Source organism: Hyperoodon ampullatus, assembly GCF_949752795.1.
Source record: "Hyperoodon ampullatus genome assembly, chromosome: 13".
Classification (NCBI taxonomy): domain Eukaryota; kingdom Metazoa; phylum Chordata; class Mammalia; order Artiodactyla; family Ziphiidae; genus Hyperoodon; species Hyperoodon ampullatus.
Window position 1 is genome coordinate 18,807,564 of NC_136926.1, and position 70,521 is coordinate 18,878,084.

The 70,521-nt window shown below is 51.4% G+C and overlaps 1 protein-coding gene across 3 annotated transcripts; it reads left to right on the forward strand.

Annotated features, from left to right (window-relative positions):
• Positions 1-1,561: 1,561 nt before the first annotated feature.
• On the forward strand, positions 1,562-58,071 carry SSH1 (slingshot protein phosphatase 1; the record flags this gene model as incomplete). Of its 3 annotated transcripts, none has more annotated exons than XM_079717856.1 (15): positions 1,562-1,630; positions 6,371-6,411; positions 29,840-29,943; positions 32,998-33,062; positions 33,507-33,628; positions 38,289-38,357; positions 39,438-39,503; positions 42,091-42,285; positions 43,452-43,545; positions 44,266-44,394; positions 46,853-46,899; positions 48,540-48,686; positions 50,747-50,947; positions 53,002-53,545; positions 56,845-58,071. In XM_079717856.1, the coding sequence occupies 15 exons, from the start codon at positions 1,562-1,564 to the stop codon at positions 58,069-58,071; spliced, it is 3,120 nt and encodes a 1,039-aa protein (XP_079573982.1). The 3 variants fall into 3 exon arrangements, with proteins under 3 accessions (XP_079573982.1, XP_079573983.1, XP_079573981.1); XM_079717855.1 differs by lacking the exon at positions 1,562-1,630 and adding an exon at positions 6,150-6,221; XM_079717857.1 differs by lacking the exon at positions 39,438-39,503.
• Positions 58,072-70,521: the final 12,450 nt, after the last annotated feature.

The window sequence follows — 70,521 nt, forward strand, 5'->3', positions numbered from 1 at the left end:
TTGGGCGGGGGCAGCGTCACTGTCCAGTGCATTGCACGACTTTTAGCGTTTTTAGCATTCCTGGCTCCTGCCCTCTAAACGCCAGAACCGCCAATAGCTCTCCCCATCTGCAAGACATTAAAAAATATTCCAAGTTAAAAAACAAAACAAAACAACAACAACAAAAACAAAACCCCCATAACACTCAGTGGGGGCTATAGTAACCCCATAGAGAACCACCTTTGAGATGAATGATGCTGAGGGGATATGCTGGAGGTCCCAGACCCTGGACCTGGGGGAAGCAGCTGGAGGGATCCAGGAGGCTGCTGGGTTGCTGGTTTGGCAGTGAGACGGATGGGGAGCAGGACTGGACCAGTAAATTTGCGGATGCTTGTGCAACCTGCGTGGGGCGACAGAGGGGAGGGAGGGGATTTGAATGAAATTGAAGCTATTACTAAGTCAAGCCAGTACCACCTTTTTAATATCTTACTCCATGTCCCTCTCTCCATCCCCATACTGGTCACCTCCTCCCAGGACAACAGCAGCAGCCCATCCCTGGTCTCCCTTCACCCCTCTGCCCCACAGTCCATTCTCCAAGCGGCAGCCAGAGCTTTCTAGAGTGCACCCTGACTCTCTCCCTCCTCCCTTCCCTAGGATCGGGCCTCTGATGGACAATCTCCTTCCAGTTTCCGGGCCTTTAGCTCCCCCCACCCCCCAGTCTCCCCTCCCTTCACCCGTTAATCCTGCTCATCCGTCAGGCCTCTGAGCAAATGCCCCCTTTTCAGAGAAGCCCTTCTTGACTTCCCAAGGAGTTGGCTGGGTTTCTGGACACATATTAAGAATTCATATAAAAAGACTGGCAAAATAATTTTTTTTAAGTGCCTAGTAACTTGACTCACTTCTGTCAAATCCCTGAGGGCAGGCCTAATCTATGTTGCTCACGGTTGAATACTCCGTGCCTGGCACTTAGTAGGTGCTCAATAAATATTTCATAAATGAATGAATGAATGAACGAATTAATTTCTGCAGACCGCTCCTCGGGGTTCAAGGCGCAGGGACCAGGAGGTGTTTATTTCCTGGTCGCTGCACCTCCCCTCCCCGAGCATTCCAGGCCGTGCGGACGCCGGGCCTCAGTTTTCCCGCCTGCGAAGGGGGCTGGCCTCTGGGGGATGGATTTGTTCGCCACCGGGCGCGCCCCCGCTTCTCAGGCTGGAGGGCCGGGCGCGCGGCCGAGGCGCGCGCGTCGGGCGCGCGGGAGACGTGACTGGCCAGCCGGGGCCTCCCGCCGCCGCTCGGGGGATCCCGCGCCGCGCACGCGCGCCCCGCCCCGGCCGCTGCCCCTGCCCGCGCTCAGGCCCGGCGCGCGCCGGCGCGGGAGGCGGGAGGCGGGGGGCGGGGGGCGGGGGGTGGGGGCGGCGACAGACGCCGACAGGGAGGGGCGGGCCCGGCCCGGCTCGGCCCGGCTCGGCCCGGCCGCCCGTGAGCGGCTCCCGGAGCGCCCTGGGCCCGGCCCGGGCGGCGGCGGTGGCGGCTGCGGCTCTAGTCCGAGGCTTCGGCGGCGCCCGGGCGCCGCGCCGCAGCCATGGCCCTGGTGACCCTGCAGCGCTCGCCCACGCCCAGCGCCGCCTCCTCCTCCGCCAGCAACAGCGAGGTGAGCCCCGGGCCCGCGCCCCGGCCTGGCCGAGCAGCCGCCGCGCCAGGCCTGGGCCGCGAGTGCGGGGCGCCCGGGGCTGCGCCAGGGCAGCTTCAAGGGGTCCTCGGCCTGCGGGGCCGCAGCCGGACGACCCAGCCTTGGCAGCCGGACTGGGGTGACTGTGCGGGAGGCTGTAAGCGGGTGTGACCCCTGTTTGGGGGTGACTGTGCAGTGAGACTGTGTGCGGGTGTGACCCTCGTCTGGGGGTGACTGTGTGACCCCTGTTTGGGGGTAAGTGTGCATGAGACGGTGTGTGTGACCCCCATCTGCGGGTGACTGTGAATTTGAGCCCCGTCTGGGGGTTGACCGTGAGTGTGTGACAGTGTCCCTCGTCCGGGGGTGACTGTGCGGGATACTGGACGTGGGACCGGGACTCCTGATTGGGTAACTGCCTGAGATGCCGGTTCTGAGATTCAGGACCCTGTGGCTTGTCTCTGCCCTTTCCCTGTGTGCCCGGCTGAATGTATGCATGTGTATGCCAGCCTGTGTGTGCCTTTCCCTGTGCGTGAATCTGGCCTGTCCCCTGGGAACCGTGCCTGTGTGATGCTGGGGGAGAGGCTGCCGGGTGCCCCTGTGGATTGTGAGATTGTTTCCCCCGACTGCACGCCACTGGAGTTCTGGCTCTGGGTGTGAGTGGCCGTGCCTCTCGGGGGCCGGCGTCACCGTGTGACAGTAGCTGAGTGAGCTCAGGGCGCTGGGTGACTGTGTGTCATATGTCTTTGTGTGCAGCTGAGTCTCGGTTTTTCTTGCTGTGATATCTTTTGGGGCTGCATGTTTATGTGCATCTGGCTGTGTGGCTGTGGCCGATTCTGGGGTTGCTGGGATTGCACCGGTGCTTTCTGGGGCTGAAAGTGCATCTTTGCGCTGTGCGTGTTTCTGTGGGTCTGCGTGTGACCCAGCCTGTCCTGGACTGGCTCCTTGCTGTGGGGTTACTGAGGAATTGGGCCTCTGAGTGCACAGTTGGGCTGGCCCGTGCTAGTCTGGGCCTCGGGCCTCCGAGCAGGAGAACCAGTTGGGTCTAAACTCACATCTGTGGCCGGACCGAGTGCTGACCTGCAGACACAGCAGGCTGGAGGAGGAGGCAGGGAGCTGTTTAGGGAAGGGAGAAGAGGCTGGAGGAGGGGCCCTGCAGGCCCAGGAAGTGGCCCCGCCAGCATCTGGGCAATTCAGGCCCCTTCTCCCTGGGGGACGTTGACTGATAACATGGAAAGGTTTGTGTGTGTTTGTGAGAGAAGAGGACCTGTTTGCAGTTTAACAGCCCTGCCTGTCCCACCAGCTCCTGGTGGGGCAGCCCTTCAGCCTGTTCTGCTGGGACTGGCACTCTCAGAGTGGCTGCAGGGTTGAACCTCACAGCCCCTTTCTCTCGAGGAGAAGCCATTAATGAGTTATCTTGTCTACAGACAGAAGATTCTAACAGTCCCTGCTCTGCACGGTGGCCAGTAGCCTGCAGCTGAGGAGTCTGCATTAGCTTCTGGCCTCCCCACAGAGACATCTGTTCCCCTACATCATTTCTACTACTGCTGTCTTGCAGTTTACAAAGTACTTCTCTGCACTTAATCTCATGGTCCCTTCTCAAAAACGAGTGAAGAGTTCAGCTCCAGGAAGAGGTTAGGCAAAGAGCCTCTCAGCCTAGGTCTCTGATTCTAAACCCCACATTCCCTGCGTTACTTTGCACTTGATGTATTTCTGCTTTAGACACATTTAAAATTTTTTATTTTATTATTTCATTTTTTAGCTGAGATAGAATTCACATACCATAAACCCACCATTGTTAAGTGTACAATTCAGTGGTTTTTAGTATATGCACAAGGTTGTACAAGCATCACCACGAATTCCAGAACATTTTCATCACCCCCAAAAGAAACCTCATACCCCTTAGCCATCACCCACAGCCTCCCTCCCACCACCCCTGCCCTGCTGTAACCAACTCTAGGCAACCACTAATGTACTTTCTGTCTCTATGTATTTGCTTATTCTGGGCATTTCGTATAAGTGGAATCATACACTATGTGGCCTTTTGTGTCAGGCTTATTTCACTCACCATCATGTTTTCAAGGCTCATCCATGTTGCAGCACATGTCAGGACCTCATTCCTTTTTATGGCCGAGTAATATTCTATGGTATGGATGTACATTTTGTTGGACATTGGGGTTGTTTCCACTAGGCACATTTTAAATTATTACAGAAAGCCTTATTTTCACCAAATGCCAGTGACCTCCAAAATAAGAATAAAACTCAACCAGCGTTTATTCAACTTGAGTAAATCAGCAGCATTAGTTGCCCAGGGAGCCAGCAGAGGCTGGGATGTTCCCTGGAAGGTGAGGCTTTCTTCCATGTGGGGGCGAGGCACGAAGATGCAAGAAGGAACAGAGAGGGCAGGCGTGTGTGCACAGGATCAGGAGACGTGGGCCAGGCCGGCTCTGCCTCTGGTCCGACCTTCCTCAGGTTACTTCCCTTCTCTGGGCCTCAGCTCATCTGAAAGGGCTGGCTTCCCTCTAACGTGTGTTCTTTGGCCTATGTAGCTTTCTTCTCTGGAATAACTGACCTTGCGTTGCCTTTCATGCTGAGAATCTCAGAGAGTGAGCAAGAATTAAATGATTTTGAAGTCTGTATCCTCCCTGCCCCCCATCATTTCCTTACTCCTCAAAATGTGCATCCTTCGTTAAGTCAGAGACACTCAGGGTATATCTTTCCTTCCCCAGCCCGTGGTCCTGCTGCATGGCGTGGGAACTAAGGGAAGTCACAGCCCGCCCTGCAAAGCAGTGCTTCCCTCTTTTTAAGTTTTGTTCCTTTCCCCCCAATCTTTAATTATCTCATTTATGTCATTTTACTGTTAATCTTTCCTCATTCTTTTGTGAGAACAGGCAGAGAGCCCAAGAATAGGTAAAGCAGCAGCTCTCAGGAATGGGTTGTAACATTGTTTTTTTTTTTTTTTTATGTTGTGATTTTTTTTTTTTTTTTTTTTTTTTTTTGCGGTACGCGGGCCTCTCACTGTTGTGGCCTCTCCCGTTGCGGAGCACAGGCTCTGGACGCGCAGGCTCAGCGGCCATGGCTCACGGGCCTAGCCGCTCCGCGGCATGTGGGATCTTCCCAGACCGGGGCACGAACCCATGTCCCCTGCATCGGCAGGCGGACTCGCAACCACTGCGCCACCAGGGAAGCCCTTTACGTTGTGATTTTTGACAAATGTTCAAGGTGACTAATTTTCATGGGCAGATCTCCAGTCCCTTTGAGGTGGCGGGGTTGGATCAGGGTTGCTCAGCTTCAGCATTGCCGATGTTGGGTGAGCCGTCTGTTGCAGGGGCCCATCCTGTGTGTTGGAGGAAGTGTAGCAGCACTCTGACCTCTACCCACTAGATGCCAGTAGCATCCTCCCAAAAAAAGCTCCAGCCTTGCCTGGCGTCCCCTGCTGAGATCAGTTGCCCCCAGTTGAGAACCACTGGGTTAGACCCAGCAGTCTCTTCTAAGTTTGTTCCTGCGGTTGTGTGAGTTGCTTTGTGTATGTTTCACTTCGGCACCGAAGTTGGTGGCCCTGTGGTCAGCAGAGCTGTCCCCGATGTTTCCACTTCTCCTTCATTGTCGGGTAGGGAGTGTGAGAACTAGCTGATGGTCTCTGCCTCTGCCCAGTGCGTTACATACATGATCTTATGACAGCGTAGGGATTCCAGGACCCTCTGCTGGACTCATTCCTTGGTGAAATTGCCACCTGTGGTGTGTGTCCCTTGCTGCCCAGACCTCTCTCTACATGATCTCCGTAACCCTTTTCCCACCACCGCTGGCTTCTGTCTGGTTTCTGTCCTCAGTCAGCCTTGCATCTCTTCCAGCCATCACTGCTTTCCAGGTTTCTCTCTTTCCCCTTCAATGAGCTCCTCTGTGTAACATACAAAACATGCCAAGTCCCAGCGGTGCAGAGTTGTTGGGATGTGTGTTTTCTTCTCATTTGAGTTTTCTCCTTGAAAGAAAAAAAAAAGAAAAGAAAGAAAAATTGCAGTCAGGGCTTAAATCGTGGTTACTTTTGGAGCCTCTAACCCTCTTGGCCTTGTAACATTTAGGAAATATTAAGTGTCCCTTTCTTTCATGTCTATAAATAAACCAATAGCCTAGAAAGTTTTATATTAAACTTTAAGCCTTTTTGAGAACCACCAAGAGCTTCAGGACTAACAGACAGCCTGATCCTGGCCACCTTCCATTAAGAAAGACTTGCCTGGAATGGTGGTGGTAGTGGTGGTTTTATTTATTTATTTTTTAACTTGTGTGTTGTGGCTTAAAATGGTGTTGATCACTCAGCTGTTGCCTAGCTTGAAGGGAGGAAACAGCCTCTTAAGACATTGCCCCCTCCCCTTAAAACAGAAAAACAGGATATGCTCCAAAGCAGCCCTGGAAAATGGAGAGCTCAGGGCTGAACAAGCGTGTGGAGTAGCAGTGCCGGCCAGGAGCGCTCTGTTAGCAGGCATCGATCTGCGATGCCTTGGAAGGCATGTGGGGAAACATCGGGAAACCTGAAAATTCCTCCGCGGAAGTTACTCAGGGGAGCAGCAGAGCAGGATTGGTAAGGAGAGGGTGCGGCTCTTTGGAAGGAACCAGGTTTCCTGGACATCTGTATCTTTTGCAGACACCAGAGCAGAAAATGTGAGCCTTGTGTCTGAGGCTTGTCGATAGCGGCATCTGGGCTGTGACATTCTCTTTCTTTCTCTGCAGTTGGAGGCTGGCAGCGATGAAGATCGCAAGTTAAACCACAGGTAAGCAGACTTAGTGTTTTCGTCCTGAAGTCTTTCTTCCAAGCAGGTAAGAAATACTCTTGTGCCTTTCCAAAAGGGAGGACCCTCGAGAAAGGCTACACCAGCTTTTTAGTAGTGCTTTAAAAACGATCCAGAACACATAGACAGAAGGAGAGCTTTACAAGTGATCTAGACGTTTAACTGTAAACAGCTTTAATAACATTATGTAACATTTAGAGAAGAAAAAAATAATTGCCAGTATTCCACCCCCCTGGCTTTACCGTGATGATGAGTATCTTTATAAACTTCCTTCCAGATTTTACTTCTGCTTTAAAGAAAATAATCATTTTAATATGTTCTCACTTTTCCATCCTGCTTTTGGGAAGGTATTCCTTTTGAGGTAAGTACATTGCTGATTTGAAACAGACATTCAACCCCTCAGTTTATTAATTCAAGGTGGTGTGTGTGTGTGTGTGTGTGTGTGTGCACGCGCGCCAGTGAGAAATCTTTACGTATACTCATTTGAGAAGTTTCTCAAGCTTGTAGTCCTCGGTTGCTGTATTCACAAGTAGACGCCAAAAGCACGATTGTTTTTCTTTGCCAAAAATTGGGTGTTTTGTTGGTTTACAGAAGATTTAGCACTTCATTATATAATGTATTCTTCTGTACCAAAGAACTAGTCTTAAACTCTGGCTCTTAGAGTGTAAAAAAGTAAACAGCTAGATTAAAAAAAAAAGAATTAAACAGAATTTAAAAGATTTTTTTTTTAATGTCTGTTTCATCTTGGGAGGAGGAGGAAAATTAATTGGAAAAGGAAATACGTGTTCAGAAACTGGGGTCAGCCGTTCATTACGGAGAGCAGGCTATCCTGGTTCAACTCACCCGCAGAAGTGGTAGAACTCCGCCTCGCCTGTCTTTGAAGTTTTCTGTGTGTTTGAGGGAAGGGAGGCACCATTTTTTCTAAAGCTCATGTGTGTAGAGAAATAGTTGTCTTATTACAATTGTGGGTCCTCGTTTTCACGTTATGCTGGAGGGAGGAGCGGGGCAGTGACACGTTTGCTCTTCAGACTGGGGGTGTGGGTTGCTGAGAGTCTCCAAGGCTGGAATCAGCTGGATTCCCAAGTGGTGGAGGCGAGGAGGGGAGGAGTGGAGTCTGCTCTGGAGACTGTGGGGGAGGGAGAGCGGGGCGGAGGGCCTGCTGCCCGCCTCGTGGGGCCCCATCCCCGCGCCCCTAGCTCCTCTGCAGCCCTTACATGGACTTGGACTCTTCTCCCCCTCAAGCCGATCCTTTTCTTCCAGGCCTCTTGCCCCAGAGATGGCATTTCAGCCTCTCACTTAGATGGTCTTTCATTTTTTAATTGCCCTTCCTGAACTGACAACATAGTGTTTTGAATTGTTTCCATTAATAAGGAAGTTACAAATAGCAGTGATAGGAAAATGTGTATGTGCTGCTGGCCAATAAAAGGCCCCTTCCTCTGCACAGCTTGGAGCTGGAGAGGACCGTACAAAGGGAAGTGACGGCAGCTCTCTGCGTTGCCAAATTTAACCCTCACAATGGCCCCAGGAGGTGGGCTGTTCCCCCCAGGTCGCAGGTGAGGAATCCGAGGCCCAAGGTTGCCTTCGAAGCGGTGCCTCGGTTGCCCGCAACACCTGAGTTTGTCACAGGACACCACCTTTCCGGGGACCAGTTTCGTGGTTCAGTTGAGCAGCTGTGTTGCACGTACAGGCGTGGGAACTTGCTGAACTCGCCCAGGTGGGTAGAGGCCGCAGCAGAACGAGAGCCCAAGAGCCCCGCTGACTTGTGATGGTGCCTCCTAGGAAGTCAGATCCCCCTGGTGACCACCGTGAGTCCCTCTGCGCTGCTCTCAGTGGGTCCCCAGTGCCATCGTGAGCTCTGGGAGACCTGGGCTGGGGGGGAGCCTGGTCTCTGAGCCCATCCTCACAGGCTCCCCTTTCGTCCCCTCTTCATTCACCTGGATGTCCACGCCCCGTTTTAGGCAGTGGACACCGTCCTGGTTTCTAACCCTCCGAACCAAACAAGGGAAGTCCTGCTGTCCTGGTGTAAGCTTTGACTGAAACTCATTGGCATCTGTGTGTGGATTTGCATTTTCAGGCCTGTGCTCTCTAAGCTTCTCCTAGAGAAAACAAATGTGTGGAATGGTCGGTCCCCCATTCGTTGCTCGTCTTGGGGAGGAGAGTTGGGGGAGAGGAGATTTCTCTTTGCTTCACATTCATCCTGAAGTTAATCTGGCCTGATTTGGTTTCTGAAGGGTGCTGGGGAGGGAGAGAAACTGGGGCCCGCAGGATATTCTTCTCTCCTTGCCCCTTGGTCTACCCTTAATTGACAGTTTCATCTTTCGGGTCCTCCAAGAAGTGATCTTAGCCAGTGTAGCCAGTAAATTGCTGAATCCATGGATTGGCTCTTCTGTCTCACCTGCCCTCTTCCTCCCTTGTCCCCCCCCCCGGTGGCACCATCAGTCAGGTCCTTGTGCCTCCCCTGATCCACTGAGGGGCCACCCATCAACCCAACCCTCTGCGTCAGTTTATCGTCCCCACTGTCAGAGGGACGCCAGTCTGGAAGCGCCCGTGCTTCTTCCTCCTGGTCCCCACCCTCTTTTCCTCCTTCACCCTCGTCACTGGCCTTTCGTCAAATGAGTGTGCCGTTTTTCAGTCCTACCCCTGCTCCCTGACCAGGCTCTTTCTCTAAGCCAGTTCCCTTTCCAATTGGCCACAGTCCTCGTGGCCAGCTCAGCGTGCTCCCATCCCAAACCTCTGTGGCTTCCCTCTCCTTGGCAGGTGGCTCTTGGTTTCTCTCTGTGCTGGGTACCATACCTGCCTTCCCTGGCAGGTACCTGTGTTTTTGTCTCGTCCCTAACTGTTGGTGCCATCTTAGTGACAGGGTCTTAGTTCTCTGCCTGCACATGGCACTTCAGCAGTTTAAACATATTAACTTTGTTTTGATTCTGCAGCGAATTGCATTCATGTGTGAGAAAGATGTGTCGAGGAAAGATGTGGGCTTTGGAGTCAGGCAGATCTAGGCTCGGAGCCTGGCTTCTGCACTAGTAGAGGTGCCAGCATGCATCTGGGAGTTACTGTGCCTCTGTGGGTCTCCGTTCTTCCATCTGTAACATGGATAAAGCTATGACCTTTCAGGGTTGGCGAATACTTTGTGTAGGGCCCCTTGCACAGAGCCAGGTCCACGATGGGCGTGGAGGACAGTGGCTGCGTTTGGTCTTCAGAGGATGGTGTTCCTATCAGTGTTAGGTTCACAGCCCAGAAGTAGAGGCTCTCACCCCCAGCAGGCGCCATGTCCACTGTGTGGGGCTGAGAGGGCCACCCCCGTGGCTGCCCTGTGACTTGGACCAGCCCGCGTCCTTTACCCAGTGACATCCCTGTAAGATGTAAATAGGAGCGCACCTTCTGCAGAATCTTTTTTTTTTTTTAAAGAAACTGCTTTTTATTTATTTATTTTTGGCTGTATTGGATCTTCGTTTCTGTGCGAGGGCTTTCTCTAGTTGCGGCAAGCGGGGGCCATTCTTCATCGCGGTGCGCGGGCCTTTCACTGTCGTGGCCTCTCTTGTTGCGGAGCACAGGCTCCAGACGCGCAGGCTCAGTAGTTGTGGCTCACGGGCCTAGTTGCTCTGCGGCATGTGGGATCTTCCCAGACCAGGGCTCGAACCCATGTCCCCTGCATTGGCAGGCAGCCTCTCAACCACTGCGCCACCAGGGAAGCCCCTGCAGAATCTTTATTGTCATCTGGATGGTTTCTCCGAAGGCCTTCTGGCGGACGTCTCGAGACCTGCTCAGCGCCCGTCCAGAGGGAAGCTGAGTGACGCAGAGCCGTAGACCCAGCCCTCGCTGCCTCTCCCCTGCTCTCTGCGTGTGCAGATGGCCGCCGGCCTCCAGCGATCCCCTTTGGGAAGCTGCGCTGTTCAGACTGTGGGAATTGGTGAGCTTATGGCCTGCTGGCACAGCTCCTGGCTCCCTCACCATCCTGGGAGTCGCCTCAGTCTGGCATGAGGCGTAAGTGGTTGTGTGCCAGGCAGGGCCGTGGGGAGGGAATATGGTTGTGTTGTTTCCAGAGTGTGGATCAGGAGTGAGTGTTTTGCTGTTTTGTTTTTTTGGGGGGTTTTTTTTCATCCAGTATTTCAAGTCAGGCACGTGAAAATGATCATTAGAGTTCTTTTCATTTCTTTTCTTACTTGCCCAAGCAAACGTTTGGGCCACAGCGGCAGGACTTTGTCTTCCCTGTTCTGCCTGGTTTCAGTGGTGAACTGTGGACTCCCTCACACCTCTGCCGTTCCCTCTACCCTCTCCTCCTTCCGGTCTTGACCTGGAAACCCCCAGAGGACCCCGCTCTCCCTATAAGCTTTTCTCCCTCCCCGACAGCATCAGGATGGCATGGTGGTTGGTGTGTCTTTGCTCTGCAGATCACACTTCCCAATCTTTATTCACAACCTCTTCTTCGAGGCCTGTCCACCCTTTGAGGTTTCTCTCTGCCTTTCTTGACGGTTTCTTACTCGTCAAGACTTGACTGTGGCTGTTGAGAGTCTGTCCATTTAAGTCCTGGCAAGAGGTGTCGAGCGTTTGCGGCATCCAGGCTTTGTGCAGCAGGCCGCTGCATCAGCTGTCTACTGCTGTGTAACAAGCTACTCCAGACTCAGTGGTCCAGAACGATACATGGTTATTCCCTCACAGCTCCTGTGGGCCAGGAACCCGGATATGGTTGAGCTGTGTCCTCCGCTGGGGGTCTCACGTGGCTGCAGTCAAGGTGTTAGCTGGGGCCGGGATCTCATCTGTGGCTTTGGTCCTCTTCCAGGCTCACACTGGTTCTTGGCAGAATGCGTTCTCTTGCAGCTGTAGATTCCATGGCTGGTGGCTTGCTTCAAGGCCGACAGGAGAATCTGATGCCATCAGGGAATGCCATCAGGAGAGGGACCATCCCATCACCTTTGCCATAGGGTATAACCTAATGAAGGGAGTAGCTCTCCCATCCTGTTCCCTGGTCCCAGCACACTCAGCACAGGGGGCTCATCCAGTGTGCCTGCACCAAGGCCTGGGATCCTGGGCAACCTCAGAATCTGCCCACCAGTCTCAGTCCGTGGGAGTTCTTGAGATGCCCCAGTCTAATGTAGAGAAAACAAGACATGTAACCGAGTAGGGTTCTGTTCAGTGTTACAGATGTGGCAGGCTGTAAAGGCATCACTTATATAAAGGCATCACTGGCTGGTGGGAAGAGGCCAGGAGCCCCAGGGAGCTGGCAGGAGTCGCCCACATGCCAGAGACCGTCACGTTCTCCACTCAGCACCCGTACGCTCCTCCTTCACACTTGGAGGCTTGGCATCTCTTGTGTTTGCCCCATGTTGCATATTGGCCTCTGCAATAACACCTCCAATGACCCTTAAACATTTTTTCCATGAGCTTTGGCCTTGGGGAGGGACAGGCCTGGGTTTGGCTTCCACCTCTGTCATCTGCCACCTCACCTGGCTGTCATATGACCTGGGCAGGCCTCATTTTCCAATGGGCAAAATAACCTGCGGCATCATAGACGTTCAACAAATGCCCCGCCTCTGCCTCCTTCAGATCACTTCCTGTGGTCACTTCTGACTCTTCCTTTTTTTCCCCACAGGCGTTTATCTCTCCTTAGTATTTCCTTGAGACTTGGGACTTGTTATGTAGTATTTACCGAAGTACATAAATGTTCTCTGCTAGGAGGATCAGCTGTATAATTTGTGGAGCCCAGTGCAAAATGAAAATTGTGGATCCACTTTTTAAAAAGTGATGAAGAATTTCAAGGTGGCAACAGCAGAGCATTAACCAAGCTCGGAGCCCTTCTGAGCACGAGGCCTTGAGCCACTGCCCAGGGCGCCTGCCCACTTGACCATGAGCCCACCCTAAGGACAGAGCCTTCCCCGCCTCTCCCGTCACCTCTCCCGGTGCCTGGTGTGCACTGGATGGGCCATCGAGGTCTTGTAAATTGAATTTTCCAAGTTCTATTTCATGGTGAGGAACTCAGAGTGGTCTTGGACAACACACAGGAAGCAAAGGACAGAGGAATTTTTCCTGCGATTTTCCCCTGCAGTTTGGCAATACAGGTGCTGTTAGCTCAGTCTCAGCACGCCCGTCTTAATCTGCTTACAAGCCATTCATTCACCAAATCTTTATTGAGCACTTACTGTGTGCCAAGCACTGTCCTAGGAGCTGAGAATATAGCAGTGACCAAAGCACAGAAATCCCTGCCCTTGTGGCTGACATTCTGTTGGGGGAGATAAGACAGTAGGTAAGATGAACAGGTACATTAAGTGTGTTAGCAGGTGCTGAGGAGGAAAAGTCAACCAGGGATGGAGGCTGTGGAAGTGAGCCCTTCAGACGTGCTCTGCTCTGTGAGTTGCCTCATGGGCATTGTTTTATTTCGTCTGTGTAAGGAAAGCACCACTTCTGTTCCCATTCTCTGGATGAGAAGACAAAGCCTCAGGGAGGTAGCTGGCCTAATTTCAGGTAGTAGGAAGTGATGGAGCCAGGACCCTCATGCTCCGAGTCTCTTTGACTCCAAAGCCTGTGCTCTGAGCCCCCAAATTCGAGAGCCATCTCCGCAAGCCCGCCTCCCGTGGCTTTGCCATCCTCCCTTCTGGCCTGAACCCCAGGGGCCCCACGGTGAGCGGTGTGCCCTGTCCTGTGAGCTCCCTGACCTTGACCTAGAGTGAGACTTGTACTCGATGCCCCTTCCCATGCAGTCTCCTGGACGGGTAGCAGGGGAGGGTGAGGGGTGCTCCGCGTGGCTCCCGTTCAGCGGGGGCCTGTAGGTGCAGGCACTGGGCTGGGCACTGGATGCAGCTTGTCTGGTTTCTGTCACCCCCACGAGGTGCCTGCCTCATTGTAGGAAACTGCAGTTCCCAGGGGCCGGGGCCAGGGTTTAGATGCAGGTCGCTGTGACTCAGAAACCTGTGTCCCTTCCTTGCTGCTCCTGTCCCCACAGGGCACCTGCAGGTTTGTGTTCAGCTCATCCCTTCCTGTCCCCACCCGCGTGGCTTTAGAGGCAGCTACCTCCCGTCGACTCCCCACCTGAAACACGGGTGCACACACATGTAACGTTCTGGGGCCATTGTACCATTCTGCTCTTCCTTTCGATTTAACTCCAGTGTTCTTCCTGGCAGTTTGTTGGAACGTTTGATTTTAAAATCAGAATTCGCCTTCAGTATGTGTTAAATATTTTTTGTTGTCGTTAGAAAACTCATCCTAGAATGGGGGCACGTGAGAACAGAGGTGAAGAGTTAATTTGATTCTGTTGGAACGTAATTAAAGTTATTAAGTTTAACTTAAAATGGATTTTGCTCAGAGTCTAGTAGGTTTCATTAAACTTTTGAAATACCAGTGCTTAGACTTCAAAAGAATGCCTGGGGGCTTCCCTGGTGGCTCAGTGGTTGAGAGTCTGCCTGCCGTTGCAGGGGACACGGGTTCGTGCCCCGGTCCGGGAAGATCCCACATGCCGCAGAGCGGCTGGACCCGTGAGCCATGGCCGCTGAGCCTGCGCGTCCAGAGCCTGTGTTCCGCAATGGGAGAGGCCACAGCAGTGAGAGGCCCGCGTACCGCAAAAAAAAAAAAAAAAAAGAATGCCTGGAAGCCCTGGTCTGATTCTTCCTGTGCACTTAGCACACTAGGGGAGCGTGTTTGCACACCAGGGGAGCATGTGTACACACCAAGAATGCTCGTTCATGTGAGCAGTTTCTTCCTGGGTGATCGTGGTACCCGATCACCCTCGTGGTAAATGGAGCAAAGCTGTGAGAGGGAGTCAGAAAACCTAGGTTCTGTCCCACGATGTGTCATCTGCTGTGCAACCTTAGGCCAGTCACTAAAGGTCTCTGGGCCCCCACTGCCTCCTTTGTAAAGTGAAGAGATGAGATTAGATTATGGCTTCCAAATGCGAGAAGGAGAGTCCTCACTCACACCCACCAATCTAGTTCTGTGTTACCTTGTTACCACTTCTGACCACTAGTTCTGTGTTACCTTGTTACCACTTCTAACCATTCTCGGTAGCTTTCTAACAGGCCGTCCAGAGTTTCTCCTTTCTTCTCAGGCTGAGAGCAAGGTTAGCCCTGTGTGGGGCATCTCGCCAAGTCACGCTGAGATGGAGAGAACTGGTGTGGCTGCTGAGAGGAAGTGGACCCTCTGCTCAGACCCACTTCCCCCTCAGTGAGCATCAAGCCAGGCGCGCCTCACCCCAGAGCAGGGCCACACGCACGGCGGCGGCCGTCTCAACAGAAGGGACTCCCGCCTTTAGAGTTCATCCTTGGCGTATGTCGTGCTGTGGTCAGATACCCTGGATCTGGGCAGTGTAGTGGGAAATTCCTAAGACTAGGAGGATATCCACGGGAGTCTTTCTGTTTTGAGGAAGGCTGCAGGAAGAAAACAGGATTCATCAGAGGATTAATCGAAGTCAGGAGTAGCCACTTGCAGGGCGTGCTGAGTGATGGGGCTGGGGGCTGGGGGCAAGACCACGCGTCTGGCCCACAAGACTCCCACTCTGGCGTGTGGAAAGCCCTGGCGATGGTCCCCACTCCCGCGGCAGAGGCAACGTGCTGATGAGAGCACCCCCCTGGCCGTCCTGCCCCGCTGTGTGGGGAGAGGATCAGCAATGCCCAGACCGCTGTGTAAATTACAGAATCGTGCCGTTGGCTGTGCCTGGACGGGGTGGGGCTTCTGGGTCGCGTCTGTACCCACCCCCTGACAGCCTGTGTGACTGTGACCTCGGGCCAGCCCCCTGCCCTCCCTGAAACAGGAAGGGTCCTCCTCGGTTCAGGGGGCTTGTATGAGGCTGAGAGGGCGTCTTGTACAGTGTGTAGTGTCTGGTCCTTGCCAGCCCATTTTCATAGATGGTGGGAAGTGAGAGTCCCTTCTGCTGCCTTCCTGACCATGTTCCCCCCCAGACCAAAGACCAAAAAGTCAACTGAGTGGAACCCAAGGGAAAAAACAGCCAACGCCTGACCTGTTTCCCTCCAAGTTACACTGAGCCTGGTACCAGGCGAAGCATCGTGTCTTGTCTGCCTTTATTTATTTATTTATTTATACAGATTAAAAAAATTTTTTTTCCTTGAATGGCTACTTTTGAAGCTATTTTTAAAAAGACTTTGTTTCAAAGAAGGCCTCAGAGGCCCCGCCTTAGGAAACGTCTGGTGCCCTCCCTGCCGGGGGCCTCCCCGTGCTGGCAGAAGTGATTCCCACATGCTTGCTGAGAGTTCTCAAGGCGTGAGTCCCCAGATCGGGACCCACAAGGGAGGGGACTGTTGGTGTGCTTCGGAGAGAGCCAGGCCCTCTGCCGCCTCTGGAAATTGCTTGTCCCTTCTTCCCAGATGTCCAAGCCCACTGTTCCGTGTCTTGTCTGAAGCAGCTGGAAGTTGGGAGGGGCTGTGCGCTTCTGGGGTGGAGGCCGCTGAGCCATACGGCAAGGGGGCTTCCTCAGGAGCCCACTCCCCAAGCCCGGGCGCCCTGTGCAGGCCCCGCCACACGGAGTGGGAGGGAGATGTGTCGCTTATGAAGCAACCTGGTAACGGAGGTGGTTTTTATTTAGAGTTATATTTGCCTTATCAATCCAGCCAGTGTATTGGGTTGGCCAAAAACTTCGTTCGGGTTTTCCATAAGCTGTTATGGAAAAATCTGAACGAACTTTTTGGCCAACCCAGCATGTTTGGTGCCTATATGTGTATTGGGTTCTGTGCTGAATGCTGGGGATTCCATGCTAAATAAAAAAAGAGTCCTTACCCTCCAGAGGTAACATGTGTGCTGTGTCTACCATAGGTCTGCCCGAAAGCGATTTGAAACAGCTTATAACATTCAGAGGGAACAGTATGATTTAAAATTGGAAAAGTGGAACATGGTGAACATAGGGGAAAATAAAGCAAAGTGAGGAGAAGGTTTGTATGTGGAATTCAAGGCATAATGTTGGTATAGTTACCAGAGTTTGGCTACATATCTGACTTTGAGCTTCCTGGGAGTCAAAGCAAAGAAAGAAACAAGATCAGTTGCTTGACTCATGGTGTCCTTAAAATACCGCCAGGTCAGTTTCTCTGAAGAACTGTTCCTGGTAGATACCTGCAGATGGGTATTCGTGAGGAGACCCAGTGAGATGGGCAGACAGGCAGGTCATCTTAGGTTTGGCCCTGAGGTCCACAGGGAGAGCTGATGCCACGGGCCCATCCCACCAATTAACCTGGGTATTTGTTGTCTTGAGAGGTGAGGTCAGCTGCAGTGCTTGGTGCCAAATCTGCTGGCCACTCCAACTGTTGAAAACAGGATGCTGAGTCACATCCTGCAGGTCTGCAGCGTCCTGACTTCGCGTGCCCGTCACAATGGGAGGCTCGCCCGGGCAGGTTGGCCCCCCACTTTTCCGAAAGTGTGGTCTCAGAGCAGGAAAACGCTAAAATTAGGTCTTACGTGGGCCAGGGCCATGTGTGTGAGGCTCTCGAAATCTGGACAGCCATAGACCGAGAGGAACCCAGAGAGGGGAGCTTCCCATCATCCTCCACTGCCTTAGGCATGAAGCGAGGCTGCTGCTGTTATGGAAACACAGAGGGGAAATGGTCCTGAGGCAGGGAGAGATCTCAGGTGCTGAGGGTCAGAGCATCCAAGAGGGAAGCTGGAAGTCAGGACGTCTGCCAGTGATGATGACCAGTGAGAGGGTCTTAAGTTTTTAATCACTGGCCAATAGAGAAGAATTAAAAGGAGTGTTTTTGCCAAAATCCAGTTAAGTGGAATTAAAAAAAATTTTTTTAAGTAATTAAAAAAATTCAGAAACAAAAACGTACATAAAAGTTGCAAATATAGTACAAATAACATTTTTCTAATCCTCAGACCCCATTCAGGGTCCGCCATTTGTCCCAACAGTGTCCTCTGTTGTAAAGGATCCAGGTCAGGATCGCCTGCTGCATGTAGTGGTCCTGTCTCCTGACTCTCCTTCAGTCTGGGACATTCCTTAGTCTTTCTTTGACTCTCGTGACCTGGACACTTTTGAAGGGAGAGGCCCGTCAGTTTGTAGAATGTCTCTCAGTTTGGGGTTGACTGATGTTCCCTCAAAATTAGATTCGGGTCGTGCAACACCATGTGTCTCATCACCGGTGATGTTCACCATGGTCCTCAAGTGGCTTTGCCCGGCTTCTTTACTGCACGGGTATTCTTTTCCCCCTTTATCAAGAAGTGTTTCTTGGGGGGGAATACTTTGAAATTAGGTCAGTACCTGATGCCCCCTCAACTTTTCCATTGATTTATATCTGTGTGGACTCCTGTTTGTCTGTTTCGTGCATCGGTTCATAGTCTGTTAATTGTATTGACTTCAAGGTTCAAATTGTCCCCCATTTAGCCTGTGGGGTCTCATTCAAGCTGGCTTCCCTGTCCCTTGACGTATCCACATCTTCCTTTAAGCACTGCCTTATTTTCTGACACCAGATGGCAGACCTCATCTTGTCCTTTCCATCCCCCATCTCTGGAATCCCTCATTTCTCCAAGGAGCCCTACCTAGTTCCTTTTAGTAGAGAATGGAATTTCAAAACCGAGACAGGTGGTGATTATTTTGTGAATCACTATCTTGTGCACCTGGAACTAACAGTGGTGTAGGTCAATTATACTTCAACAAAAAAGTTTTTAATAAAGAATTTATGAAGCATTTTAACCCCTGTGAATAATAATTGGAAGGGATAATTGATGGATGAGATTAGGAGCTGGGGCTGGACCTAGAAATCTGACAGTGGAATGCAGACCATGGAAAGTGGTAGATACAGGTTGTCACGTTCCATTTATTTGGGTTTTAGTTGATCCATGGGCGTATCTGAGAACTAAATTCCCACTAAGTTAAAAAAGCAGAAAATATTACATTTTCTTTTCGTGTACTCTATATAAAGATTCCTTGAAGCTCTTTCTACTCTCTAAAAACAAACAATATTAATTAAGGACTTTTCTTTTGAAGAAATAAAATTATACCAAATTAATCTGGAAAACAAAAACAAAGAAGCTGAGGTAAGTGTACTTATTATTACTGTTGGGGGCATTGCTCTCCGCAGGCCCCTTCAGTGGGCAGAATTAGGGAATATGTGGAGGTACGTGCACACGCAAGCACACACATGCACACACACGTTTGCATCTGTATTTTTTTCTGTATTTAAATATATTTAAAACCATAAATTCAAGCTAATACCTTCACTTCTGATCCAACATCTCTGGGTTCATTCTAGTTTTTTCTCTCTCCATATTTGTAATCCCTTTTCTTTCTTTTTTTAAAAATAAATTTATTTATTTTATTTATTTTTATTTTTGGCTGTGTTGGGTCTTCGTTGCTGCGCGCGGGCTTTCTCTAGTTGCGGCGAGCAGGGGCTACTCTTTGTTGTGGTGCACGGGCTTCTCATTGCGGTGGCTTCTCTTGTTGTGGAGCACGGGTTCTAGGCACGCGGGCTTTAGTATTTGTGGCATGTGGGCTCAGTAGTTATGGCACACGGGCTTGGTTGCTCCGCGGCATGTGGGATATTCCCAGACCAGGGCCTGAACCCGTGTCCCCTGCGTTGGCAGGCAGATTCTTAACCACTGCGCCACCAGGGAAGCCCCTGTAATCCCTTTTCTGATAGTGAGGAACCGTGCTCCCGTTGTCCCTAAAGTGTTTACTTGTTTGATCGACTCCCCTATCTGCAGCCACCTCTCTGCTGCTCACCACACCCTCTCCCTCACCCAGAGGCCTGCCTTGCTCTGCCCACCAGATGGTTTTCGGTCTGAATTGTTGGGGAAGAGAAGCAGACTTACTTTCTTCACTCTGTGTTTCCCCATGGGTGTCAATTCAGCAGAGGTTCGATGCTTACCGGTGAGACTCCTGGTGTCTTCTCCTGCCTTTTCCACTTTTTGGCCACATGAATTTGGACATGCGACTTGATGTCTCTGAGCTTCAGTTTCCCCGTATAAAATACTCATAGGTGGATGCTGAGGATTAGGTTAATATTAGGTTAATATGTATGACATGCCCAGCATGACACACAGCAAAGATGTTTCTTATCGATTTTATATTTACTGAGTGCACATCTGAGGGGTGTCCAGAGACTGAGAAGTTGTAGCCTTGGCTCTCAGGACTCCAGTGATGAGGAGAACTTAGTTGTGTTGTTTGAAACACTTGGTTGCCAAGAGGACCTGACTGTAACTGCATTTATGCAGTGAGTCTTTTGTTTTATCCAGAGGTTGTAATGCTTAGTTAGAGGTGTCTGATAACTGATTGAAGCTTGAGAACTGTTTTCCCAGGTTACATGTTTTAGTTGAGTAATAGGGCATCTTTTTAATTTATTTTATTTTATTTTATTTATTTATTTTTTTTGTGGTATGCGGGCCTCTCACTGCTGTGGCCTCTCCCGTCGCGGAGCACAGGCTCCGGACGCGCAGGCCCAGCGGCCACGGCTCACGGGCCCAGCCGCTCCGCGGCACGTGGGACCCTCCCAGACCGGGGCACGAACCCGCGCCCCCCGCATCGGCAGGCGGGCTCTCAACCACTGCGCCACCAGGGAAGCCCTTAATTTATTTTTTTATTGAAGTATAGTTGATGTATAATATAAGTTACAGGTTACAATATAGTGATTCACGATTTTTTTTTTTTTTTTTTTTTTGCGGTACCTGGGCCTCTCCCGTTGTGGAGCACAGGCTCCGGACGCGCAGGCCCAGCGGCCATGGCTCACGGGCCCAGCCGCTCCGCGACACGTGGGATCTTCCCGGACCGGGGCACGAACCCGTGTCCCCTGCATCGGCAGGTGGACCCCCAACCACTGCGCCACCAGGGAAACCCCCGATTCACAATTTTTAAAGGTTATACTCCATTTATAGTTTTAAAAACTATTGGCTGGGGCTTCCCTGGTGGCGCAGTGGTTGAGAGTCCGCCTGCCAATTCAGGGGACACGGGTTCATGCCCCAGTCTGGGAAGATCCCACATGCCGCGGAGCGGCTAGGCCCGTGAGCCATGGCCGCTGGGCCTGCGCGTCCGGAGCCTGTGCTCCGCAATGGGAGAGGCCACAGCAGTGAGAGGCCCGCGTAATGCAAAAAAAAAACAAAAAAACTATTGGCTGTATTCCCTGTGTCGTACTGTATATCTTTGTAGCTTATTGCATAACATAATAGTTTGTACCTCTTGATCCCCTACCCTTATATTGCCCCTCCCTCCTCCTGTCTCCCCACTGGTAACCACTGGTTGGTTCTCTGTTATCTGTTAGTCTTATCTGTCCTGTTCATCCTGTGTGTGTTGAGCACCCACTGTTACAGCTGCTCAGAGATGACCAAGGTGAGTTAGTCACAAAATGCTTTGAGGCTGGAGAAGGGTACAGCTCGGCCAGTTTATGAGTATTTACTTCTGAGTATCAATATTATATGTCAGGCAGGGAGGGAGACTTAAAAAATTACGTGTGTCCTGGCCCTGGAGTCCCATCGTGAAGTTAAAATATACTGGTATGAAGATAACATCACCACCAGTTAGTAGGTAAATAGGTCCAGGAACATAGTTTGGGGCCTTGGGTTCCTATCCCTTTCTAAGTATATGACCTTGGATGAGTGACTTACCCTCTGAGCCTCAGTTTCTTCACCAGCACCGTGAGAGAAGGTGCTGTAACGTGTCGAAAGGGAAGAGCACGGCTTGCAGCTAGGGTGGTGAGGGAGGGCTTCCTGGAGAAGGCGTGAACGTTGGAAGGTGGACGGGACGTGGGGAGGCAAACAGGAGAGAGGCTGTGCTAGAGACCCAGAGTAGAAGAGTTGATGACCATGACATAGACGGGGATGGAGCAGAAATCGCATGGAGTGTGGGAGGAATAGTGTAAGAGCTGATACAAGGAAGCTTTTTATTATAAATCACTTTTGCTGATTGCATTATAAGCTCCCTGAGGTCAGAGAGTGTTGGATGACTGAAATTTAGTTAGTGACATGGCATGGCTAACTGGCTGCCATACAAAGCAAGCACAAGGACTCTGGGTTCTATAGAGAATGCTGCATCATTGAAAGTTCTGGAGCTGCGGCATAATGTAACAAGAACAGTGGCTGGGAACTAAGGCATGGGGTCCTCTCTTCTCTGCCCTGACTCTCGTTAGGCTGCAAGCTCCCGGTACAGCTGTGCTGTCCCATATCATAGCTGGTAGCCGCACGTGGCTAGTTAAAATTTAATTAAAATCAAATAAAATGACAAATTCAGCTCATCAGTCACACTCATCGCATTTCAAGTGTTCAGAACATAGGCCTCTATGGCCAATGGCTGCCGTATTGGACGGCACAGGTGGAGAAGATGTCCTTTCTCTTGGAAAGCCCTGCCCTGCAGGGGCCCTGAGGACCAAGCACAGAGCCGGGCACACAGTGAGTGGACGTCGCATGGCTTACAGGCCTGGGGGACTGGGAAGGAAAGGGCGCCCTGGAAAGGTTAGGACTTGGCGACCCATGAATATGGGATGGGCTGCATCCCAAAGAAAGGGCCGAGAACCGGGGACAGTTGAGACAATTCGTTCTTGGAATTTTTGAGTTATTTCAAAAACATTTCCTTCGTGTGCCTGTTATTTCTGGCTGGCTAGGTTGCCTCTGCTGCCATTGCGTTTCCTGCACAATGTGGCCTTTCTCCCTCTGTGCTCACGAAGGGGGCTTAGATACCGGTGTACCAGATGTTCACGGGAAGATACACCGGCTCCGGCTTCCACAGACGGGGCCTGAGGGCTCTTGGGGGCCATCGAGGAGCTATCCCAAGGTTTGTGAAGCCAATCCAAGGTGTGTGATTTGCTGTCTCACTTTTCCGGGAGGGGTGGGGGGGAAGTCCCGATTTTGCGAGCTTGTTGGTATATTCAGCTGCTTGCTCCTACCCATTGGTAGGAAGGAGTGCTGTGTAGCTGGCTGCAGAGAATGTCTCTTACTGTCCAAAATACTTCTGGACATTCCTTCTCTCTGAGAGAAGCCTACGCCTTCTAGCCAAACAATACATGCCCCAGCAGCAAAGACATTTGTAACAAGCCCTGCCAGCATTTCTTGCCAGTGACCCCATTCCCTAAGTATAAGGCCCTGCAGAGCTGGAGTTTCCCTGTTGTCAGCATCCTGTGTGGAGGGGAGTTTTTGGGGGGCTCTAGCTGATCAGTGTGTCAGGTGAGTTGTTTGCTTAGGCCCCGAAGAATGGCATATGGGACAGGCCTTGCTGAATGCCCCGTAAAGGACAAAATAAAAATAAGGCCTCAGCACAGCCCGGGGTCTTTGTGACTTTTGAACTTGACTTCAAAATGAGGGAGGCACCCATGGGAGAACAGTGAAGAGAGTTTTCCATCTCCACCTGCAGGCTGCTTACCTTACTCCGTGTACAAGTCTTCCGTCTCCTTTGCATCTTTGCAAACTTCATTTTGGTAGCAAGGGGGTTCTGGATCCATCTAAAACATCGCCAGGAGGTTTTAAGGTAGACTTGCATCCATCCAGCTCTACCTGCTGCTCCTGTGGCTGCAGGTCACACCGTCCTGCTGTCTGACCTCGGGATTCTACAGGAAGAGCCCCGAACTTGGAGCCTGTCAATCTCGTCCGGCCCCTTATGGGCCGTACGACTGCAGACACGTCGTCTATCTTCTCTGTTTTCGTTCTTTCATCAGAAAAGTGGCATTGTAAGAATTAAGTGAAGAAATGTAGGGGCAAGCTCTCTGTAAATTATGAAGCCCCATTCGGATTGGAGGTATCGTTGACTTACTTAAAATAACCCTCGATGAGTGGCTACTAGGCCTTCGGGTGCTGAGAACTCCTGGCTCAAGCACTCACCCAGGGTTTGATTCTTAGCTTTGCACGTTCTGAAACTGGAATATTAGTTCACCCAGGGATGATCAAGTTCTGAGAAACCAACTCATGCTAACCAGACTTATAAGGAACTGACGTATAAACCTGAATAGACATTTATGAATTCTCAGTGGAACCTCTTACCACAGAGACCAGATCCTCGTCCCCTGTTCACTGGAGGGCACCTATAGCAGAATCTTCCTGTTCTCCTGCTCCTTGCCCTCTTTGTCCCTGTTTACAGGTCCTTCGAGGCCCAGCTTGGTGGTGTTTCAGGGAGATCTCCCTGGACCCCCAGGCTGGGCTGGGCATCCCTCCTGAGTGTGTGTGTGTGTGTGTGCACATGCGTGTGCATATATGGCACCTTATTCATCCCTGCATCATGGGACCTGCTGCACTACATTGCAGGTACTGTCCTGCGTCTGTCTGACCCACTGGACTGTGCTGTTGCTCCAGGGCAGAAACCGTTTCTGTTTCACTTTGAATCCCCAGGGTTTAGCACTGACCAGGCACGATAGAGGCACAGTCAGTATTTAACCTAGATGGAATTAATGGAACCTCCTCTTGGGAGTGTTCACGGGCACCACCTTTTCTGTAGTGACAACTTTATATGCATTCCATTTTTTTCTTGAATTATCGTCAAGTCCACTGGACAAACCAGTCTACTCAGTAATCGCTGGGCAGAGCTGAGTGCGATCGAGGGTTAATTCTATCCATGCAAAAGTATCAATAGTTCAGTTCGTTTCAACCAGTCCAATTTGAATCTTTTTTTTTTTTTTGAAGTATAGTTGAGTTACAATGTTGTGTTAATTTCTACCCTTTTTTGAGCCTATACTTTTATGCTCATTTTCTCTGGGTTGTTTTTTTTTTTGCAGGAGGTAGCATCAGAAATCCTAAAATCATAACTGGTTAATAACTTCCTGTTTCATCATCTATAAAATGAGTATAATAATGCCTGCTCTGCCTGCATGGGAGAGCTTCATGAAGATCAAATAGGTTGACATTAGCCAGAGTGCTTTGTCAACAGCAGAGCTTATCAGACGTCTGATCCCTCGTTATGATTGTCATCTCAGATGACTGTAATGCAGGGCTGCCTTTCAAGGGCAGGAACACCTGTGAGTCTGAAAGTATTGGTAGAAGAAGAGCACGTGCAATTATCTGCTAACCTGTTTTGCTGCTTCCCAGGAGGGTATTATTTTGTTTTTTTGACCTAGTGTGACCTCCCTACATTGCACCTAATTGTGTTAATCTTCCGAGAGGACCACACATTTTGATTGGTGTTATCTTCCACCAGCAAAAACATTTATCGTGTACCTACTGTGTGTAAGGTACTCTTATGAAGGCCACAAGGGGAGCCAGTTTCCTCTGTGTCTTCTGTTATTGTTAAGCTCAGGGGTTCTTAGCCCTGGATGTGCATCGGGACAATTTCTGGGACTTTTTAAAAAGCAGATGCTGAGGACTCGTCACAGACCTTCTGAACTAGAATTGGCTGACGTTAGACCTGGATGTGAATATGTTTTAAAAGTTTCATAGGTTCTTCCGATGTATGGCCAGAGTTGGAAATTAGGAGCGTTAGTATCATATTCTGTAGTGTGATGTTTCTACACCTGATGTTTCCCTTCTTCAAGGAATTATGTTTCTAAGTGGCCTGGCACACTTCCAAACTGCCCAAACATAGACCCATCCCTTAAGGCTTGGCTTAGCATGGTTCTCCTTAGTCTGCAAATATTTGGCTATTCGAATGAATGAACAGAGAGCCCTGTAAGTGAATATCAGAACATACCCATAATAGACCAAGCATTAGAACCCAGAAATATGGATTCCCAGACCAGTGCCTTGTATTTTCTTAGAACTTCCATGTGCACCAGAGTCACCAAGGGCCTTGGTTGAAAATGAGGTTGCCCAGGCTCTCCCCAGGACGCTTTCAGGAGCTGGACTGGCTTCCTTCATTTGTCAGAGAGGAAAGAAGGCCTTCCCCGCAGAGCTTGGGAATTAGACGGGGTGGCACAGCTGAGAGCCTCATGTGGCCTCTGCCACGTGGTGGGCGCTCGGGCAGTGGCGGTGCTCTTGCTGAGAAGCAGCTTCTTGACCAGCATGGCTGTGCTGCTCCCCTCCCTCCAGCCCCCCAGGATCCCCATTCAGTCCAGAAGGACCAAATGATGTGTCCTGTCCCATAACTGTGATGGTGGCAGCCCTGCTGCTTGCCCCCCGGGGGCTGATGCCCAGTCTTCTCTTTCTGAGGATGTTTCCCTGCATCTTTCCCGCACCTGATGCATTCACATGCTGGGAAGAAGGACTGGGGATGGGTCCTGTCCTTAGTCCTTGGTGATGCTGAGCTTGGCCGTCAGGGCAGGCAGGGCAGAGGTGGCTGCAGGGTCTCCTCTCTGATTCTCACTCTGGACGGGCAGGGGCGAGGGCGTTCCAGGGGTTAAGAAGGTGGGCGTGGGCCCGAGAGATGTGGGTCTCATCCCATCTTGTAAAGATTACGCTCCTGCAGCTGAAGTTTCCTCAATTGCAAAATAAGCATAATCGTAGTGTATGTTTCACTTAATCCTCTTGTGTGAGGATTAATCGATCATTTGGGAGCTGGGAGAGCCTTCCAGAGGAGGCCCTCCCAGAAGTCTGCTCAGTGCCCTTCACAGAATGTTCCAGAACCCATCACTTAGACAGTTCCTTTTCCCAGCCCTACAGGTTTCCTTTTGCAGGGGACTCATCCCATCCTGCCCTGCACTATCGTTGGTTGCATGCTTACTTTATTTCCAGCTGCTCCCGCTGGGTGGGTTTCGGGGTCCTGGCCCACACCCTCCGGGACCCACACCTGCCCTCCCACTGCAGCCTGCCCTGCGCCCCTTGTGTGAGGGTCTCAGAGCACCTCCCGACCTCTACCTGGAATGCCGTCCCCCACACCCCAGATTTGCCTCCTCCAGGAGTGATTAGCACGACTGAAGGATTTCCAGAACAAAACGGTGCTTGTGAAAACACCCAGTAACTAACTGTGGCCGCTGCCCACGGTCACTGTTGGGTGAATGGATGGTGATATGTGACGGTTTGAACAAGGATGGGGTCCTCATGGCTCGGGGCGGGTTACTGGGCCACCAGCTGTTTTTCCTCGCAGTTTCTAATACACACACCCTGCTGCTCATTCCCGAGGCCCACTGCGAAGCCGTAGGAGTAAAGTGATTAGAGGAACTTCAGCTGTTTTGCTCCCTGTGAATGGCCCTCTTTCATCAGGATGTGCAGGGACAAGGGCCTTTTTAAACCCAAATATCAGGGAAGGACGAGAGTTCCACCAGAGCCATTTGCCGTCTGGGTGGGAACGCCATCTGGACGGGGACTCTGCTTTCCTCGAGGGCCCCATCCAGCCTCTTCTTCAGACGTTCAGCCTTCTCTGGAGGGCGGGAAAGGCAGGGGCTGGGGGCAGTTCCGTTCACGATGTGACCACGGCAGTCCCGGACCTTTTCTGTTGTACTGACGTCTGCACCTCCAGCCAGCCAGCTCCCTACTTCTGCTCTTCAGAGGTTTCCAGCCCAAGTTAGTAAGTATCGCCACCGCTGATTTCTGCCCACCCACCCCGCCCCCCTGTCGTGTCTTGGTTTCTGGATGACACTGGCTGTTGCTGCTCTGAGGGCTGGGGTTTTCTGGAGGATCCTGTCTGCCTGCAGTGCCCTGCAGAAATTATGAGCCCGTGTCATCTCCTAAAACCGGGGTCTGAGACATCTGTATTGTGGAGATAAAAGCGGTGAGGATGGAGGAGGGAGGGCAGGGGCTGGTTCTTAATCCCCCGTCAGGACTTTTCCATTTTGTTTGCCTGGGTCTGACCTCCTGGAGCTTTAGTCGCTCTCTTCAGGGCACCAGCATCTTTGGGCAGAAGGCTGATTTCTCCATAGTTGGGATGGGTGGTTTGTGAGTTTGTTTCCTCCTCCCCAGAACCTAGTAAAGTATGAGTGCCCCCCACCCCCAACCCCGAAATGGATTTCGTAAAGGACTTCCTTCCCCGGCGAGGTGTCTTGAGACGGATGAATTGAATCGGGTTCTGCGCCTCTCGTATCAGAGCCCTGGCCCCTGGCTGGGAGAGAGTGTTCACGTCAGCCGCCCACAGGGCGCAGGAGGCTCTGGGCCCAGAGTGAGCTCAGAGCAGAAGACGGGAAACAGGGTCATAAAGAATATCTGTGTCTCGTTTTCCTAAGTCCCATGACTGCCGTGCTCTGTGGCCTCTCGCCTCCGAGAGTCATCCAGTGAGGTTTTCCTCGTGCTGTATCTGCTTACTGTCTCTGCAGATGCAGGACCATCTCACGGGCTTGGGATGCTGTGTTGTTCTCTGAGCTTCCCCGCAGCTTCAAATCTCCTCTTTACAGTAAACGCCTGTGACTAATTTCGGGAGGAGGACAGGAGCAGAGTATTCCAGGGCCCCCATCCACACAGCCTTCTGACTTCACATGTAGCTGGGAGGCTGTGATTCTGTACTGGCCTCAGGAACACTGAGGAACAACTGGCCTTGTAAGTGATCACAGGATAAAACCAGCCTATGCTTTTGCATTGTTCCTTTCCCCCCCCCCCCCAAGGAAATGTAAGGGAAACCAAGGGGAATTTTTGCCCATGATTTCCAAGGCAAAGGTCACCATCAATGGCTGGCTGTTTCCAGAGGGCTCAGGTTTCTGGTCAGTATGGATTTTTTTTTTCCTTTTTTTTTTTTTAAACTCATGAACAAAAAGAGGTTGATGATGCCTTGCAAAGATTTTTTTCCCCCAGCTGCTTCGATGAACTGATTGTTGTTTGAAGTTTCATGCGTTTTGGAGTCTTTCAGACAGTGATGAGAGTAGGTAGTAAGTGATCCGTGTCTATCTAAAGCAGCATAGTTCTGAAAACAAACTCAGTTGTAGGGTTTTAAGGAAGGAGTGGGTGATAAGTTTCGGGGGTGGAAAAGTGTTGGGTAAGTCTGCAATTTGCTAAAACTAGACAACCTGGATTTTCTGTTGGCCAATGGATGCTAAAGAGCTTTTTGTCTCCCGTGGGTAAGTGAGACTCACAGAAAGGGTGCTTCTCGTTTCTTCCATTATTTATAGTCCTGGGTTCCTCAACACTTGAAACTTGCCGCACAGATACGGGACTCACAGAGTGGAAACGATGACTTGGCAGTACATGCGTGGTGGTAGATGAAGAAGTGCTGTCCATATGTAAAGTGTTGCCTTTAGGAAAGAGATAAAGCCCAGTTGTCCGTAACTCAAAGACCCGGATAAGAGGGGCAGAACTGAAACCTTCATATTTGGTATTTGAGCCGTCATGATTTTTAGCGTGAGAATTTAACCAGAAAAATGAGCAGATTTTATTTTGGACTTCATAGTATGGAAGATAATCATTTTTCAATTCCAGGAGCTGCTGACTTAAATGCTAGTCCATGTGGTGAGTTTTCTTAGCTCCTAGGGTTGTATTTTAGACTTAGCTGAGTTTTTTATTCCAGGATGAGAATGTTTAACTACTTACATTAGCTGTCTGGGGCAGTGGTGATTTTGCTATTTTATATTACAGAAAATGTCCTTGTGTTTCTGTCAGGAATTGATTTGCTTTCTATTAAAAAAAAATAGCACTCCTGTTACTTAGAGATTTTTTTTTCAAATCAAATTGTTTATTGGTTGCTGAAGAGAGAATGAATGATTTGTATAGTTCCCTATAATTTAACTGTGATCTTCTTTCACAAAATTAATAAACATGAAATGTTTTTGCATTATAAAGTATAGTACATATTTTATATTACTTTGAAAATTAAAAAATTTATAAAAGTTAATATTTGCTCAACAGAGTAAGTTTGGAAGAGAAGATAATTGTAGGTGGTACAACCCTCCCCCCACAGAAAAAAACAATTTTGGTGTATCTTATGTGTAGTTTTCAGAGATGATGTTATTTTTAAATAATTGGTGGTAATTAACAGCTAATACAGTCCATTGGTTTATACAGTCTTAATTTCTGCATAAGATAAAGATTTTGTTTTGGTAGCCAAATCGTGAAAGTGAAATTTTTTATTGTAATTTTTTAAATTATATGTTGAATGTAAATGTTATTGCTTTGTTAAAATAACAAAGACCAAAGATTCATTCTGCTGAGAAATTCATTGGGTCAACTTGAGATTTTTCTACAGGTTTTCCACACAGCAAGCTTGACTAAGTTAAACTGGTCAATAGCTACCCGCTTTTCTTAAGATGCAAACAAATAGTGAAAGTGTGATTTCATCTTCCTTGTATTCTGTAAAGGGAAGACACCAAGAAGCAGTGAGGTTGTTAAAAGTTCAGAGAGTTAGAAGCAAAGATCAACAGCAAGAGTACGAAAAATTAAAAGGGCACCACCCTCTGCTCATCAGAGAGTTGGTCTCTATTTTTAGAAGATGTTGTATTACAGAGTGGTCCCTTTACAGCATCCTGCAGGAAGGGGCTCCTACCTCTGGAGGAGGGCACGGAGAACCTTGGGTGTTTTAGCCGAAGCATTATTTTATCACATAAACTCTCCAGCAGCAGGCTTGTAGCAAAGGTTTGGGGGGAGTATGGTGTGAAATTACTATAGGAGCTATTTTATCCCATTTGCATGTTACATGCCACTCTCCAGCTTTTCCTCTGCAGCATGTCTCTGCCCATTTTCCTCTGTGAATTCCAGCCTAACTGCGCTCTGGTTTTTCCCCCCACAGCTTAAGTGAGAGTTTTTTCATGGTGAAAGGAGCAGCCCTCTTCTTACAACAGGGAAGCAGCCCTCAAGGCCAGCGGAGTCTTCAGCATCCCCACAGGCATGCAGGTGATGGCTCTAAATTGACGCTCTTACCCTGGGACTTATTTTCTGGGCAACAGAGGAACCCTCCATTACTGGCGGTGAGCACTTTGCTGGTTTTCAAGGCCAGGGAAATACAGGTTTGTAATGACAGGTGCGGGTAGAGGCTCTTGAGCAGGCCACGCACGTTTTCCAGATGGCACCGGGAGCCAGTGACCCTTTGACCACGGAGTCTACGTAAGAAGGTCAGCAGCTTTCTGTTTGGATATAAAGATTTCCTACTCAGTGTATCAGTTAACTGCAGATTTTAAGTTACAGTATGACTTTTTAACAAATGCACCAGAACGCCTTATAGCCAGATGTGGTCCCCCTTGAAATTAACCACCCTGGGGTCCTAGATGCCTAGTCCGTCATTTCTCTGAGCTTTTGGAAAACTCTCATTTGGGGAATTTCTTTACGAGCCTTGGGCATATACTGGGGTGGGAAGTCTTTATTCTTTAATGGTGGGTTTGGTTTTTTGGAAGTAGACAGAAGTGATAAAGTGGGGATCAAACTGAGTATTAATTGAGGTCCAAAGGCAAGCAAATAAGAGATGCCTGCAAAGGAATAAGACTGGTTTTCTTAGGTGACTTGACTCTGAACCTGAAGGCAGTTTGGAGAGAGGAATTCAGGAAACACTTGCATACAAGTGGATCTTTGTAGCTGGTGGGGAGCCTCTGCAGGAACTTCTTGGACGGGCAGCATGTGTCGGAGTAGGAGCTGGAAAGGCCTCTGCCTTTCAGAACAATGGCAGGTCAAAGCAGCTAGCAGTTGGGGCCAGTTTTTTTTGTCACTTGGATCATCTTGTTTGTCTCACCTCAAGTCATCCAGCCTCATTTTGGAGCTGAGTGCTTAGGTTAGAATTTCCTATCTTGCATTTTATAGCAAACACGAAGGCTCAGTCAATATTTTCACATACTGATATTTATAATCAAGATTTAGGTCTGTTTTAAGCTAAGGAAACAATCTTCCTGCCCTAGGAGGCAGTGTGTTTCATGGAAAGAATATTTGCTTTGGAGCCAGACAGACCTGGCTTCTGATCCCAGTTCTACAACTGTACAGAACATTCATAGTCAACTTCTAAGCCTCGGTTTCCTAATCTTTACAACGGCCATCAAATATTGGTAACTCAGACGTCGTGGAATTTAAAATTTACACACGTAAACAGACTTAGCTTCTCTTAGGTGCTCAGCGTCCATTGCTGTAATTATTGCTACGGTGACTGCTGGTACAATACCACTATAAACAGAAGCTTCGTTCTTGAATTTGCTAACGGTTCTGCCCTGTTAAGAGTGTAACTGTTTTTCGTGTCTTAACCATAACCCGTAAACAAACAAAGCCAGTGCTCAGCTTTGTTCCCCAAGTATGAAATGTCTCCTTCCTCTAATTCAAAGAATATTTTCGTACTGTGTGTGAGCCTGGGGAAAGTGACTGCAAAACCGTCGTGTAAAAACCCTAAGTCCAGCTGCTTGGCACATCTCTGCCATGTACACGAGTGTAGGAAGGAAGCCTAGTGTGTTGGCTCTTCTGCCCTAGGGTCTAGGAGGGCTGGTGAACTCCAAAAGGCAGGGGGGCGCCCACTGTCCACAGATGCTCAGTAGGTGACCCTGGGGCAGGCACAGACTAGACTTCACGTCAAGTCCCCTGGACGACCCACGGTCCCCTAAGCGAACCCCCATGCCGAGCCGAGTACAGTGGAGGGTTAACTCTGTCCATATCAAGTAATTCAGCTCATGTCAGCCAGTCCAGTCAGGCTGAGACTCACTCTTTCCAGGGCTGACCTATACTTTAGGCTCACATTCTCTGCCTTTTTTTTTTTACAAGTGCTTACTGAACACTTGAACGTACAGAGACTGTGTGTGGCTACCAGGCCGGGGTTGGGATTTTTCTCTGTCAGCAATTACACATCTCAGCAGACAGTCCCACTGTGTGGAAAACGTCCCTTTCACTGAGCCACTCATCAGTCAAGGGGTTGGTTTCTGCTTTCGTCTGTGTGCTGCTGCGATTCGGAGTGGATCGTGGGGTGGGGGTGGGGGGCCCAGGTGGGCCCAGAACCAGCCATGGTGGTTGTGTGCCATCCCGATCACGCTGGTGACACGACAGGTGAGGGCGCTGTTGGGGACAAGATGGGAACAGGGACCGTTACCTCCAAGTCGTCCCTCGTAGGACATGGTGCCAGTGTAAGGTGTCTTCCACTGTGGGATCCTGTAAGAGAACAGACGAGGGGGCACGTTTCCAATGACCTGATTCCTCTCTGAGGCAGGAAGTACCGTTCGGACAGCATTTGTCAGCCTCCCCTAAAATTCAAAGGACGCTTTTGCAAAAGGAACCCAGCCAATGGATTGATCCCTCTGGGGTTCTAATTGTGATCTATAGGGTAATTTTTTTTTAAAAGATAATTCTGTTTCTTCAGGGTGTTGCACAAGTTGAAATGAATATGGATTTTCTATGAGTTACTCCCTGCACTTTCTTCTAGATCAGCATCTTTACAGATGAACCATTTCTTCAGAAAGAACCCCATACAGACTTTTATTTTTGAAATATACATAAGCAAGGAAAAAAGTGGCACTAGAACCACCCTTGCTACTTGCTAGTTACGAAGCTCAGGTACGGGGGCCCCTGTGCTTGGGACACACAGCCCTTCTTTGGTGAGGTGGATCCTGCGTAGCTGTGGAGACTCACTGCCTCAGAGAACCTTTCCTCCCCTCCCTATAGCCCAGAGGCACCCCTGGGACCCTGGGGCCGCTCAGAGATGTTCAAAAGCTGACTCTGGATTACTGCCTCTTTTTTTTTTTTTTTTTTTTTTTTTGCGGTACACGTGCCTCTTACTGTTGTGGCCTCTCCCGTTGCGGAGCACAGGCTCTGGACGCGCAGGCTCAGCGGCCATGGCTCACGGGCCCAGCCGCTCCACGGCACGTGGGATCTTCCCGGACTGGGCACGAACCCGTGTCCCCTGCATCAGCAGGCGGACTCTCAACCACTGCGCCACCAGGGAAGCCCCGGTGGGTGACCTTTTTTAAACTTTCTTCATTGGTCCAACAGGGGACCTGCCTCAACACCTTCAAGTAATGATCAACCTTCTGCGTTGTGAAGATAGAATCAAGCTGGTAAGAAGAGACGCGAGTGGCAAGTTTTAATTTTTAATTGTGACGTTTGTAGGGACTTACTGACGAGCAGGGGCTTGGGACGGGGGGGCTCTTACATCAGAGCAGGTTCTCCCAAACCGTTCTCAAAAGCCAGAGCCCGCTCTGCTCCTCGGTACCCAGAGGTTCAGACAAAGGGGGTGTCAGGTCTCTGGGTCAGTCTGTGCTAAGCTGGAATCATCATTCGCTGGAATTTATGTGTTAACCCCTTTAACAAACTTTGGGGGTCTCCTCTGAGCCAGGTACCATCCCTCATGCTGGGGATATAAATGAGACGTAGGAGTTTTCATCTAAATTCCTAAACTCACGGGGGAAAGGTAGGAACAAAAGTCTTTGGTCTTGGCTTGGTGAAGGAAGGGGGTGACCATCTGGCAAGGCAGGCCAGTAAGAGCATCTCTGCCTGTCTAGGCCGTGCGCTTGGAGAGCGCCTGGGCTGAGCGGGCCCGCTACATGGTGGTGGTGGACAGCAGCGGGCGCCAGGACACGGAGGAGAGTATCCTGCTGGGAGTCGACTTTTCCAGTAAGGAAAGGTGAGTCTGATGGACGGCGGCTCCTTTCTGTGATGGGGGCAAGAGTGGCTTCTGGAAGAAGGTTTTCAGGGTCCTACATCCACGGGGGCCGGTGATGGTAGGTGATGGGGTGATGAGGCACTGGGAATGGTGGAGCCCCTGGTTTTAGCTCTTATGTGCCGAGTGCTGTGCTAGGTCCAGTCTCTACTCTCAGAGAGCTCAGGGTCTGCACTGTGTGCTTAGAGATTTAACCCTGGGTCCTATCAGGGGTGCCCTAGAGGAGGGCACCTTAACCAGGAGGGCTTCCTGAAGGAGGTGACGGCTGTGGCGAACACCCCAGGACAAGCAAGAGCCAGCCAGGTAAATCAGGAAGGCGCCCTCCAGGCCGACCATCCCATACAGAAGTATGTGATTGATCGGCATTGTATCGAGCGCCTTATGCAGTATTAATATCCCGTGGATTCCCAAGTACTTGTTGACGGGTCCTGGGTCAGAGGCTTGAGGAGAGGTTTGGAATTTCCCAATAACTGGAGGCCAAGTTAGTTGTATCATAGACCCTGTTATGTGTGCGAAATGAAGGTGCACGACTCTCCTTACATCTAGGATAAGTTAATGCGAGTGAGATCATTGCAGAACCTGAATTTGTTAAAACTGGATTAAAGTAGATGCCCTTTATTCATGATTCATTAATTTTCTCGTTCATTAAGCAAACCATTCATTTGCCTTCTCCTGTGTATGAGGGAATAGACTCAGCCCGGGAAAACAGAGAAGCAACAGTAAGCACGGTTCTCGGCCTCAGAGAGCCTGTAAGCTCAGCGAGGGAGGGAACCATCGCCAGAACCTGGGGTGATGGGCCCAGTGATGGGGAAGTGTGGGGTTCATTCCACACTCGTGACCAGGACTCCATTGCTGGTCACAAGTAAATGAACTAAAAGGGAAGCCGTTTCCTTTATGGCCTCGTTCCCAGGAGCATTCTGAGTGAGTTTCTGCAGCTCGCTTAGGGACATGAGTCCGAGCTGGCGCCCGTGGCCTCGGCTGGTGGGGAAGTCTGGATCTGGAAGGATCTGTGTCAGGACGTGCCTTAAGGGGTGAGCTCCGAGGAGCCCCTTGGAGACCAGAGGGCTCCGTGCTCCAGGTCGGGATGCTCCCAGGCAGGTGCCCTCAGAAATGGCCGGGGCTCCATCCTTTTGGTCATGAGGCAAAGAGATGTTCACCGGTGTTACGGTTACGTTTGTTCTCGGAATGGCTGGCCGGCCTTTCTGAGGGCCTGTGGGGGCAGGACTTCTCCCACCGTGTGTCATCCATCCCAGCAGTGCTCTCTGGCCCTGAGCTGAAAGCTGCCTCCCTGGAGAATGTGCCCATCGTCTCAGCCCGAGCCACCAGGGCCTCATAGGAGGCTGCCCCCATCCAGGTCATCTCTGTGACTTTGGTCAGAGAGCACAGAGCAGTTAACCCGATGCTTCATAAGCGTCTCGCCCCGTGGGGTAGGCGGTCCTATAACTCACGTTTTACAAACAAGGAGTCAGAAGCCCAAGAGGCTGGAGTGGTTACACCAAGGCCATCCTAGGAACAGAGCTGGGATTCAGAATTGGGTTTTTATTGTAGACCTGTGGTGTAGACCCACTCATTGTCCTCTGCGCCCCCTCGTTCACCAATCTGTTCATACCGTCACGGTGCGTGCCCTTGTCTGCACGCACTTTCAGTACGCCAGGTGCCCTGCCAGGTGCCCTGCCAGGTGCAGGGGCTACATCGGTGGGAGAGACCGGCCTCTGCTCCCTTGGAGCTCACAGTCTAGATGGACGAGGGTTAGACCCACGAGCACCCTGAGACCGTTCTCTACACACAGGCCCATGTGCTCATTCCCACCCACTCTCTGAAGCGCCCCGCCCCTCCTCTGCCCCCTGGGCACCAGCCTCAGTTCTCAGCATGTCCCCGCTCCCTGGGTCCTCTCTCCTCTGCTGCACACTCTGCGCTCAGGCCAGCGTCCCCTCCGCCGTCCCAGACTGCGGCACAGCCCGAGCACAGGTGCCAACTCCAAGGCCAGTGCTGGTCTCCTGTGTTGGGGAGATGGGTCAAGGGGCTGCAGAGGGTGAGCGGGAACCACACGGACCTTCCTGTTGTTGGGCCGGATGCAGCGTCCCCCGCGCCCAGGCATAGGGGCCAAGAACTGGGCGCTTTTATCCATCTCCAACTTGAAAACAAAGCCCTTGTCCTTACAGAAGCCTTTGGCCTGCTGAGAGCATGATACATTTGTTTTTCTAAATTCCTGCCATGAGATTTTGTTTCCTTATTCAAAAAAAGAGAGAGATGAGGTGCCCCCAAAAGGACTCGCCCCAAGGAGAGGGAGTCCAAGTGCAGTGTCAGGAGAGAGCGTGGGAATGACGCCAGCCACAGCGGGCTCACGGGTTCTCCCTTGGAGTCACATCTACACATGATTCCTCTGGGGATCAGAGCAGCTGCCCTGCAGGGGCCATCTGGGGTTATTTTGTTTCAGATTCGGGAACACCGTGGGTGCTGTGAGCACGAACACCGTCCTCCACTTGTTAGCGTTTTGCAGCCCGTAAAGGACAGGGCTGTCTCCTTCCTACACCTCCAGCCCCCGCGCAGGCCCCGCCGGCTTCTCTGTCCCTGCCGCACCGGCCCCGGGGACCGGGGACTGCTTTCTTCCCCTAGAGGTACCCCCACCCACCCGTTTTATCCTTCAGGGCTGTGCTTCCTCTAAAAAGACCCAGTTTCCCTGACCACGTGTCCCGTCCCCACTTCCCATATATATAAACCCACAGGCCCTCCTTCACTGTACAAATCTTACTGTCACTCACTACAGGACTAGTGGAGACTCACAGCAATAACAGATAAGGGGACGTGATGGAATTGGCACAGTTGTTAAGTCGTGTCCCGGTCTCTGGTCTGCGCTCTTGACTCCAGGTTGAGACCCTGAGCGGAAGTCTTCCTTGGCCTTCTGCCCACCGTTTGTAGCTCTCACCAGGCTCTTCCCCATCTCTGCACTTAACGGAGGAGGGCAGTTCAGATGCTGCCCTGGTCTCCTAAGCACCGTTCTGTCTCCGCCCGCCCCGGCCCTGGGCCTGCGGCTCCCCAGTCTGTGCTCCTTGTAGCTCCTCTGTGCCGTCTTCTCTCCTCATTTCCAGTCCCTGGTGTGGGTCGTCTGTGCTGAAAGCGGGCGAGTGTCCGGGTCTGCCCACACCCTCCCAGGGCACCCTCTGGCCTGGGCTTTCTACGTGTCTGTCTTGGGCTCCCAGCGGCCCCCTTCTTGCCTCTCCCCTGTGCGACACAGCTGAGTAACCCTGGGAGCTCTGAGTCTCAGTGTCAATTTTATTTTGCGGCTGTACAAAGGAAATATCATTAACCCATCAAGAATGGGTAGGACCAATGTAAAACAGATCACTAGTGGGAAGGAGCCGCATCGCACAGGGAGATCAGCTCGGTGCTCTGTGACCACCTAGAGGGGTGGGATAGGGAGGGTGGGAGGGAGACGCAAGAGGGAGGGGATATGGGGATGTATGTATACATACAGCTGATTCACTTTGTTATACAGCAGAGACTAACACACCATTGTAAAGCAGTTATACTCCAATAAAGATGTTAAAAAAAAAAAAGAATGGGTAGGACTGCAGGGTGGCACCAGAGAATTTGCCCAACACAAAAGGCTTAGCCCACTTTGACCCAAAGGGCTTGAAACTACCTTCCCCACAGATACAGAAGCAGAGGGTGGAAAAGATCCCCCGCGGCTGCCGAAGCTCTGGAGGGAGAGCGGGTTCCTTGAACCCCAGAGCTGCCTGTGTGCACAGTCGTGTGTGTGTGTGTGTGTGTGTGTGTGTGTGTGTGTGTGTGTGTGTGTGTGTGTGTGTAACCGTGCTCCCTGGGGGGCTGTTAGGCGGTAGCAGAGATGTCAGCACAGGATCCCTGGAGATGTCTGAGCTGCCCTTGGCAGTGACGGCTGTTTCTCACAAGCAGACTCTTTTTCAAATGCCTGAAGAGTTTTCATAGTGATCCGAGGAGACCCTCTGATAAAGCCCTTTCTTTTCCTCTGTGTTTCTCAGCGGCGCCAGGCTCTAAAGTGGTTAGGTATCATTTCACTGTTAGGATGGGCAAAACAAAAGCAGATTAAACTAGTTTTTAAAACAGCAGCTGCACAAAAGGTACAGAAACAGAGGTCCAAAAATGAACTCCAGTCATGGTGTTGGCACTCTCCCCTCCCCTGTCGCTCCAGGACAGGAGGCTGGGGGTGGCTGCCACGACCTGCCTGTGTCCCCCGGACTGTGTGTGGCCTCGTGCCAGGCGTGTGCCAGCCATCAGCGGCTTCAGCCCTGCTGCAGTGTGGGCGTGTGGTCAGCTGGTTACTCCTGGCCCCCGAGAGCCGCAGCTGAGACCTGGCATTTATGGAGCTGCAGCCACACCAGAATGCTGGGGTCAGAGTTCCCTGTGACTGTCTCTAAGCTGGGGTCACTGGCCATCCCAGACCCACATCTTCTGGAATTCAGGGGTGAGCAGTCCTTGCAGACAGCCTTAGAACTTCTCCCAGATACACACCTAGGCAGCTGGACGCAGGGCAGGTGGTGGGTCCCCCATGAGCTGGACAGGCTGGGTGGAGACACAGAGAGGGAAGACCACATGCAGGCAGGTGGACCCTAACTCTAGGCGTCTTCTCTTCCCTCCCCTGTAGTAAAAGCTGTACCATTGGGATGGTTCTCCGACTGTGGAGCGACACAAAAATCCACCTGGACGGAGACGGGTAAGGAGATCTCTCAGGAGGCTTCTTTCACGGTAGACTTTGAAACACGCGTCAGTTTGGGCATCGTTGGATAATCATTAACGACAGTCACACGTGTGACATGTTTACCACATCAGGAGAAATAACATTGCCCTCCCATGAGCCACACAAGGCAGGGTACGTTTGGGACATGACATAAGGGGGTTGGGTCACGAAGTACCAACAGAAACATTTACGGGATATCTGCTGCTGTGTGAAGTTCAAGAACAGCAGTGAACAGACATTCATTCACTTGCCTTGATTTGTTAAATGAACACTCGCTGTGTGCCCTCCATGGGCTGGTCCCTGCAAGTTCACAGATGAACATGATGCAGCAGGAGCTCTAAGTCTTTGAGGGCTGCAGGGAAGACACACAAGCAACAGGTGCAACAGTGTTTCAGGTGCCATTTGGGGGGCTGCAGAGGAGGAATCATCCAGGTGGGCCTGGGCAGGTAGACCAGGGCCAGGGGGCCGTCCAGATTCTGGGGGGAACTACTCAGGTACTGTCACGAGTGGGAAGAAGCAGGAGAGGAAATTATCTCTACTTGAATTCCAGCAGTAAAAGTTACGTTGCCTTCTAGATAGAACTGGGAGGGAAAGATAAAAATTAGATTTATTGACGACATGGGCTTATGGTTTACCTTTTTCCTTTTTAAACTTTTGTCTTCCACTAATGTATTTTTTATGCAAGTATAAAAGACACAGATGGAGTGTGGGGGACAGGAGGTAGCGGGTGGGGTGGGACAGTGCAGGCAGGTGAAGCGAGATGGTGTCCAGTGCCGCTGTTGCCTCACACGCTTTGCTGGGCTTTTAGTTTTTGGCTGACTTTGTATTGCTGGGTTAAAAGCCAGTCTTCCGGATTTAAGAACCTATCTCTTTTTTTTTTTTTTTTTTGCTTTTGGCTTTTGCCCTTGTCTCTGTGGCCTGTGGTCCCTCATCAGACAGCGTGAGACACACTTGTCCTCAGGGTGTCCACGACAGGCTGTCCCCCCCGCCGTCTGGCAGGGATGTGGTCGGAGGGTCTGACTTCTCACCACGCTGTCCTTTGTTTTTCATTCTCAGTGGATTCAGCGTCAGCACGGCAGGAAGGATGCACATCTTCAAGCCCGTGTCTGTCCAGGCCATGTGGTAAGTGTGGTTTTAGGGACTTTTAACTCCTTAGAAATATTTTCCTAGCTGACAGCACAAATAAAAAAAACCGCACCTACTTAGAAGCACATTTAGGTATGTTTATTTTGTGTGTGTGGCAAAAAATATGTATCAATAACAAAATTTACCATTTTAAGGACACAATTCAGTGATGTTAAGTACATTCACAATGTTGTACACCCATCACCACTATCCATTTCCAGAGCTTTTTCATCATTCCAAACAGAAACTCTGTACTTATTAAACAGTAATTCCCTATCGCCCCCTCCCCCAGCCCCTGGTAGCCTCTATTCTACTCTCTCTCTATGACTTTGCCTATTCTAGGTCCCTCATATAAGTGGAATCATACAGTATTGGCCCTTTTGTATCTGGCTTCTATTACTTAGCATAATGCTTTCAGGATTCATCCGTGTTGTAATACTTCATTCCTTTTTAAGACTGAACAATAAATTTATTATATGGATGTACTACTTTTATCCATTCATCTCCTGATGGACATTTGGGTTATTTCTACCTTTTGGCGACTATGAATAGAGCTGCTGTGAACATTGGTGGACAGAGTATCTGATTGAGTCCCTGCTTTCAGATCTTTTGGAATTTCTAGATCATGTGGTGATTTTGTGTCTAACCTTTTGAGGGACCACCAGACTGTTTTCTGTAGCAGCTGCACCATTTTACATTCCCACCAGCAATGCACAGGGGTTCCAGTTTCTCCACATTCTAGTCAACACTTGTTATTCTTTGATTTTTTTTCATAATAGCCATCCTTATGGGTATGAAGTGATATCTCATGATTTTGGTTTGCATTTCCCTAATTAATTAGCCTTGAGCATCTTTTCATGTGCTTATTGTATATCTTCTTTGAAGAAATGTATATTTTGTATATCTTCTTTGAAGAAGAAGATATACATTTTGTATATCTTCTTTGAAGAAATGTCTATGCAAGCCCTTTGGCCAGCTCTTAATTGGGTTGTTTGGTCTTTTTGTTGTTGGAGGTACCTTGTTTTTATGTTTCTACCGTCCCTGCTGACAAAATGTCATTTTAGCATAAATTCACTGGTTCCTTGTCCCTGGCACACTGAGGGTGATCAGTTTGCTCCATGAAGGCAACAGCACTCTGCTAGGCATTGAGCATCTGTGGAGGCATAAAACGGACATAATTCCTGTCCTCCTGGAGTTTAAAGTCTGTTGAGGGAGGTGGCCATAAACCCAGAGCAGAGTCCTATGTTATACTGAGGGGTGGGTGCCGGGCTGTGGGATACCTACTGCAGGGGGCAGGGGCCAGGGCAGGGTAGGGCCTCCCTGGACACCTGCATTGGGGGGTGAGGTAGCTGTGGGTGAAGACTGCGTTCAACTTTCAGACCTTCTCTGAACCCGATACACATCCTAGAGCCTCCTCATCCTTGGAGGGCTGCACAGACCACTCATACAGCAGACTCCACACGGCAGTCTCTCTCATATAATCTGGAAAAGACTTAGGAGAAAGCCGGTGGCCTCTGATGAGAAGAATTCTGCCCAGTGTTTCAAAATAATTACTCTTTTCTCCAGGACAGTGAGAGTGATGCAGGATCCTCCCATGGGCCACGCGCTAACATCGTTGCTTCGTTTTTATGTCTTCTGTTCCTGCAGTCAGTTCAGGATCATTTGGGGGGACATCATGAACTCATCGTTCTCTAGACGTCCCAGATGTTCCTTTGTGGCCCTGGATAATTTGTTATCTCTTTCTCTACGAGCGAGTAAAAAAACAGGCCTATGGGTTTTTCCAAAACTTCAGAACGAGAATAAAATTTCGTAAATATTCAGCTCAAGTTTCTTCCCTCCCCCAGTCTAGAGCTAGGACAGATGTGGACCACTGGGGAAAGTGACGTGGGTTGCAGTGGTTTTTACACTGTTGTTGAGCCATTGGTTCTCTGATAACTTCTCCATCCAACGCCTCGCTTGTCCACCCTTCACTGATACCTGATTCATCCCATTCACTGAGAAATACTCAGCCCATTTTTTTGTAAAAAGAAGTAAGAAAAGGATAAGTAAATTGGCTGTTACCAATGTATACATTTTCAGTCCTGTTTCTCCTGCCCGACTCTGCCTCCCACAACTTCTTCTGCAGTTAGTTCTTGTGAGTTTCTCATTTCCTTACGCAATCTAAGCATCAAAGCTATTATAACATTGATGAGAGGGAGGTAGAAATTAAGCGACTGGGAATGCAGTCACTTATCTCTGCTGCATGTTGAGGATGCTTTCCTTCCAGCTGCTCGGCTGCATTGCGGTTCCCACATTCAAGGTAACCACAACCTCAGAAGTGAATCTCAGTTCCTGGGAGTTCATTAGCGGATGTAAAGTGACCTGGGAGCCTGCCCGATTGGGAGAGTTGGAAAGTTTTGTTGTTTCCTCGTTGGGGATGGTGACAGGCGCCGTCTCTGCTCTCGGGGTCGGTGCCTGTGTCCCAGAGACCCGCAGTGGTACCTGGCGGCCACGTGTCCCCCTCGTAATCTCAGATGTAAGAGCGACTCCAGCCCAGCTCCCCTCGTGCCTCCCGGGCCTGACCCTCTTCCCCTCCTCACCCCAGGTCTGCCCTGCAGGTCCTCCACAAGGCCTGCGAGGTGGCACGCAGGCACAACTACTTCCCCGGGGGCGTGGCGCTGCTCTGGGCCTCCTACTACGAGAGCTGCATTGGCTCCGAGCAGAGCTGCATCAACGAGTGGAACGCCATGCAGGACCTGGAGTCCACGAGGCCCGACTCCCCCGCCCTGTTCGCGGACAAGTGAGTGCGAGTGCGGAGCCTCCATCCCTGCCCCGGTCCCCGACCCCGAGCCTGCCCCCCCCCACCACGCATCACAGCCCCATTGTCTCCCAGGGGTTCCTGACCTGCAACCCGTGGGTGTCTTTGGCTGGGGAAAGGTCTGACCACCTCCCGCATCCCGCCCCCCCACCCCCCGCCTTTTAAAATGATAGACAAATTCGGGTGTGAATGCATTTCTGGGGAGCAGCTCCGTAACGTTCATCAGCTTCCCTGTACCGGTGCTCTGGTCCCTCCTCCTCAGGTCCAAAGTCTTGATTTCCAAAGGCTCTTCCTCTGCCTATAAGAGTGTGATGAATGTGACATCCGGTTCCTTGGGTCCCAAAACACACCTGCACAAAGGCAGGCCGAGGGCGGGCGGCTCTGAGGCAGCAGCGCTGCCCCACGTGGCCTGAGGCCACACTCCATTAACTCTAGTTCCAGAAGGAGGGAGCCGCTCTCCCCTTCTCTCCTGGTTAGGACCCTCCTCCCCAGAGCATCATGTTCCATGGGGACACCACACGTAGGAGGGCTGTGGACGGAGGGGGGCCCCCCGAATGAGGGGAGGACCGGGAGCCACATTGTATGAGGCCTCAAAGAAATTACGAGAGCGTTGGAAAGGATACATGCCTTTGAACATGTGAAGGGGCTTGACGTACAAGAAGGATTGTTGTGGTCCGTGTGGCCCCAGGGTTAGAACCAGGCTGATGCGTAGAAGTTGCAGGGAAACACATAGATTTTGGTTCCATGTAAGCGTGTAAGGACGTAACGGGAGCCGGATGCAGCTGGGGCCATGGGCTGCCTGAAGACACAGTGATGTCCTCAGCAGAGTCTAGGGGGTCTGGGCCGTGGGGATGTCGCATGGCGGTTCCAGCATCCGGCCCTGAGAGGCTGAGGCTCTCCAGACCCGCAGGACGAGTCTGCTTCCCAACCACCGTTTGCCCCCTTGGTCTGCCGTCCCCTCTGGTGGCCCCTGGGCGACTTCCCTGTCCCTCTCCCCTTCTCGCTGAGAACGTGCCCAAGCCGTGTTCCGTGTAGCCCGGGAGCAGCTGGGGTATCTGTGAACGCCGACCGCAGGCTTCCCGTGGCTTCCCGTGGCTTCCCGTGGCTTCCCATGGCTCTGCGCTTTCCTGAATGTGATTTCTCTCCAGGCCAACTGAAGGGGAGAGGACTGAGCGTCTCATCAAAGCCAAACTCCGGAGCATCATGATGAGTCAGGACCTGGAGAACGTGACGTCCAAGGAAGTAAGAGCGCTTCCCTGCTGGGTGGGCCGGAGGTCATGGGCATCCCTGTGTCCTGTTGCCCTAGCGCAGCCTAAGTCGGGTAGATCTAAGAGGTTGAAGTTGCCATTTTAAAAAGCCATATACAATCTCTTTATTAATTAGTGCACATAAAAAAATCCTATTGTGATACCTTCCAAAGCAAGATGAAACTGCCTTTTAATGTTTTTCTCGATTACTTTTTTCTTTTTTCTGTTGCTCTTTGTCCGAGGAATGCAATGAATTGTAGTAACAGCTTAAACTAAGTAGATCTAATAGGTTGAAATTGCCATTTAAAAAAGTCATGTACAATCTTTTTATGAATTAATACATAATAAACCCTATCGTGATACCTTCCAAAGCAAGATGAAATTGATTTTACGTTTTCACGGTGATAGATTTGATAACTGGAAAAGCATAAGTTTTTTCAACTCAGTAGAAAAGCTCCCAAGGGAATCAAATTCTTTCTTTCAAATAATAAACGTCCCCTAGTCAAATTCACATTGAGGCCGAGTAGCCTGCATTCCCACCACCCATGCGTGTGTGCAGTGTGTCTAAATGCATATATGCTTACTCTGAAAAAAGCCCCAAAACACTTTTTTGAAAACAGTCATAGTTCATGTTGTGACTTTATTACTTCTTTGGAGAAACTGTTTTGTTTTGTTTTTAAACAAACCCCCTTTCCTAATATTTTCCACTCCGCAGATCCGTAATGAATTAGAGAAACAGATGAACTGTAACTTGAAAGAATTCAAGGAATTCATAGACAACGAGATGCTCCTTATCTTGGGACAGATGGACAAGCCCTCCCTCATCTTCGACCATCTTTATCTCGTAAGAGGCACAGCGCACGGCAGGGTCTGGTTTGGGAAACGTAAATCAGACCTTGATTTGTTTGGAGTTTGCAGCAAGTCATAGAGGGGGAGAAACTTGAGTTCCTGGAGCCTCCGTCCTGACTTTTACGGGAACTCCCCTCTTGACCCCTTTCTCTGGCCTGCAGCCTACAGGTTTGCTCGAGAGCCAAATGTTTGCGCCGCAGCTCCCAGCTGAGCTGTGGGGAGTTGTTTGAAAGCTCTCTGGTGTAGTCAGCTGGCAACCGTTTTCAGATGCACACCACCCTCCGCCTTCATCGGTCACTAACAGAAACCCCCTCCAGATGGTCTGCGAACTAAAAAAACCCCAGTTACTAAAGGGAACACTCGTGCCTAACCCCAGAATTATGCCTCCTCATCCCGAGACATGAGAAACAGCAGAGGAGACAGACCAAATGCCTGAAACGCAGCATCCCTCCCACACCCCCCACTTGTCCCCTAGCTGCCCCCTGCCCTGCTCCCAGAGCCCGTGGAGGCAGCAGGCCTTGCTGACACGGCTGGCGGGGCCTGCACATCACTCTCTTCACTCCGTCCCTCAGTCAGATTTCTTAAAGCTGTAAGTCTCCATAGAAGGCAGCTGGCAAGTTTTCAAAGTCAGGGGGTTATAGAGGAAGGCACGCTACTAGTTAGTGAGGCAGCACGGTGCGATGGAAACCGGACCCACCCAGCAGGTTCCCACTCCCCAGCCTGACCAGCCAGGTGCCCGGGGGCAAGTCTCTTGGCCTCTCCTTTCCTTCATCCTGTACCTCAGGGGATGAGTATGAGGATTAAGTTAGTACATATTTTAAGCACTGAGTGCAGTTTCCGTAGGCACTCAAAAATGGTACCCATCGTTAGAGCAGAAATCACATCCTTGGAAAGTTGAGGACGTGTATTTGCTGCCAAAGGCATGAATGACTGTGTTTTCTGCCTGTAGGAAGTAATCAGTAGTTCCCCAAATGTGTATGTCATGATACATATTTAACGTATTAAATATATATTTAGCGTATTTATATATATATATTGATCTATATACATAGATCTATACATGTTTAATGTATATATATTTAAATGTGTATAGATGTGTGGATTTGAAGCCTGAATCTTGAAAGCAGCCCTGGCTGTAATCCTCTCTGGGAAGTTGATTGTTTTCCCTGGTGGACACAGAACCGAAGGCACCTCGGCCCGTCTGTCCACTAGGTGGTGATCACGGCAAGAGGATGCTCACAGGCTTAGCAGAGCTTTTGTTATTTTTTCAGCATGGTTTGGTGCTTTATGTCACTTTTTCCATGAGAGATACTAAAGGAATTTTTATGTTTGAGCCTCTCCCTCCAATATGAAAATCCAGCTAGTGCCCACATGCTGCCAGCTCCGTTGGGGCCCCTGCAGCCCCTGCATCTAGAGTGGTCCACCCTCTTGGGAAAGGAAGTTTATAGGGAGACCAAGAGGGTGCTTTTGCTCTTTGTGACTCTGTGTCGATTGCATTTCCTAAGACCAAAGTGATGTTTTTTTCTTTGTTTTTTCCCTTCCGTGTTCTTTGCCTGCTCAGAAATGGGGGGTTTTGTATTTTTTTTAATCCCATTTTTAAAGTATGAAGTTAGAACATGTTACAGAAAGTTAGGAAATATAAGTTGAAGAAAGAAAATTTAAAAGCATTCTCAATTTCACAAATCCAGAGGCAGTCACTGTTGACACTTTGGTATGTTTGTTTTTCTATCTTCTGGTTTTTTGTTTTTTTTTTAATGCATTTACAGCTTCTTAAAAAAGAAAGAAAAAGAAAAAGAAAGAACTGTACTGTTTGATTATATAGTTTTGTATCCTGCTTTAAAAATTTTTTTTTCATTATGTGGTATTTCCCTGTGTCATTAAATATCCTCCAAAAGTATGATTTATTTTAACGGCTCCATCATATGATTTCTTCTTGTCGGACCTTTGGGTGGTTTCTGCTGTTTTGTTATTATAAATAACCGTAAATATCCTTGTACATATATCTCTGTGAATTCTGGGTGTTTCCTTAGGGTAGCTTTTTGTAAGTGGAATTTCTAGGTCAGAGGGTGGGAACTTTTTTAATATTGCCAAATACTTCCCAGAAAAGGTAAACCAATTCCTGCTCTAGTCAGTGGTATGTGAAAGCGCCCTCTCCTGCGTGGGAGGTCGGAGGTCACTGCCTCTGGTGACAGGACCCTGCTGGAGTCTTAGGAAAGGGAGTGATGAGAGGGGGCAGGGTCTCCTCGACCAGCCCCTTTCCCTGACAATGCCACAAACTCCTGGGGGACCTGCTCTGATATCGGCCTCTTTCTATCAGCTTTCTTATCGGCCTCTGAGTCCAGGGGCCCATGAGATACCCATCACCGTCAGGGCTAGCGCACACCGTACATCCCGTAAGCAGCTCTGAGGCTGACGTGTGACACTCACGGGGGTTTGTGTGATCTGTCCCCCAGGGCTCTGAATGGAATGCATCCAATCTGGAGGAACTGCAGGGCTCAGGGTGAGTCTGCTCCCCGTGTCTCCCCTCATCCTTCCAGGCAGCTTAGAAACACTCAGCCCAGCCGTCCATTCGAAGCCGAGCCGGGCGCTGCCTGCCTGCCTGCCTCGAATTGCCCACCCCAATCTCCAAAGCAGCTGCCGGCCTGATTTGCATAGCTAAACAGATGTGCTTCAAAATACCACCTCCTGAATAATCCATGGGTTTTAGATTTGACTGGGGTTTAGAAATACGTGTGTCAGGGAGAATGATTCTAAATCACCTTCAAATGGTATAGGACAGCCTGGATGCTGATGCGGCCACGAGCCGCCCCCCTCCCCCCTGCCCTGCAGAGATGCTGACAGCACCAGTGTGGACACACTTACCGGTGGGCCACTCCTGGTTCTCTCTGTGGTTGTACTTTTGAGCCTGGTGGGAATCTTGCAGCTAAATGCTCAGCGTTGGCCAGAAACACATGCCTGTCTCAATCTGAGAAATACTCGGCAGCAGGGATAAAAAATGCTTAAACCTAGACCTTCAAGAACAGATGTCTGGACATTTTTTAAAAAAACAACACAGCCACAAAATCACCATCCTGTGGGTCTGACATGATGGCATTCTTGAATTACTGCATTTAAAAGTCAAGACTAAACAAATCTTAAAATATATCTTTAGAACTACTAGTTAAGATGTGTTCTTTCAAGAGAAAGGGATCTTAAAGTATAGGGTGATGCTGTGTATGCTTTATCTTGCTGGGAATAAATAAACGATTTTAAAGGTTTTTCTTTTTTTTCCAAAGCATTTATAAGTATGCTCTTTTGAAATCTATTTGAGGTGTTTTCAAACTCCTGAAATTACGTTGGTCTTCCAGGAATGTAAGTATTAAGGTTAGAGAACTATAGAACCTGAGTTAGCTGGGTTAGCAGACCCTCCCAACTATTTATTTATTTATAGCCTGCCTTGTTTCAAAAAGGAGTTAAGGCAGTTCCCAAGGATATAAAAAATGGATGGCTATATTCAGCTTTTTAACTACTTAAAAGTGGAGACGTTGGGGTTTTTTTGTTTGTTTGTTTGTTTTTGCGGTACGCGGGCCTCTCACTGTTGTGGCCTCTCCCGTTGAGCACAGGCTCCAGACGTGCAGGCTCAACGGCCATGGCTCACGGGCCCTGCCGCTCCGCGGCATGTGGGATCTTCCCAGACCGGGGCACAAACCCATGTCCCCTGCATCGGCAGGTGGACTCTCAACCACTGCGCCACCGGGGAAGCCCGGTTGTTTTTTTTTTTAAAGCCTCTGTATACTCATAATGGTTACAAATTTTGAAACTTTAAAGGAGTTAAAAAATGTATTTAGGTAATATGTGTGATTACTTTCCAGAATTAACGTTGCTTAGCAATGCTTTGGACGGAGCTTTCTTTTTATAAGTTTTTTAGGCAGAAATTTGTTTTTTATCATAAATATAATGTATTCTCATCATGTAGAGGGTATTTAGAAGATACCAAAAAAAAACCCCAAAGACCACCACTATGAAGTCCTGCCATAAAAACACAGACCCTTTATAAATGTGTATTTAATTTTTTCTCTGCTCAGTTTGTTGTTACTTTGGTTTTTGTCAATCCACATTCTGATTCTCCAATTTGTTCTTTTTTTTTTTTTCTCATTGCAGTGTTGACTACATTTTAAACGTCACTAGAGAAATAGATAATTTTTTCCCTGGCTTATTTGCGTATCATAACATCCGAGTCTATGATGAAGAGACCACAGACCTCCTCGCCCACTGGAACGAGGCGTACCATTTTATAAACAAAGCAAAGTAAGTGGGCGGAGAAGTCAGAGAAACCAGGCTGGGGAAGAAGCTGACCGGCAGCCGCGGGCTGGGCAGACATTAATGGTGACCCCAGACATAGCTGCCTCCTGGCTGGAGGGGCCTGTGATGTCTGATGGGCCTCTGGTTTTATTTATTTATTTATTTATTTATTTGGCTGCGTTGGGTCTTCGTTTCTGTGCGAGGGCTTTCTCTAGTTGTGGCGAGCAGGGGCCACTCTTCATCGCGGTGCATGGGCCTCTCACTGTCGCGGCCTCTCTTGTTGCGGAGCACAGGCTCCAGACGCGCAGGCTCAGTAGCTGTGGCTCACAGGCCCAGTTGCTCTGCAGCATGTGGGATCTTCCCAGACCTGGGCTCGAACCCGTGTCCCCTGCATTGGCAGGCAGATTCTCAACCACTTCGCCACCAGGGAAGCCCGGGCCTCTGGTTTTAGAGTGCTGGACCCCAAGCATCGAAAGGGCCGAGTCCTTGATCTTCTCCAGGGGTCCCCAAATGAGCTCATTCTCTTTCACCTGCCGTGACATTTGACCCCCGTTTCGTCATTAGCACTGGCTGCAGGCAAGGGCCCTGTACCAAGCGGACACTCTTGGGAGCTCTGCGCATGGGGAGTCACAGAGCCAGAGGAGAGAGGAGGCGGGGCGGATCGTACGTGACTCAGAGCACCTTTGGGGCTGCTTCCCTAGAGAAATCTTCTCAGAAATCTACTCGGGCAGATGCCCTGAGCTGTGGCCCACCTCCACCTGAGTTAGTGTGACTCCTGTTCACGTAGAATGGGACGGACCATCAGGGGTCCCCACTGCCCCGAGCCTGCCACTGCTGTCACGTGTCTTTTGTCCTCACCTTATTCTCCTGTGGAACAACTCTGTCCACTGAAGTCAGGACCAGAAAGAGACAACTCTTTGAGATGCTATCAAGAGACACCTCTTCTGCTTTGCACCCAAGTCAAAGCTCCATGATGTAGGACCAAATCTTAGTTCCCCTGGGTTCCTGGGGGATAGACTTTGGCAGTCCAAAAAACCCCCTGAGGTTTGAGGATGAACTTTTAAGCCTGGGGTATAGGAAATGAGCCTGCTCTCACCGAGCAGGTGTGCTGCTTCTAATGTAAATAGGCAGGCTGGCCGGCCTGCTACCTCCTGTACAAATAAACTTTCACAGGTGCAGCCCTCCCCAGCCTGGTGCCCCTCACCTTTGTGAGCAGGCGAAAGCTAGAGCAACAGTGTTCCTGGCCTTGCCGTGTCTGTTATATCAGCCTCTCCTGGGCTGGTACCGTCTCCCTACAAAAAGCCTATCGGCCCATCTGTTCCCTTTGGCTTCTTTCTCTGGTGGCCAAGTCAAGTGCTGCGGACTCATGCTGGCTCCTTGACCCTCCTGTCTGCCGAGGCACTCTCTCTGCCAGGGGCCCGGTGGCTTTCAGTTCACTGACCCTGTTTCTCTACAATAACCTGCTCCCTGTCTCCATCTGCTCTAGCAGCTGAGTGAGTAGCTTGTGCAAATTATCCCTTTCGCTGCCGGGTTGCTTCCTGCCCAGGGGGCTCTGATCTCCCGGCAGATCCCAGCCACCTGGGAAGGCGCCCAAATGGGGAGCTTTCTCTCTGCAAAACTTGGCCAGGCCAGGCCAGATTGATCTCGATTTCCCATTGTATGCTAATTGATTTTGCAGTGAAGTTATCTCCTACTGAGGGTGTGTGGATGTCTGCTGCCTAAACATCAGGACCTTGGAGGGTTTGGGCAATGAGATAACTTAAGTGTTTTAAAAAAAGATCCAGGGGCTTCCCTGGTGGCGCAGTGGTTGAGAGTCCGCCTGCCGATGCAGGGGACGCGGGTTCGTGCCCCGGTCCGGGAAGATCCCACGTGCTGCGGAGCGGCTGGACCCGTGAGCCATGGCCGCTGAGCCTGCGCGTCTGGAGCCTGTGCTCCGCAACGGGAGAGGCCACGACAGTGAGAGGCCCGCGTACCGCAGAAAAAAAAAAAAAAGATCCATTGTGCCAGACCTGAGAGAATGCAGTTGTATCAACTTTTGCCCTCTCCCCCCACCCCCACGGCTGCAGGAGGAACCACTCCAAGTGCCTGGTACATTGCAAAATGGGCGTCAGTCGCTCTGCTTCCACGGTCATAGCCTACGCGATGAAGGAATTTGGCTGGCCCCTGGAGAAAGCCTACAACTACGTGAAGCAAAAACGCAGCATCACACGGCCCAACGCGGGCTTTATGAGGCAGCTGTCTGAGTATGAAGGCATCTTGGACGCCAGGTGGGTGCCTGTCTGCAGGGAGGAATTGGCAGAGCCGAGCTCCAGAAGCCCTGCCGCCCAGCCGGCCGGGGCTGCCGGCCACATCCCAGCCGTGCTCCCGTTTGGCCCAGCAGTGGCTTCCACAGCCAAAATCCTGCCTCTTGGGGTTGGGGGGAATCGATTTGAGAAAAACAACGATTGTTTGGGGTTTGATTAGTGGTTTCCAGGAGGGATCTGTGCTTGTTGTGTTGGCACGCACGTAAAGCTGTTTTGCAGCTGGAGGGAGCAGCACGGCTTCTAATCCAAGGCAGGACTCCGTGTGAGTCTCGGCCCGGGGCTGCCCCGTTTCCTGCGCACCTGCTCTGTGCCAAGCCCGTGCCAGGCTTCACTGCAGGGCAGCTCCAGGGACTGCAGAGGCAGACCCGGGCCCACCGCTGATGAGCTGGTAGCTCAGGGCAAGCTCATCAATCTTCCCCGGCCTCAGTCTCCTCTTCCGAGTTAAGAACTAATCCCCCTGATAGGATTGTTGTAAAATTTCCACGAGCACCATGCAGCTGCTTCGCTAGACCCGGCTCATGGTCAGTGATGACATAGCTGCTTTGTAATTCTCCACCCACCCACCCCACCATGAAAAAGGTCTGCAGAGGACAGGGGGTCCCCCATTTATGGGGAGTAAGGAACTGACGCTGGAGGTTATGGTGTCCCATGTCACACAGCCAGTGGGAGGCCCAGGGATTGGAGGGCATGCCCGGGTCTGTCAGCCTCTGGGGCTCCCGTGCAAGGTGATCCTGCGCCCATGGAGGGGTCCCCCAGTGACCCCAGGTGGATCGCTGGACTTAGGGACTCACTTTCCCCCTGTTCCTTTTCTGTTCAGTCTGTTCAAGGCCTCCCTGGGTGGTTTCTGCCTGGTGTTGTGAGGAGGCCACAGGCTAAGTCCACCAGCTTCTTGGCCACGTTTGGGGAAGCAACTGGCGGGTCTGGAGAACAGCTCCGGACATCTCTGGACTCCTTCACTGTCAGCCAGAGAGCGGCTGGACAGGTGCTCAGGCAGGGCCGAGGGGGACGGTGGGGAGGAGGAAGGGGCACATCCTGCTCTCGCCTCCGGTAGCCCTTCAGTCACTTGCTGCCATCAGGGGTTTGCAGGCTAACCAGGGGTTGCCGGGCCAGGTTCACAACAGCACAGCACTGACCTTGAATTATAGCCCCGTCTGAGGGCCCTCTTGGCCTTGCCCGGAACGTGCACACACAGCAGATGGCCGTGAATGACCGTGTTGCTCCCTCGCATTGAAGAACAAACCCTTAGTTTGCATGTCCTTTTATGTTTACTTCTTTCTCCTCTTAACCGTCACAACCCTGGGATGTTGGTGATCCTCTGAGGTTAGTGGAGGTGACTCATTTGCCTGATTTCACTCTGAGCCTCTTTCTTCTTTTTTTTTAACCCTCATGTTTAAAAACTGTGTCATAAAAGTAATAACACAGCATTAGAAGACTTATTTTAAAAACTGACCTGTAATCTCTCTGACCTACACAAGTATTTCCAATTTTCTGGCATCTCCCCAGCTTTATTCAGGTGCATTACGTGTTTACATGGTCACCTTAGTGTGTATAAGTCTTTATCGACTCTCTACTTTGATCCGCGTTATTTCCCTACGACATAAGTAGGAGAGGATTGGGTTTCTTATTTGACAGATGGGGAAACAGAGACGGAACATCCGTGGCATGACCCGGTTCACCAGGAGATCTGGGACACTAGGACCATGATAGGATTTCAGGTCCAGACCCCCTCCCCATGTCTGCGACATCCTCATCACATGACAAAGTTGTTTACGTGATCCCACGTGGATCATACGTGCGGGATGCCATACGTATGGGAGCCATGATGACTTAGGGTCCTAAGGCTATTTCCGTCATTCTCGAATTTCTTGGGGATAAATGAACCGAGAGAGGCTTTACCCAGGTGAGCCCCTGGTGTCCATCCGAGCCTTGGACTGCCCCTTGCTGGCTCCCCACACCCTTCCTCCCAGGACCCTTGGGCACTGGCGTCTGCTGACCTTCCTCTGCCTTCCTTCCCCCAGCAAACAACGGCACAACAAGCTGTGGCGTCAGCAGCCTGTGGATGACCCAGCGGGGCCTGGGGACTTCCTGCCGGAGACCCTGGACGGCACCCCGGAAGCCCAGCCGCCCTGCCCGGATGCCACCGCCGAGCCTGGGTTCCCGGGCAGCGGGGCCCCCGGGGGACCCGCTCTCCCCTGCTGTCTCCGGCGACTCTCAGACCCCCTGTTGCACTGCCCCAGAGACGAGACGGGCGGCTGGGTCCACCTGGAGGATCTGGAGAGGGATGCTCTGCTGGAAGAAGCCGCTCAGCCGGCAGAGGCATCCAAGCCGGCCGGACACCCCCCAGGAGGTCCTGGACTCTGTGAGAAGGAAGTGAGGAAGAAACTAGAGTTTGGGAGCCCCCACGCCCGGGATGGCTCATCGCCACAGGTGGAGGAGATGGAAAGGGAGGAGGCCCCGGGAGCAGGGAAGTGGGGGCAGCCCGTAACCGAGCTCAATAACCTGCTGAACTGGGAAAACCTAAATAACAACAACAGCAAGAGGAGCTGCCCGGACGACTTCGAGGTAGGCCTGGGGCCGCGAGGGGGTGGCGGCAGGCACGCCATTTCTGCCCCGGGGGCAGCCCCCCCAACAGCTGCCTCTGCCAGCTCAGTGGGTGGTTTTCCGCGCGATTCTACAGGCCAATGGGGATGGTGGATGATGGAGGACCCGGGACCCCTGGGGAATGGTGATCATCCCCATGCCCTCTTCACCCCGGTGCCTCATTCACATCGGAGGCAGCATTTCAAAGTTTTTTTCCTTTTTTTTTATGTAAAACATAAAACATATAACTTCTGGGAATTTCCTGGCGGTCCGGTGGTTAGGACTCCGCACTTCCACTGGAGGGGGCCCAGGTTCGATCCCTGGTCAGGGAATTAAGATCCCGTATGCCACAAGGCATGGCCCAAAAAAAAAAAAAACCCACAAAACATATAACTTACCACCCAGCTTCAGCCTTTACCAGTGTATGGCTTTTCTTCCTTTCATCTCACCCCCATCCGCGTTCCCATACCCTGGATTATCATGAAACAAATCAAATCCCAGATGTCGTTTCCATCCCAAATGCTTCCGTTTATAATCTAACCATAACACCATTGCCACCTTGAAGAAGCCGACATCATCAAGTATCTAGTCTTGCAACTCCGACTCTAATGCTTAATTAACTCCAGCAGTCCCTTGTAGCTCTCATACTTGGTGGGTTATTTGCAACAGGGCTTTTGTCTCAACCTGGCACTTGCTCAGAAAATCAAGAATTCCTCCAGCCTTTTTCCTCCTCCAAGTGGCCCACGCGTGGAGGCTGGTTTCGTGGAGGGACGTCCTCTGTTAGCCTGGTCTTGGGTTCTGCCCTCGCTCTGCTGCTGGCTCGCCCTGGCCCGGGGGCAGGAAGCTTCATTTCCCGTGGCCTGACCACCCACCTCCCGGGCCAGCTGTGATTCTCCAGTGAAGCACTGGGGAGGCAGACAGAGGCATCCCCTTGTACAGAGAGTTCGCCATCATCACGTTATAATGCAGACAAAACTGGGAAGTGAAATCTCCCGTACTCCAAATCAGGACCCAGATTCCAAACTGAATAGTAAGTACTCTCGAATTTCCCTCACCGCTCATCTTCCCTTTAAAGAGCAAGTGCCCATCAAGATAGATGATATAAAACCTCTCTGTCTGGGACAGTGGTGCCTCGGTTGGTCCGAGATGACGTAGCTGTGAGTCGTAGAATGGGGACCACGAGAGAAGCCTGGATAAGAAGATAAACGAAGGACCCAGCCTTCCTTTTCTGGCCAGAGTGTGGATGGGTGACATTATCTAGGGAATAGGACCTAGAGACAAGCATCCATTCACTTGTTCAAGTTGTGTTTATTAACTCCGGGGCCAGGTTGGTGAGGGGGTACAGCTGTAAGGTAGCTCAACACACGTGGTCTTACGGGGAGATGGGAGGTAAACATGTAAGGATGTAACACCTGTGTGTAAAGCATACAGGTGGTGCTCGGTGTGGTGGCCCAGGCAGGGTGGGAGGGGAGGGGGTGAGGCGGAGCTGGCTGCGCAGAGAGCCAGGAGGAGAATCTTCTGGGCCCCAGGCCCCTGAGGGTGGAAAGCTTGGCCTGGTTGAGGGGCAGTGGCTGAGGCACAGTTGGACAGGTGGCTGGGCACGCGGGGCCTTGGGGCATGATGGCAGGGCCCTGCGCGTTTCCTCCCAGGGCTCTGGGAAGCACGGGAGGGCGTTAGGTGGTTGGTGACAAGGCCCCTCTGGCAGTGGCCTGCGGGCAGACTGATGAGGTGAGATAGAAGCCAGGCATCGGAGATGGGGGTGGCTCAGAGGATGGGACAGGGACCGAAATGCACAGCTTAGGAGGCATCCAGAGACAGGGCCCTCGGAGGGCGGGGACTGTCTTGCTCGTAGCCCCTGCGCCCAGTGCAAGGCCTGGCACAGGACAGGCGCGCTCCCTAAGTAGGAGCTGGATGAATGAATTCCCTCCTCCCTTGTCTCCCCATGAGCTCTGAAAGGTCCTCTCAGATCTCCCACTGTGGTAGATTTCACCACAGTTTAGAAGGTTAGATTCTAAAGGTTTTAGAAGAAACAAACATATAGACACTTTGGTGAAAGCTTCAGGAAAATGTCTGTGTTTGGGCCTCACCACAGGGGTGACCAAGCCCCAGTGGTCGACCTGGAAACCCGCCCCAGGAATCCTGACCAGGATAGGGTCCCGCAGGAGACCCGGCCCCCTACCTGCCCCACCAGGTGCTCTCCACATGCCCCCTTGAAAGCCTCCAGGAACCAGGGCTGGGTTTCCCCTTGACTCCTCCAGGACTGGACCGGACCCTGACTCCTTAGCTTGCGGCGACCTCGGGCTGCCACACAGGATGGTATGAGTCCCTGACAACGACAGAGGGGCAGGGAGAAACCTTTTACCAAGAAGGCTTGGTTTTCAACCGCCTCAGGAGTCTCACAGCGAAACAACTCGCAAGGGAAGAGAGTCATCCTCTTGCCTCCACTCCTGCGGTTCTCGGCTGGGTCTCGGCCCAGAAGAGCAGCCCTGGTGCCATTCGATGGGCGCGTGAGGGAGTGAGGGCTTGGCCTGCCCATCAGGAGGAGGGCGGGGTGGAGAGGCCCACGTTGAGCTCACGGAGACCCCCAGTGACCAGAGGCAGGGTGTTTCTTGGGAAGTGGTGCAAACGTGCTTTCCCCTGGTGTATGAAACCCCCACCTCTGCCTGGCTCCCTCATCGGGGCCGTGGGCACCCGTGTTTGGGTCTGTATTAGAGTCTCTCCCGAACCGTTTCTGCCCTTTGCCACCTCTCTGTGAAGAGCACAGTTAGATGGTGGTTCCTTGGAGCCATGCTCTGTCGTGCCAGACAGGAAGGGTTCTGTCTTCAGGCTGCAGACTCCAGACCCTTTCTGAAAGGGAGACACAGTTACTGTGCCAGAAATGTTATTTCACTAATTCTCCCGAGGCCTTGAGGGGAATGGGTGAGGCGAAGTCACTCTGGTTTCCAGGCAACACCAGAGCGCTGGAAAGGGTCATTTGGTGCAAGTGGCGGAGGCGGAGTTGAGAAGGGAGGCCCTTGGAGGCCCTGCTCCTGGCCATGTGGCCGAAGGTTTGCCCAGGACTGTGGGCTCGTAGCTTCCGGGAAGTTCGATTCAGTGTCTCTAACCCATCCCTAACCTGCATTAGTCACGGCCATATGGGTTCTGAGAGGGCTCTATCCCAGCCCCAGCTGAAGTGAGAGCACTGCCAGCCCAGTGCCCGCCCCAGCCCCTCCTCCTGCCCTCCTTGTATTTTTCGGGCTTCGGCTTGGGTCGCGCCCTCACGATGTTCTTGTCCCTTTCAGCATGATGCGATCTTTGGGATCCTTAACAAAGTGAAGCCTTCCTACAAATCCTGCGCCGACTGCATGTACCCTGCAGCCAGCGGGATTCCCGAGGCCTTTGGGGAGCGATGCAAGAACCCCGGTGCTCCCGCCATCTGCACCCAGCCCACCTTCCTGCCTCACCTCACGTCTTCCCCCGTGGCCCATGTGGCCAGCAGGTCCCGAGCTTCAGAGAAACTGTCCTCTGGCCCAACCGACACTCCCCCCTTCCTACCACCAGCAGGCTCGAGGAGGCCAGACATCAGTGGCCCTGGGGCCGGGGCTGCCCCAGATCTACCAGCCAGCCTTTTGGAACCTTCCAGAGACACTCACAAAGTCCTACCAAAGTCCCTCCTTTTGAAGAATTCTCACTGTGTTAAGAACGCCCCCAGCGCGGAAGTAGCGAAGGACGACGCGCCGCCCAAGAAGGATCCGAAGCCGGCCAAGGACCTGCGGCTCCTGTTCAGTAAAGAAGCCGAGAAACCGACAGCCAACAGCTACTTGATGCAGCACCAGGAATCCATCATCCAGCTGCAGAAGGCGGGCTTGGTCCGCAAGCACACCAAAGAACTAGAAAGGCTGAAGGGCACGCCGGCCGACCTGGCGGCCCCCTGCAAGGATGGCCCCACCAGCAGGCTGGAGGCCAGCATCCCCGAGGAGAACCAGGACCCGGCTCTGCCTGGCCAAGCCCAGGGCGACGAGAAGCCCGAGGCTGGCCCCCCTCCGTCAGAAGGAGCCCCACTGAAGAGCCCCCCACTCTTCCTCTGCCGCCCAGACCACGCCAGTCACTTCTCAAAAGACTTCCTGAAGACCATCTGCTACACCCCGACCTCATCCTCCATGAGCTCCAACCTGACCCGGAGCTCGAGCAGCGACAGCATCCACAGCGTCCGCGGGAAGCCCGGGCTAGTGAAGCAGCGCACGCAGGAGATCGAGACCCGGCTCCGGCTGGCGGGCCTCACGGTCTCGTCCCCGCTCAAGCGCTCTCACTCCCTCGCCAAGCTCGGGAGCCTCAACCTCTCAACGGAGGACCTGTCCAGTGAGGCCGACGTGTCCACCGTGGCTGACTCCCAGGATGCCAGGTTGAGCGAGTCTTCCTTCTTGCATGAGCCCCCAGTGGCCCCCAGGAACCCAGCTGCAGCCTCTAAACCATCAGGGAAATCTGCCCTGGAAAACTTGAAAAGCCCTTCGTGGATGAGCAAAAGCTGACCCGCCTTTGGCTGCGTTTGGACTTCTGTGATCCCTCCTTTAGTTTCACTGTGGATTTCGGTCCGCCCCTTCTGTCTTGATTTCCTTTAAACAATTGGCGTTATCCTTACTTTTCCTCCCCTCTTGCGGCAAAGGGGAGAAGAAACAACAATACCTAACATACAGCACAAGAAGAAAGGGGAGCATTGGTTTTGTGGCCTGGGAGAACCAGCAGCTGTTGACCAGTAGACTCTGACTCCAAATGAGGTGTTTCAGGTGCTTCTCGGGTGTTAAGAAGAACATTTATACAGCGATGCACACACATCAAAAATCCTCTGGCACAGGGCTTCCCTGGTGGTGCAGTGGTTAAGAATCCACCTGCCAATGCAGGGAACACGGGTTCGAGCCCTGGCCCGGGAAGATCCCACATGCTGCAGAGCAACTAGGCCTGTGCGCCACAACTACCGAGCCTGCGCTCTAGAGCTCACGCTCTGCAACAAGAGAAGCCATGACAATAAGAAGCCCGCGCACCGCAGTGAAGAGCAGCCCCTGCTCGCCACAACTAGAGAGGCCCGTGCACAGCAATGAAGACCCAACACAGCCAAAAAACAAAAAATCCTCCGGCACAACCTGCAAAAGAATAGCTGTGGCACTGGCATCGCCACCATGGCACGTGTCCTAGCTCATTCAGGCCCTTCTGGGGAAACTCGTGGATGGCAGTAGAAGTCCTACCTCTGATCCTGCTCTGCTTTTTATTTTTAAACTCCAATAATGACCAAGGTTCATTCCAGGGAAAAATGCTGTGTCAGAAAAGATTTTTCCAAAAGAGAACTTTTTGTTGTGTGGTTGTCAGGACCCCAAAAAGTATTAAGACTTTTAAGGTGCCTGCACCAAACACTGCTAGTTAAAGTGACTCGAAGGCATGAATGCTGTTGTCAGACCAACTCCAGGGTGAGTGGAGGTCCTCTGAGCAGTTGACTTGCCTGTCCTGGCGCGTTGTCACAGCTGAGTGACGTGTGTCTGGCTGGCCCTGGGGTGAGGTGGGGGGAAATGTGTGTGGGGTCCTCAGTTGTTGCTAAAGGTCAGTCTTCAGTTGTCCCCCATCTGGAGAGAAGGACCCACAAAGTATCATTGAGTCTTATCTGCTGCGGAACCCAATGCGGTCGTGTTGTGGTTCGTAGTGTCTGGCGGGGCCGGGGATTCTGAGATGTGGGTCACCCCGTCAGGAGCCCCAGCACTCAGGTTCATTAGGTCACATGTACTCATGTTTGGGGAGGAAAAGGAGATTTCAGCAGTGAGGAACGCTCAGTCACTCTCAAGGAACAACTTAGCAGCAGCTTCTCTGAGAAGTGGGACTGGTGGAAGCCTTGGCAGATGTTTACAGTCGCCCCTTCCTGCGGTGAGAACGCTGCCTCCTGTTTCTCTGCGGCTCTTCCCAGTGGGCAGGACAGCACGTGGTCCTGAGTGGCTCTGGGAGTAGTCCCTCTAAGGATCTTGAGTGGAGGGAGTCCTCTGATGTTGGCCGGCAAGACAGGATGTTAAAATTTTTTGGAGAGAGAGAAGAGGTCGGTTACGTTTAATTCAGGGGTCAGCAAACCATGGTGTACGGCCCCAAGAGCTAACTTTTTTTTTTTTTTACAGTTTTAAGGGATTATCAAAAAATTAACAAATAGGCGACAGAGACCATGTAGCCTGCAAAACCTAAGCTAGCTACCTTGCGATCAGGCTCTTTATAGAAAACCTTTGCCGAGCCCTGGCCAGCGAAACTAGAAATCCTTCAAGGGCCAGCTAAATTCCAAACGTGGGTAAATGAGTTGCCATCTTACGTTGGTCAGAACTGGGCCCCCAAGAATAGCCCAGGCAGGTTCTTCAGGAAGAAGGCTAGTCCGTATTTCAACTAGTGGGTAGAGTTTTTGCAAAAACCCTCTCTCCGGAAACTTTTTCTCCCTGGCCTTATTTTTTTTTATTGAAGTATACGTTATTTTACCTTATCGGAATTGGTTTTCCACCACTGTCAACTGAAATCAGCTTAAAAGGTGATTATCCACTTATTCTGGAAAACCCAGTTGGGTTTCCTCCTCTCTCTCAGCCAACAAGAGCACAGTCTCAAAAAAATATATCAGGTTCAGTGTTTTGCCAAATTAAATTTCATATGGTGGATCAACTTTTGTGTCAAAATAATCCTTTAGATTTGATGATGCCAGGCTTATGTTGGTTTTTTAACCATGCCTGGGTGTTACATATTTTTGAAGACCTTAATTTTGAAAGCCATAATTTTTCTTATCCAGTTAAAGGGTGGGAGGAGGATTACGAATACTGGTGGGTCTTTGGCTTTTGGCAGAGTCACCGTTCGTTGTCAGGAGCTAGTCTATCAGTAGCTAAGCAGACCAGGGCCCAGGTGCCCATCATCAGAGCAAAATGAAGCATTCTTGATGGATGACACTGTAGCCTGGAGAAGAGGGTGAAGGTTTTTCTCTGAGACCCAGATCAGTGGCGCACAAACATGTGGCACATTGCTATTTTAAATGTTGTACTAACAAGACAAGAGCATCCTACCAGGCTTGGAGGCACCTTGGCAAAGACAGATTCATACCGGTCTCTGAAAAGAAAGCTTACACCATAAGCTGTGCCACATCTTGACCAGTGCTTCATCTGTAAGCTTAGCAGATGGGGGAAATTCCGAATGTAGGCGGCAGTGGTTTACGCTGTGAAAGTCATTGATTTTGGTGACCGCCATCTTCGTGGAATGCCTTTGTTGAACTAGGCGAGAACAAAAACTTTCTACATCAGCTCAATACCCTGTGAATTCAGCTGCATTTCCTCTTCCACCTCACCTTTCCCTCACTCGCACTCTCATTCACATGGCATGCCAAAATTAGAGTGAACTCCTCTAGGTCTTCTTCTTGCATTGATACAGGGAGGTCTTCTCATCAAGTTTTGTTGAGTCGAAGAGGAGGAGTGGTCACAGAGAGAGGGGAAACCGTGCTGCCCTCTGATCGGGGCTTGACCTTGCCGATTTCCATGTCTTTGTCTTGTAGTTACTTCAGGGCCTTGGAGCAATGTGCATCATTCCATGAACTTCTTGAGAACAAGGTTCTTGCCCCCAGTCTCCCCTGCCTCTTTGGTCTCAGTGCAGGCACCAGTGCCAACCTCTCGGCTGCCAGACAGCTCTCTGCTGGGTGGAGGCACCCGGTCCATCAGGCGAGCAGGTTACTCTGTCCAGCTCCCTTCCGCTCCATCCCACCCTCTCCAGCTAAAAAACATTCCAGCCCTTTCTAAAGCCTTTTCCCTCCTGGATAAGCCCAGAGGATGCCTGGGATGGAGCCAAAGAGGCCATAGAACTAACATCATCAGGACAACCCTGTACGTTGGCACTGTGCACAGGTGCCACCCCAGGAGGCTGATGGATCCCGTGCTCCCCTGGGGCCCCTGCTCCCTGGTGAGAGGAAATGCTGTCATTTAGTCGAGAGCATGTGAGTAACCTCACCCAAGGTGTCCGAAGAGCGACTTGCTGTCTGTTGGCTGGAAACGCTTGGTGCCAGAACACATTTCCCAGAACCCTGCTCTGGCTCGCCACCCGGCAGGGCTTCCCCGCACCCACGCGGCCGGCACAGTGACGGCCGCCCCTTCACCTCCGGCAGGGGAGCCAGGCGGGCAGGAGATTTGTGACATTGGGACAGCGTGGTGCAGGGTCACCGGCTACTGTCGCACCCCCAGCGTCTCCCCGACGCGGCATGCCAAATGAAGGTACTTATGGACCCCCGTGCTCAGCTACTTGGTCTTTTTATTGTCTGCTCTGCAGTTGAATACGCATGTGTATGAGTTCACTCTGCACAAATATATATATTTGAATCTATCTATCTATCACTTGAATCAGAGCATCACGTGCATCCCCTCCTCCCTCACGTACACGCACACTGTGTCACCAGAGCTATGAAGCAGGTCACCTTGAACGGTCTGGAGCAACGCCGTGCGGTGCTGCCCTTGGTGGGTGTGGATTTGACCACCTCGTCTTTGTCTTGCAGTGGGTGCTGCAGCCCCGGCTTGTGTCGGTCTCTTAGCAGGAGTCTTAGAACCAGACCCCCGGTCCTCTGCTGTCCTTTCTGTCGGCCGCGCTGCTCACGGAGATGGCCGCTCCCTCCCTCCCTCCTTCCTGACACTGTAATTATTGTTTTACAATCGAGTGCCTTAATAATAGTTTACAAATACTGTGTATTTATGGGCAACCGTTAAGCTCTCGCCTTCTGTGATTGGATACTTTGCCTCGTCAGTGGTGGTTGGCGTTTTAGTGCTGGAGCTTGCCTGCCCCGTACTTGTGCTGGTCTGTTGTGTGGCTTCTCGCACCTGCCCGCAGCCAGGCCAGGAGTGTTGCTAGAAACGGCACTGGCGGTTTCTGCTGGCAAGGCAGGCACGGTTTCAGCCACAGCCCGGTCCGTAGTAAGCGAGGAAAGAACGGGATTGGTTTGCTGGCCAGCCGGGGGGTGGCGCGGTCCAGGCTCGCCCTGGACCGCAGCCCAGCCCCTCCCCTGTTCCCCCCATCACGCAACTGTACTCCTGTTCAGTAGAGTTTTTATTACCACCTAGGCCCCCCTGTTTTCCTCTCTGCTGGTGTCCTGAGCTCTTTGCAACAAAATGCAGGTACAGACCGCCATCAGGAGCTCCACAAGATGGGCTGCCCTTTGGTTTTCAGAAGCCGCCAGTGGGTTCCAGTGTGTTGTGTTATGATATCAATGATTTTTTTTATTATATTGTTTTTCTTCTTGTTTTTTTATATTATATATTTAAAAGGCAGTATCTTTTGTACTGTGAATTTGCAGTAGAAGATGCATAATGCACTTTTTTTTTTTTTTTTACTTCTGTTGGTGTGTACTGTGTATAGTCTGTGTGCTTCTTGTGATGAAAATAAACTTTTTCTTCATAAATGCCTGATGACCTCCAAACTTGTGCCAAAAAGCAACAGCCTCTTCAGCCCTTGCCAGGAGACTTGGTTGCAGCTTCGTCATCATGATGGCCGGTCTTGACTGAGCATCTGCCGTATGCTGGGCCCCATGCTAAACACCTGGACAGGTGAGACCAAAGAAAGAACCAGGGGAAGAAGGTCAGCTCCTGCAGGAATCATCCTTTTCCCTCCTGATCTTGCCAGTAAGGAAGAGCAGGCCCAGTTGTGGGTGGTCACTTGTATACCAAAAAAACCTGTCCCATTCCTCCACCCCACCACCCAGGGTGGGACTTGGACTTGGGGTGGCATCTCTCCCTGCACAAGCTCTAAAGCTAGAGGTGTGCTCAACAGAACCACCTTAGCTGCTCACACGGGACAGGGGACAGTGGGAGCTCATTGTGGCTAACGGCCAAGGCAGGAACCCCAGGGAATCCCAGTCGCTGGATACAGCAAAGGCTCATCTCGTGCTCAGGTCGCAGTCCACTGCAGGTCAGAGCTTTTGGTGGCTCTCCTCCCTTGGTGTCTAACCAAGTCAGGCTGCTTCCAACAGAAAACCCTGCCTTCTTGGAGTTCTGTGCATCTAGCCATGCAGCAGGGCAAAGAGCATGGGACTCACATTCCCTCTTCACCGCCTTTGGGTGCCATACATTACATTCCAACGAGCAAGGCACATGGGTGAGCACTGACCATCTGCCACTAGTGCCTTGATGTGACCATGAAATTCCAGCGCCTGTAGATCCAGAAAAGACTTTGTTTAGTTCACCTAGACGTACTCGGCCCCTCACCTGGACTCACAGGAGACTAGTAGATAAACCAGAATGCAAGTTTTTCACTTTACAAAAAGAATTAAAACTGTCAGGCAGACCAGATTACTCTCATTTGCCGATTACCACATTGAGCCCTTCTAGGAAAATCTACACGTGAAGCCAAAGTATGGTTAGGAATTGCTTATTCAGTAGGAAATCAAAGCAAAAGGTGAGTGGCGTGATTGTACTCCTTGGTGCCACCAAGCTGTAATGCAGCCCTCTCTGTAAGAGGTTTTTGGAACTGAACCACTGAGGGTCATGGTTCAGGACGCTCATCCTAGGAAAGGCTGGAGACAACAAATTCCCTTCGGGCTGCAAACGTGAAACAGAGGCTGAGGATGGGGCCCAGCACTCTGTATGATTCCCATGGATTCCCTGGGAATTCTGATGCCATGTTTAGAAACCATTGAAATAAGAACGTGATGCAATTGAGTAGGCTTTCCCTTTGCTAGTTACAATCACATTCCACACATGCGTTCTGGAGACAGCACCCACCCACATCACCCTTGCAGAATGTGGGTGTTCCCAGATCATCAGATACTCTTTCAACTCAAGTCCTCGGAGAACCTTCCTATAACTGACTGCTTTGATCCTGATTTCGTCCTCCTAGTGGCAATCCTGAGGTTGAATGTGATCCCAGGTCTCGCCGGCAGGGAGTGTGGTTGTGCAGGGGAGGAGCTGCATGCTGGGGCGGTGGGGGAGGCCCCTCTTGGCAAGATGCTTGGAAGAGGTTCCAGAAAGCAGACCATGGAGGACAACGTGGCATTTCAAAAGGATTCGCTTCATGGTAGGAAAGCCCTTTCCAAAGATGTCCAGCCGCAGTGCACAAAGTGAGCTCTGCCCAGAAAACACCACCCACCCACCCCTAAGCCCTCAACGAGGGAGCAGAACCACACTTCTGAGCCTTCCGCATACCCAGCACTTTAAAGAATCCCGTTGAATCCTCCAAAGGCCCTGTTGACGTTACGCTCAGTTTACAGTTGAAGAACCAGGCCTGCAGAGGGTAAGTCATTTGTCCAAGGTTACATCTAAAAAGTGGTGAAGCCAGGAGGTACTGCTCCTTCCCCACCTGAAACCCTCTGGGAGCTGCCCCCCACCCCAGAAGTAGAAAGCAGCAAGCTGAAGCTGCATCTGATCTCCCTGTAGGTACCAGCAAGAAAACATCGGAGTCAGAAATGAAGCCTCCAGCCCTTGGGAAATCTGACCCACTTCGTGCTCTGAAGGCTATCTGGGCGGCACAAGGTTTGTTTCCCTCCCCCAAACTGGATTCATCGTATTTTGCCTTTAAAGGGAAGCTGCTCATGCACCCTGAAGTATACTTGCAAAGGGTCCTGTTTCAGCCCCAAATTCCTTTTTTTGGTAAACTGTTTCAGCAAGTAAAGTGTCAGCATTGGCGGGAATCTGACCCTAAGAGACAAAGTCCCCCCACAAGTGGTTGGAGGTGACAAGCTCCCTTTGGTTTTGAAATTGGATGTCACAACGGGTGAAGGACAATGCTACCTACCTCAGGGGGGCAGTAATTTGAGAATTAGCTGATAATGTATGCAAACCTCTTCTGCCTGGCACACCACTGGCTAAGTCAGTGGCAGCGCTTACTGTTGGTACTGGCAGGAGGGATGGAGGGGAGGGAGGGGAAAGGGAAGTGAACTGCCCTGAGCAGCTACTACTCGCAGGTGTTTCATGTGTGTTGCTGAGTTGATCCTCACAGCAGATGTGACTGTTTTACAAACAAAGAGGTGGAAGCTCAGAGAGGTTAGGTCACCTGGATAAGGGCCACACAAAGCTTGGGGTGCCTGACTCCAAACTCATACACTTTCTACCCCACCATCTCCTCTCCAAAGAAGTCAGCACTTAATGTACTTCGTGCAGAGTAAGCACTCAGTAAATACCGGATGAGAGTAAATGAACGAAATATGCTGTGAAAATGGGTCCCAAGCTTCATTCACCAAGGCTGGGAAAGCTTGGGGACACCCATGACCACCTAAACCATGTTCTCCCAGGACAGGGACATGAATCAGACACCTCTGGGGCCCCAGCACACTGGGCTTGGCACACTGGACTGAGCCCTAGGTCAACACCAGGCATTTACTATGCAGGAATCAAAGAATCCTGAGTGTTTAGAGACCAGAAGAATCTGAAAGGTCATCCAGACCAGGCCCGTTTGTAACATCCATCCATTCCGTCATCCTCTCCCATTCATGTGCTCCTGCCATGTGCCAGATGCCCGAGACAAAGAGGAGCCCATCTCTTTCACCCCCTGGCAGTCCTGATGGAAAGCCCATCTGTAAAAGCTAGGAAGGAAATACACCACCTGCCAACAGCAATGGGGTTAGATGAGGAGGATTCGAGGTTGACGTTTTTTGCTTTGATCTATTCCCAAATCTCTGCAACAGGATTATTATGTTATTTTCATACTTAAAAAGGAAAATGTAAAGATGTAATAAAAGGATGCTTTGGCATTGAGCTACAATTTGCTCTCCAAGCTCCCAGGCTCATGGTTCTAGGGAATTCAGCACAGCATTTTGTGGGGAGGGTCTCTTCTCCCCTCTGATGGGGTAACAGCCCCCCTGGAACAGAAATTGTGCTCAGATCACTGAGGCTCAGGGGTGCCAGGCAGGGGCTCACTGTCCTGGTGTGTGAGCTTCTCCAGGCCACTGTGCCCACCCCCTGAGCGCTTGGGGCCTGGCTTCCTGGGCAGCTGCACAGGACTCTGAACTTACAGGGGCCCTGTGATTGGTCGGTGCTCTGCTGTCACTGTCTTTAATTCTTTAATGAGGGCCAGGCCTTCTCATTTCCCACTGGGCCCTGCAAATTATGTCGCCGGTCCTGGCAGCGTCACCACGCTGATCAAGGGCTTTGGAGAAAGACAGCCCAGGGTCTTGCTCCCTAACTCACCCAGTCTGTGACCCAGGTCACTGGCTTAACCTCTCTGTGCCCCCTTTTCCTCATTTGAAAAACAGGAATGACCTCATAGTGCTGCTATAAAGATTAGCGCTGTGTCATCAGCACACAGTGAAGACCCGTGAATGTAGATATTATTTGCTAGATGAAGCACTGAGCGCAGGTCCCGGCACAAAGCGCTCCCTCCCTGAGTATTTGCTATAATCGTGGGAAAGACAGTGATCCGATGCCCACAGACCAGCCCTGTTGACGCAGCTCCTCTTCCCACGCTGCTTCCTTAGCATCCTCTGAAGGACAGAGGGAAACCGACACGAGCCCACTGGAGGAGGGACTCAGCTGGGCTGTGCACATGCGTCCTCCTCCTCCTCCCCTGCCACTGACCCCTCGGAGGATGCCAGCTCTGCCTGTCTCCTGATACAGACACCATTTGTCCCCGACCTGGACCCAAATGGTTCTTTGCAACAGGCCTTTGGGGAGGGGAACGGTGTGGGCGGCCTGTGAGTATGGGCTTGTCCCTGTTGCAATCCAGAGGTACATCCTGTTCTGGTGTTGCCATGGCACAGCCAAACATCTGCCACAACAGACGGCTGAGGCTGGCGGCTGGCAGCGGGGCTGCAGACGGGTGAGGGCCCAGACATCGCCCCACCCCCCCACCACTCACACGTATGCACAGACTTGCAGCCACACGCAGGCACACACACTCGCACACACGCAAGTTGGCCTTCCAGGACAGACAGATTTCCCATAGAGAAGAGTTCCCAATTCTTGGTTTTCTTCCTGGAGGTCCTGGAGAACAGCCCTGGCAGGACCGGGCCGTCCCGAATTCTTATCCTGGTCCAGCCCACAGCCAGGCTCACAGAGCTGCCCCAGGCCCTGGCCTGCTCCTCAAATGGAATTTGCTTTCCTGGTTGTTATTGTCATTTTTCCTGATTCGGAAGTCAAATGCAGTCATTGTAACACAGTCACATGATGTAGAGGAGTGACAATAGCTGCCCTCGTGGTGGTAGGAGCACGTACCTCTCACTAAAGATACACAGGCAGAAAGTGCGTGCAGCGGCATCTGACTCACAGTACACGCTGTACGCACGTCTGTTAAATAAAACAATTGTTAACATGATCTGATTCCATCTGGCCATGCAGGTATTAGAAACACATTTTCTAGAGGAGGAAGCTGAGGCTGAGAGGTGCCATCCCCTGCCTAAGGTCCCATAATGAGTGCCCAGTGGGATCTGAACCCAGGTTATACCAACACTAGAGCTCTAAGCCCAGAATCTTCCATCCTCCCAAACCCCCACCCTCTGCTGCTTCCTGAACATCTTGGGGGGTCCCTTCCTCCCATCTAATCACAGGGCCCCAGCCCTGACCTCATTCCTGCTGGAGGTCCCAGTGGTCCCCCCGAGGTCACAGACCTGGCCCTAGACTCCCTGCAGCCACTCCCTGTCTGAGGCCTTTGGGGTTTCTTTTCACTGGTTTGCCCTGTGTTCTTAGGCTCCCAGGGTCTCGGCGCTCTCTGCCTATCCCCAACCAGGGCCTAGACGTGGATGGTGTCACACCCCTTCCCTCCCTGCCCACTTTCTCTGCGCTGCCATGAGGGCTCAGTTGGGACCATAATGTGAGTAATAACAGGTGACATTTCTTGAGCCACACTGGACAAGGTGGACTTTGTTGTCACCATTTTTCGGATGAAGACACTTAGAAGGTAAATGACTTTGGGGCCAGGTTGCCCAGCCAGAAGGTAGACAGAATTCCAGAGCCAACTCTAGGAAGCCATCCCTGGCAGCACCTCGTCCCGCCCCAATTCTGGAAGAGGTGGCTCTTCTGTCCGAGTACCCCATGGGCATGCTCAAGACCATGAACCCCCTGAGGGCAGTGGCTGGGGCAGGTTTATTGTGATCCACCCTGTGCCTGTATCTGACAGAGTAGATGCTCAATAAATATTTGTTGAATGAATAAACAAATGAATGGTGGAGCTGATCGCTTTTCCCCCTCTCAGGCCAGGAGAAGTTTGGGAGAATCAAGCCTGAGTTTGAATCATTCCTTTGCCACTTCCTGGCTATGTGATCTTGGACCAGTTACCTAACCACTCTGAGGTTTCCCTCTATGGGGAGGGTTGGAGATGACCTACGATGACTACACATAGTAGATGCTCAGTAAACAGCACTGTAGAGAAACAATTCAGGCCCCAAGTCAGGCTGCGAGAATTCAACTCTCAGCTTCGAAATGGACTATCTATGTGACCTCAAACAAATCACTTTCCTTCTCTGGGCTTCATTTTCCAGATACATCCCATGGGGATGATAACAGCACCTGTAGCTCAGTGGTGGTGAATGAAGGGACATAGTGAGTCCCCTAGAGTAAGTGAAGTAACGGACAGCTTGTGTGATGGAGAATGAGCTCTTTGGGGGCAGGTATGGCTCCTACTTTCCCACCTGCCCCTTGGGCCCCGCTCAGTGCCAGGCGCACAGTAGGTGCTCAGATGCCCGAAGGAACTGAATCTTGTTTCAGTTCTTTGTGCTGCAGCCCCAGAGAGCCAGCGCCAGCTCCTCAGCGCCCTCCCCTCCAGGCCGCCTCTCCTGTGTTTTTCCATCCCATTTCCGATGAGGTGGAGACAGAGCACCAGCCCTGCCCCTGCCTCTGTGCTGAGGCTGGTGGAGGTGGGGTGGCAGCTGCTCCTCCAGGGCACACCTCCCAGTGGAGGCTGGGAAGGAGGGAGGAGGGAGGGGGAGAGGAAGTCCCTCCAGAGTTAGCCTTGCTTTCCCAGGGGCCCAAGGTCCTCAGACAGGAGAGTGAGGCTTCAATCCCAGCACCCCTACTCCTGGCTGTGTGACTGTGGACATGTCACCCCACCTCTCTGAGCCTCCCTTCCTGTACAGTGGGGCTGTTGATGACACTGGCAGCCCCCTAGGGTTGTTGGGAAGCAGGTGAAGTGTGGAGCATACCATCGGCACTCCATAAATGCACCAGGCACTGCTGTCTCTCAGTTTTTACAGCTCCTCTCTTGCACAGATGGGGAAACTGAGGCCCACATAGGGCCAGTGTCTTGTCCAACATAGCAGAGCCTATATCTTGCTGATTCCAGCTCTGGCCTTAGCCATTCTCCCTGTGCAACCCCAAATAACCAGCAGGGCTGGGCGTCTGGGTAGACCAGGCAGGGGTCTCCTGGGTTGAGGGGGTGGGGGGAGTGGAGGAGAGCACAACAATAACAGACCCCCTTGCTGAGGGCCTACTTGTTTTCTCATCAAATCCTGAAAAAACGACGAAAGTCGTATTACTGTCATCCCCATTTTACAGATGAGTAAACTGAGGCTCAGAGAGGAGCAGTCACTTGCTCAAAGTACACAGTGGTGGGAAGAAGGGTCTTGACTTCAGCCTCAGATCTGTTTGTTGAATGCAGGAAGAGACAGTGGACAGTCGAGGGACACTGAGTGCCGTGGTTTGGGGAGTTCAGTCGCCTACCCCACCCTGGGAGGAGAGGTGGGGGAAAGACACAAGGTCGGTAGCATCTAGGGTTGGGCTGTTATTAGAAGCTCACAAAGTATGGGGAGGGGGAACCCTGTCACCCTTATCCACCTACCCCCGGTTCCAGAAGCCTCCCAGGGGTGGTGAATGACCTTCAAGGAGCCTTCCTGCAGCTCCCGGGGGCGGGGCGGGGCGAGGCGATGCTGGGGGAGGTGGAGGCGGGGCGTTGCCTCCCGCGGCCCCACCCACAAGGTGTGGCTGGAGCCTCGCCGTCCGACCCCACGCAGACGCCCACCGGGACCCGCACCGGCTGTCGTGTAAGATCTTCAGGAGAGTACGTGTGTAAGGTCTTCAGGAGAGTACGCG